The sequence below is a fragment of the Vigna umbellata genome, chromosome 5 (genome assembly GCF_029865625.1).
Source record: "Vigna umbellata cultivar VRB3 chromosome 5, Vumbellata_1.0, whole genome shotgun sequence".
Classification (NCBI taxonomy): Eukaryota; Viridiplantae; Streptophyta; class Magnoliopsida; order Fabales; family Fabaceae; genus Vigna; species Vigna umbellata.
This window is the reverse complement of record NC_142169.1, coordinates 61,226,567-61,286,659: the sequence shown is the minus strand read 5'-3', so window position 1 is coordinate 61,286,659 and position 60,093 is coordinate 61,226,567. Positions and strand designations below refer to the sequence as shown.

The 60,093-nt window shown below is 32.8% G+C and overlaps 9 protein-coding genes, 1 non-coding gene and 1 pseudogene across 12 annotated transcripts; 5 read left to right on the top strand and 6 right to left on the bottom strand.

The window, feature by feature from the left end:
• The first annotated feature begins 6,969 nt into the window (after window positions 1-6,969).
• Window positions 6,970-11,188, top strand: LOC124837737 (BTB/POZ domain-containing protein POB1-like). Its single transcript, XM_047313200.2, has 6 exons — window positions 6,970-7,309; window positions 7,995-8,117; window positions 9,373-9,494; window positions 9,566-9,629; window positions 9,811-10,090; window positions 10,210-11,188. The coding sequence occupies exons 1-6, from the start codon at window positions 7,045-7,047 to the stop codon at window positions 11,018-11,020; spliced, it is 1,665 nt and encodes a 554-aa protein (XP_047169156.1). The 5' UTR covers window positions 6,970-7,044; the 3' UTR covers window positions 11,021-11,188.
• A 2,990-nt stretch (window positions 11,189-14,178) lies between these two features.
• On the top strand, window positions 14,179-14,945 carry LOC124837815 (eukaryotic translation initiation factor 1A). The gene has a single exon (XM_047313279.2). The coding sequence runs from the start codon at window positions 14,321-14,323 to the stop codon at window positions 14,756-14,758; it is 438 nt and encodes a 145-aa protein (XP_047169235.1). The 5' UTR covers window positions 14,179-14,320; the 3' UTR covers window positions 14,759-14,945.
• A 1,794-nt stretch (window positions 14,946-16,739) lies between these two features.
• LOC124837806 (uncharacterized) lies at window positions 16,740-20,526 on the bottom strand. The gene is made up of 3 exons (XM_047313269.2): window positions 19,928-20,526; window positions 19,118-19,243; window positions 16,740-18,670 (listed from the first exon to the last, which is right to left on the bottom strand). Exons 1-3 carry the CDS (start codon window positions 20,258-20,260, stop codon window positions 17,135-17,137), a joined length of 1,995 nt encoding a protein of 664 aa, XP_047169225.1. The 5' UTR covers window positions 20,261-20,526; the 3' UTR covers window positions 16,740-17,134.
• A 2,716-nt stretch (window positions 20,527-23,242) lies between these two features.
• On the bottom strand, window positions 23,243-25,827 carry LOC124837826 (Actin-like ATPase superfamily protein). The gene is made up of 5 exons (XM_047313289.2): window positions 25,693-25,827; window positions 24,959-25,518; window positions 24,393-24,548; window positions 23,943-24,306; window positions 23,243-23,534 (listed from the first exon to the last, which is right to left on the bottom strand). Exons 2-4 carry the CDS (start codon window positions 25,511-25,513, stop codon window positions 23,959-23,961), a joined length of 1,059 nt encoding a protein of 352 aa, XP_047169245.1. The 5' UTR covers window positions 25,514-25,518; window positions 25,693-25,827; the 3' UTR covers window positions 23,243-23,534; window positions 23,943-23,958.
• Window positions 25,828-30,272: 4,445 nt separating this feature from the next.
• On the bottom strand, window positions 30,273-33,706 carry LOC124837847 (F-box/kelch-repeat protein At3g61590-like). 3 transcript variants are annotated; one of them, XM_088114807.1, is made up of 3 exons: window positions 33,573-33,668; window positions 33,125-33,193; window positions 30,273-31,724 (listed from the first exon to the last, which is right to left on the bottom strand). In XM_088114807.1, exons 2-3 carry the CDS (start codon window positions 33,142-33,144, stop codon window positions 30,491-30,493), a joined length of 1,254 nt encoding a protein of 417 aa, XP_087970933.1. In that variant the 5' UTR covers window positions 33,145-33,193; window positions 33,573-33,668; the 3' UTR covers window positions 30,273-30,490. The 3 variants fall into 3 exon arrangements, with proteins under 3 accessions (XP_087970933.1, XP_047169270.1, XP_047169262.1); XM_047313314.2 differs by lacking the exon at window positions 33,125-33,193 and having other exon boundaries at window positions 33,573-33,706; XM_047313306.2 differs by lacking the exon at window positions 33,573-33,668 and having other exon boundaries at window positions 33,125-33,547.
• Window positions 33,707-43,126: 9,420 nt separating this feature from the next.
• Window positions 43,127-45,386, bottom strand: LOC124837746 (Calcium-dependent lipid-binding (CaLB domain) family protein). The gene has a single exon (XM_047313211.2). The coding sequence runs from the start codon at window positions 45,022-45,024 to the stop codon at window positions 44,251-44,253; it is 774 nt and encodes a 257-aa protein (XP_047169167.1). The 5' UTR covers window positions 45,025-45,386; the 3' UTR covers window positions 43,127-44,250.
• A 3,628-nt stretch (window positions 45,387-49,014) lies between these two features.
• LOC124837757 (basic endochitinase-like) lies at window positions 49,015-49,950 on the top strand. Its single transcript, XM_047313220.2, has one exon. It carries the CDS (start codon window positions 49,015-49,017, stop codon window positions 49,915-49,917), a length of 903 nt encoding a protein of 300 aa, XP_047169176.1. The 3' UTR covers window positions 49,918-49,950.
• A 358-nt stretch (window positions 49,951-50,308) lies between these two features.
• On the top strand, window positions 50,309-50,380 carry TRNAG-UCC (transfer RNA glycine (anticodon UCC)). Its single transcript has one exon. It is a non-coding gene; the product is annotated as a tRNA-Gly (tRNA).
• An 80-nt stretch (window positions 50,381-50,460) lies between these two features.
• Window positions 50,461-54,248, bottom strand: LOC124837864 (protein ABIL1-like). The gene is made up of 9 exons (XM_047313327.2): window positions 53,938-54,248; window positions 53,664-53,746; window positions 52,893-53,043; window positions 52,714-52,813; window positions 52,522-52,614; window positions 52,328-52,415; window positions 52,155-52,207; window positions 51,929-52,035; window positions 50,461-50,826 (listed from the first exon to the last, which is right to left on the bottom strand). The coding sequence occupies exons 1-9, from the start codon at window positions 54,007-54,009 to the stop codon at window positions 50,668-50,670; spliced, it is 906 nt and encodes a 301-aa protein (XP_047169283.1). The 5' UTR covers window positions 54,010-54,248; the 3' UTR covers window positions 50,461-50,667.
• A 378-nt stretch (window positions 54,249-54,626) lies between these two features.
• LOC124837765 (uncharacterized) lies at window positions 54,627-56,053 on the top strand. The gene is made up of 2 exons (XM_088091428.1): window positions 54,627-55,171; window positions 55,433-56,053. The coding sequence occupies exons 1-2, from the start codon at window positions 54,834-54,836 to the stop codon at window positions 55,833-55,835; spliced, it is 741 nt and encodes a 246-aa protein (XP_087947554.1). The 5' UTR covers window positions 54,627-54,833; the 3' UTR covers window positions 55,836-56,053.
• Window positions 56,054-56,223: 170 nt separating this feature from the next.
• LOC124837872 (subtilisin-like protease SBT3 pseudogene) lies at window positions 56,224-59,598 on the bottom strand (annotated as a pseudogene).
• Window positions 59,599-60,093: the final 495 nt, after the last annotated feature.

The following is a 60,093-nucleotide window of genomic DNA, read 5'->3' as shown; positions in this document are numbered from 1 at the left end:
AGGAAATTTTCTTGTTTATATTTTAATTTAAATTTAAAAAATGTGGAAAGATAAGTGGGGTTTGCGAGGCAGTGTGTGGGACAATATGAACAGAGTTTGCGTAGCCAGCTGAGAACCACCTAGGTTTTGGTTTTTCTAGATAACTCTTTTAAGTCACCCACGCGTCACTTTCATCGACATATTACCATGTGCTCTCCAATTTTTTTACCCTTGCACAGGAACCTTTCCACCTGATTCATAAACACAAAGAAAATAGAATTAACTTTATTAAAAAGTGAAAAGTAATATTCAATATACCTAGTTGATAATTTATAAACTGATTATTGATTTATAGTTAATATAAAGGTCAAATATATTTTAATCTCAAGTCCATTTGACATCTTTAGATTAATTACATACAAGGTATTGTTAGTTTTAGGATAAAATTTTGTCAATGTTTTATTTTTAAAAGATATTTAAGAGTGGAAGGAAAATTAAATATTTAAAGTGGGATAAATTTTGACTTTTAAGTCATATGATATTATTGGATATTGTGGAAACAAAAACTTTTATGTTTAAGGAGAATAATTGATTATACGTAGATGACTTAAAATATAAATGTTCAATTATCAATTTTATGGTAGATATTAATATTCTAATTTCAAGTTTGATGTGTGACATGGTTAGAGTCAATCAATGTATATTTAAAGTATATTATACAAAATAAAGACTGATGTGAAGTGATCACAGACAGTAGACTACAGAGAGACGACCGGCCATCTGGACAAAGGTGCCGATCGACAGTGTAGGGGCATTGAAAGGCATAATGGGTAATTAATGAGTAATTACCGTATCATGAATGTTTGGCAGGATATATTATTTGTGATACACAAGACATACGATGTTAAGGTAATTAACGGGTTATATTACATTAATGACATTCAATGGGCTGGACAATTGCAAAACCTATAAATGCAAGGTAAATGATCATGTAAGAAGATCTGATTCCAACAAACTACATTGAGACTCTTAGGACACATATCTGACTTAAGCGTCGTCAGAGTGTTTTCTGCAGGTCCACCCCCACTGGGTGATAGAGATTTGCCAACCGGAGGAGAGCATGGTTGCAAGGAGCGAAGTGTGGTGAGTTCGTAGTAGAGAAGGAGGAAAGTCTCAGGAGGAGTGTTAGAAGTGTTGACCTCGGACCCAGTTCGACAGAAACATAAAGTATTATCCATTTTGGAGTATGAAATTTTGTCACAATTTTGTTTTTAAAATACGTCTTAAACAATGAAAATAAGATAACATATTTAAACTATCTCAAACTTCTAATTCTAAACATTGAAGTATTAGATGTGATGATAACAAAACCTAATAACATAATATATTATCTTCATATTGTTGATAGTGGGAATCCTCAAACCCAAGTAACCCAAATGGTTAAAATGAGTAACACATTCGTAACATGTTTTGATGGTAGTTGAATGATTTTCTTGGCTTGATTAATAACTGTGAAACCATGTTAAAATGTACCGTGTTATCAAAATTTGTGTTAAATGTATGATCATATAAATTGAGTATTAAAATAATTAAAAGATAATGTTTGCTCTCTATTTTAATTATTAAGCAACTTATCTAATTGATTGTCTAATGTACACTTAGCTTCCTATTTTTAATTGATTAAGGAAATAACCTAATTGATTAAAATTAATCCTGGTGTGTTTTTGCTTATGCTTAATTCCTTTTGCCAATATTAAAAACATTATAAAAGCATTTAATTGTGAAACAAAAACACTCTTTGAGAGGTCTTGGATTTGAGAGACAAAACATCAATTGAGAAAATTCAAAGTTGTAATCCTTTAAGAGTGAGAGGAAAAGATTTAGGAAGGGTCTGAATTATGATTTATTTGTAACATCATCAATAGAGGTGTATCAGACTTTATTTGTCTATAATTGTGAATTCTAGTTACCTTTGTTGTGTAGGCAGGATAATGTGTAACCTTAATGTGTTCTTGGTTCTTAGTGTGAGTGTGTAACATCACCTTAGAAGTTTGTTCTTATTTTAGTTAGAGATTTAGAATATCTTATATCTTTATAATCTAGATATTTTTAGTGAATTTCCTTCAAAACTCAGGTGGTTAAAATAAAATTAAATTTTTTTGTATAAGCTCTTAAAATGTTGAACCAACATAAATATTTGTTTTTGTTTCTTCTTAATAATATGTTAAATCAGGTTGAAAAATTCATGAAAAATAATTTAATATACCAACTTTTTTTAAAAAAAGGATAAAAATAGTTTTGAACCAATTCACCATTTTGGTTGAGATACGTTATTGTTACAATTTTAACTGATATACATAAATGAGTTCTCTAATTATAAAATAATACAATCCATCAAATTTGGTTCCTTTTTAGAACATTTATTATCATATAAAAGACTAAAAACAATATTACGAAAAGCTATATAATAATTTGCAGGTAACAAAACGAGTTACTTGAACTTTAACTAAATGTTATACTTATCTTTATCTATGTATTGGCTTGAACTTAGTTTAATACTTATTATTATTGTTTCATTATTTCCTCCATTTGATCTGTACGATATTCTTGCGTCAAACATATTAACACATGATTTAATGAAAAATAAAAGTTATTTTGTGAGTTTCAATTACAATCCAAAGACGTCGTTTTAATTGTTAAACTTTGAGTGATTTTTTTTTTCAAATAGTTGTGTTCAAGATCAAATAAAAAAGAAAGAGCGGGTGTGTTTCAAAAATAAGGTATATTTTTAACCTTTATATTTTTATCTAGATAGAATAATTTTAGTTTTTAAGTTATAGTTATTAACTAATTCGAAAAAAAAATTACAAATTATTTATCCTTTAAATTTACATTACTATTGTCTTTGTGTTAGATATTCATTAACCATCCTGAATTTAAAATAGGAGGGGTGGATTGATTGTCTTAGCCTTTTGGGCCATATTTTAAAATAAGCCCAGATTGATAAAGGGTGTGACATATATTCAATACAAGAAACTTTAGCCTAGAAAATTACTAAATACACTGCTATTTTGCTAACTATAACTCTCTTCTAAGATTAGGTTATTTCTGACAAAAACACTCCTCATTAGTTAGAATGCTTTTTATCTTTTTTGTATTATAATTAATTAAATTAATATAAGTTTTAATTTATGACTTAATTAATTCATTTAATTATTTTAAAGTTAATATGTACTGAATTCTTTATATGATTAAAAAAAGTGTAGTTTATTGCTCAAATATATTACAAATTAAAATATTATAATTTTTTAAAAATATATTTAAAATAATAAAAGTTTTAAAAAGACCAATGCTATATGTAACACCTGGTTTTTGAGGTGTAATGGGTATTTTTTTTTTTAAAACTCTTTTGTAACATTTATTTAAGATAATCAACCTTGTTCAATTAAAATGCGAAAACCGTAATACCAAGTCTAAAATATTTTACATAAAAATACCAAGTCTAAATCTTTTAAATAATATAAATAATATAAATAATCAATGATAAAAAAATCCCAACTCGATGTAGTCTTATTTATAAATTAAAATATTATAATTTTTAAAAAATATATTTAAAATATTAAAAGTTTTAAAAAGACTAATACTATACAAAGTCACCTGTTCCGCATCAATAATTAATGCAAAACATGTTTCTGATGAATATATTTAACCGGAAAATGTTTCATGTCAGTTTGCTACATTCATTTTGTAAATAATACAGTTTAAGAGATATTTTTCTTTTATGAAAAAAAAAAGAAAAAGAATGAAAATGAAAGTAATTTCTTTTCAAGTTTTAAAATCAACCCACCTAAAATTAAAAAAAAAAAAATATATATATATATATATATATATATATATATATATATATATATATATATATATAAACGGGTATATATATACATTTCTTTTAGACTAAAAGAAACTAGTTTTATTTTTTCCTTTAATTTTATTCTAAGAAGATTTTATAAAAAAAATCAAACGTATCCTTACGTTTTAATACCACAAGATAATAAAAAACACTTCCTTAAAGACAATGAAGTGAGATATAAACAACGGTAAACTGTAACATTATTTATAGTAGTATAAAATTACTAAAATAAAAGCTACATAAATAATAATTTATAAAAGAAACTTGAGATTTTTTATAGAAGAAATATCTACACTTCAAGAATTTCAGAAGCTCCGCTTCTCCCTCATTCCTATGCTAAAATAACTAGAGATATGTTTTTTCTAAGCTCACACAATTAAGGTGATCATCCCAAAAGAGAAATAGGTACAAAGATACACAATACAAAAAGTAAGGATAAGCTAGAATACAAACAATTAACGATATATATATAAACATTTAAACATTATACACATGATACACATATCACACCGACCAACTAAATAATTTATGCATGACCATACTTTGACTAGACTGTCAATATTTAAAGTGAATGTCGAGCTATGGCGGGTTGTTCACTTATGGCGGCCTCTACTGCTTTGCAAAACCATTGCCAATGAATTTCACCCTACCACCCACACAAGGTTAGTTTGCTACCGCTTCGAGGCCTTTAGGAAGCACTTAAACTAAGACCTCCTACTATTCTCACTACATGAGTCAATCTTCTCTACTTGAGAATGAAATATCATTAGAGTGTTTGGATAATCCCCAATACTAAACTCCCTGCATTCATTCTAAAGATACTTGAAACCACACCGAATGAGTCCCTCTATGGAACCCATTTTACTAATCGTGAAACCATTTGAATTCATATGAAACCATATACATATAACATTTCACTTTTACATTACATACACACATATATAACATTGATTATATTTCAAATGACCATAAACAACCCAACAAGTCGTCACAAATTACGTGAAACCATTCCATATACATTAATACACAAGAACAATCTAAGAAGAACAACTAAACAACACAAAACCCCTTTAAATTCATACTCAGGCAAGGAAAACAACTTTGAAACCCCCACCAACAACTCCAAAAGAGTCCAAAAACCCCAAAACAACCTAAAGAACATCTAAAACTAATACCCAAAACCTCAAATTTGGTATTTCCAAAACATGAAAAAGAAACCAAAAGTGGTGCGGTAGCGCTCAGCGCCCAGAAGTTACCCCTTAGTGCCAAAGCCACTAGAATGGTGGCGCTCAGCCCAGAAAGCTAGCGCTCAGCACTGGTGCTCAACCCAGAAAATTGCCCCTCAATGCCATATTAGTTCACAACACACTGTTTTCATGGACTTTGATGCACTCGAGACTTGTTCTAATGATCAAATAGATTCCTTACACACTAGAATTGATGTAAAAACATATTTAGAACTAAAAGGAAGTGCCCATTTGATTATTAGACCCAAAATTAGGTGCATTAAGTCCATTTGACAGCTCCAAAAGTACCTAAAGTAAAAACAACACTTTCTAATCCCTATATTAGTTTACCAACTGCATAACCAAGTCTAATTATACTTATTAGTACCCTCTAACATTTCAAATTACTCACATATCTGCTGTTACAAAATATCAACATGCAAAACCTCTAAATTAGCCAAAAACACCTAACAACTCATTCCAAAAGAACAATTGTCAAACAAAGTCCTCATTTCCTAACTCAAATTCTCACTAGTCAAAGCCTCATTTCTACACTAAAATAACCTCCAAATTCAACAATCATCCCCTTCCTTATTTCATAGTAGATTTCTTTCAAATTAACAATGCTTACAAGTCTAAAATGATCTCAAAACAACACTCAATTATTTCATCAGTCCAACACTCATTTATAAAATTCACCCATTAAAACCTCTATTTTTGACCTTAAAAACCTAAACAAAAGGACTCTTCTATAAACCAATCACCTTGCATTTATTTCCGAGCATTAGAATAATTTCATTACACATAATCAATACAATTTCACTCATCATAAACATACAATTCCAACATGTCAACAAAACATGACAAAATCCTCAATTTCATAAAATCCTCAAATAACCAAACATATACATTTCTAAAAGTTTAACTACAATACATAGAGATACAAATTCTTTTAACATAATCACAAACTAAAACAAAGGTTCTAGCTTCCCTTACCTTAAAAAACTTTCACCGCTCTAGAAACCTTCAACCGTTGCTTCCACCGTAAGGAACTTCTAGAATGACCTACAAATCACCAATTGGTGTTTGAAGACAACCCTTAGAACCTCAATTGAACCAAGAATCAAGGAACATAAGTTCTTGACACATGCAAAACAGATTTTGCTTTGCATGATCATGAACCGAAGATACCAAGGAAAGAGGATAAAAACTTACCTGACATCGTGATCGTTTAGGCACCTCCTAATTGTCAAAGAGATGACTTAGAAAGAAAAACACTTAGAGAGAAAGTAAAAAACTCTAGAAAAATGATTTTTAAAAAAATGATACGTTTTAAAATAATGAAACTTGTTTATAACAAAATTATTTATAAATAACTCATTTAATATTAAAATAACCTAGTCTTACTATTTTTAAATTACCATCATCGCTAAAGTAACATTTTCTTAAATTTTACATAAATAATCATATTAAAAATGTTTATAACTCACATCCACACTTTTTCTTTTCATAAAAGTCAACCACATAAAAAATACATAATATTTTAGTTACAAAATATTCTATAATAATATATAAAAAAATATATAATTTCAGTTAAAAATTGTGAAGAAATGTACCAAATTAACAAATACTGTACTAAAAAAAAAAACTAAAATGCGAAATCAAACCGAATGAATCATTCATGCCAAGCTGCTTCACAAGGTGGATTTATGTTGTTGTAACAAAAGTTGATTAAATAAAAATAAATAGAAATGTATTATGCTTCGTTTTTTTGTTTTATTTCACCACCATACATTATACATAGGGCTTGCATTGCATTGAGTTGCATGTAATTTTTCTCATCATTTCCTTCTGCCTTCCTTCTTCCTCCTTTCTCTGCGTGCTTGCCAGTTGCAGAGGTAGGAGGGTTGGTCGTGTTGTGTGGCTTAGAGGATGAAGGATTTCAATTTGGATTTATTTGATCCAGCAGAAACGGTGATGGAGTCCTCCTCCTCTTCCGATTACTCTCGCAGTGCTCCCTCTTCCGATGCCGATTTTGGATTTGCGTTCAACGATAGTAATTTTTCCGACAGGATCCTTCACATTGAAATCATGGCTGACCTCGATGAGGCCTCACCTAATTTTGAGGGTTGCACCACAATTCTCGACTGGGTTCGCCATCGCAAAAGGAGACGCGAAGATGTCCAGAAGGATAATGGTATGTTCCCTATTTTTCCCATTTCCTCTGTTCCATTTCTTCATAAATCAATTGGGAGAAAACACATCATCAAGAGATAAAAAAAAATTGTTTGGCGTTGATTGCGTGATCCTATTTGATTTGGAAATTTTCATCTTCTAAAGTTTGAACTTTTTTACGTTATGACATATCATTTCATTTAAGAAAAATAAGTGCATTTTAACATCATTTTGTTTCACATTATGTTATAGGTAATTGTAAACTTGTATCTTTAGTGCAATATCAAGTTTTTAAAGAATCAATGCATTATTTATTCCAACTGAAAAACAAAATATTGCAATGAAATGCTGGATAGAATGAATAAAATGTAAAGATAAATTAGTTTGATTATTTTTGTAATTAAGTTGTTTTTTAATCGTTGTGAAAAAATAATTAAACTTCACTTTTTTGGAATTGAACGAGTAAAAGTATCGTGATTCCTGTATAACTTGAAGCCTTTTTTCATTCTATATTTGGTTACAAGTTTTTTTTTTTATAATTTGCATAAGCCTCGTGAATAAGCTTTGCATGTTGTAATAAAAGACAAATATATAAATATTTTGATTATGCACATGTACTTTTTCCTAAAAAATGCCTCATTATGCATGTATATATATGTTGATATTTTTTCTTGTCATACATTACACATGTTCTTTTTTGTTTGTAGTTGTTGATCTTACTTTATCCGACGAACAAATTTTGAACGAGAATCAACCTGATATGGAAGACTTTATATCCCTCGAAAATCAAGAAGAAGAGTCAATTGTTATGGGTGAAGAGTCCTCTTCAGGTATTTGAACATTAAAAACAAATTCTAAAATCTAACTTTATAATCATATTTATTAAATATATTGTACCATGGTTATCAAATTATTCTGGATATTAATTGTACTTAATGAATGGTTTTGTCTAAGTCAAAAGGTGAATAATACCTATTAAATTATCGATTGGCTATAATTATGTTATATTTTTGCAAACCATGTTATGTATGCTGGTTTTATTGTTGCTCTAAGCATTTAGATCATAAAACAAAGTTGTGAGAGACCAAACACAACCTAAGTTGAAATTTATGTATTTCCAATTTTAAGTAAAGAGAAAAAAGTATCATGGTATTCTATGGAATTTTAGTATTTTTAAATTGCAAGTGATGTCGCAATTTCTGATACCATGAACAATAAAAACTGATTTATTTTAGTGTTGAAACTAGATTCAAAGAAAAAAAAAACTTGTTTTATCCTTTTTTCTCTCCTTAGAAATGAAGTTTCACTTACCCTAATGATTCTTAATACTTCATCCATTGTTGACATTGTAGTTTAAAGTTGTGTAGTTCTTCAACAAACAACTACAAATCTCTCTTATCATTATCATCATACTTCCTTGGTCGCTTAATGGTTTAATTTTTTTAAGTCAGATTACATTTGTATGAATAATAATGTTCAAATATGATTGTACGACGTGAATTTACTTATTTTTTTATCCATTAGGTAGAGTGCATAATCTATAAATGTGATTTGATTCACGTTAATTTTCAAAAAAAATATAAGTTTCGATACAATTCATGATTTAAAATTTATATTATTTTAAAAATGGAATGAATCTGTATAATCATAGTTATTAAAATATATTGTACCATGATTACAAAATTATTCACGATATCAATTGTACTTATTGCATGGTTTTGTCTAAACACATTATTACCAAATTATTCTCTATATCAATTGTACTTATTGTATGGTTTTGTCTAAGTTAAAAAGGTGAATGATACATATTAAATTATCGATTGACTATAATTATTTTATATTTTTGCAAACCATGGTATATATGGTGGTTTTCCTGTTGCTCTAAGCATTTAGATCAGAGGACAAAGTTGTGAGAGAACAAACACAGCCTAAATTGAAATTTATGTATTTCCAATTTTAAGTAAAGAGAAAAGTATGATAGTATTCTATGGAATTTTTGAATTTTTAAATTGCAAGTGATATCACAATTTTTGATAGCATGAAAAATAAGGACTGATTTATTTTAGTGTTGAAACTACCATATAGGTGATGAACCCACAAATATCAATGATTCAAATTGGAATATGAATTGCTCTACAGTTGCGAGAGTTAGAACACTACACATCAGTTCTCCTATCTTGGCAGCTAAAAGTCCTTTCTTCTACAAGGTAAAAGCATTTTTTATAAATTAATTTTAAAAACTATGCTAAAAATATATTGAATTATGTTTATTCTGCAGCTTTTCTCAAACGGAATGAAGGAGTCAGAACAGAGACATGTCACTCTGAGAATTAATGCTTCTGGTATTAATATTAATATGCATATGCATATACACAAACACACATTACTTTATTTATATATATATATATATATATATATATATATATATATATATATATATATATATATATATATATAAATATATATTATATTTTTTTTCCAATTATCACCTTATAAATTTCGAGTTTCATTTGCACATTGCAGAGGAAGCCGCTCTTATGGAACTTCTAAATTTTATGTATAGTAATACCTTGAACGTTTCTTCAGCACTTGAAATATTAGATGTGTTGATGGCCGCTGACAAATTCGAAGTTGCTTCTTGCATGAAGTTTTGTAGTCGACTATTGCGAATTATACCCATGACACCTGAGTCTGCATTGCTTTACCTTGAGCTTCCATCTAGTGTCTTAATGGCTGATGCAGTTCAACCACTGACCGATGCAGCAAAGCAGTATCTTGTCGATCGATACAAAGATATAACGAAGTAAGTATTTTTCACAGTTTGTAAAACTTAATTGCACGATATACGTTTCATGCATTATAAACTATATCTCAAATGTAGATTTTTCCTCTTGATTGCTGATAAGTTTGATGTACGAGCAGGTATCAGGAAGAGGTTTTGAGCTTGCCTTTGGCAGGAATAGATGCAATATTATCTAGTGATGAACTCCAGGTTGCATCAGAGGATGTTGTGTATGACTTTGTGTTGAAGTGGGTTCGAACACAATACCCAAAAGTAGAAGAAAGGAGAGAAGTTTTGGGTACACAACTTGCTCGATTAATTCGTTTCCCATATATGACCTGCAGAAAGCTTAAGAAAGTGTTAACGTGTAATGACTTTGACCAAAATGTTGCATCCAAGCTTGTTCTTGAAGCTCTTTTTTTCAAGGCTGAGGCTCCACATCGTCAGCGGATACTAGCTGCCGAGTCTGCTTCCTACAGTCGACTTTTTGTGGAACGGGCATACAAGTATCGTCCTGTTAAGGTGGTGGAATTCGAACTTCCAAGACAACAATGTGTGGTTTACTTGGATCTGAAGCGGGAAGAGTGTGCGAATTTGTTCCCATCTGGGCGAGTTTATTCGCAGGCATTCCATTTGGGTGGACAAGGGTTCTTCTTATCAGCACATTGCAACATGGACCAACAAAGCTCTTTCCATTGCTTTGGTTTGTTTCTAGGAATGCAAGAAAAAGGGTCAACTAGCTTTGCGATTGACTATGAGTTTGCTGCCAGGTCAAGGCCAACAGAGGAATTTGTTAGCAAGTACAAAGGAAATTATGTATTCACAGGGGGGAAGGCTGTTGGATATAGAAACTTGTTTGCTATTCCATGGACAACATTCATGGCTGAAGATAGTTTATACTTTATCAATGGTATACTCCACCTTAGAGCTGAACTTACCATCAGGCATTGACATGGATTCATATTTGTAAATTTTTTTGTTTTAGCTCTTAGCTTTAATCTCTTTTTTTTTCATGTTTCTCATCTTTATGTTAATTTGTTGTAATATTGACTAATATATGATGTGTACTAGGTGATTAGTGCTACATGAGATCAAATGGAGATTTGTTTTTTTCTTTCACCTATGTGTTTTATTAGTTTATAAAACATTGCTTTTGGGTGGTTTCATTTTAACAAAAAAGAAAGTGAATTATGTACTTTAAAATAATTTAATAAAGGAAACAAAGGAAGAGGGAATAAAGGGTGATAACATTATTATTTTTTTAAATATATTTTAGGGTTAAATATGTTTTTGGTCCCTTAACTTTAAGTGAAAATTGGAATTAGTCCCTCTTCAAAACTTTGGCCTAATTTAGTCCCCAAACTTTAAAAATGTGTGAATTTAGTCATTTTAACTAAATTTTGTTAGGTTTATTAGATGTTTCAAGTGCGTTTCATGATAGTATTTGAGTTGTTTATACTGTTTGACACATTTTTGCTTCAATGTTAACTAAGAAATGCGTTCAAAACATCAAATAAAGTTAACAAAATTTGGTTAAAAGGACTAAATTTACACATTTCTAAAGTTTCGGGACTAAATTAGTCCAAAGTTTTGAAGAGGGACTAATTCCAATTTTCACTGAAAGTTAAGGGATCAAAAACATATTTAACCCTATATTTTATGATATAAATTAGTTCTCTTGAATAAAGTAAAAACTATCTATGAGATTAATCTCTCTTTGTTAAATATACCAGTGTTAAATATATCCATAGGATCCTTTGTTTATAATGCAAGAAATATGGACTAAGCCAAAAATACAAATAAAAAATAATAACAAACTAACTAAAAATAAAAGATAAATATAAAATATAGATAATATATCTAATATTAGTGCATACAAATCCTATGTACCAAAACTGTTAAGGAGAAAAAACATATATGGACAGTTTAAAGACAATGATGACAAAAGGGAGGTCAAAAGAGACAGTGATAAAAGAAGCTATTGATGAACGAGAGAGAGAAACTTTAAAAATCCAAGATTCTCTAATGAAGGCAATCAAGGCATGAAAAAAAGAAGCAACATCAATGCTCTAAATAACTTATTGAGAGGTGCCACCATGCATGACAAGCTGAAAGAGGAAAAAGAGTGATATCGACGCTTTGAATAGCTTCAAGACGTGCCACTATGTATGATAAAAAAAAGGAAGCAAATCCACAACTTCAAAAAACGCGCGTAAAAGTTTTGATGAAAGTGTTGTTGATGACACGGTGATCACCTTATCTAGACGATCAAAATCGTGTGATCGTCAGTCAAAACTAGAACTTTGGTAGTAATAACGGTAGACGACGATGATATCGACAATGGTAGACGATGCTGCCATCGATTGTAGTGACAAAAAACATCTGATATTTTTTCCACAAAAGAACCTTATACTTTGATACCATATTAAATATAGTGAAAACTATATATGAGATTACTCTCTTGTATATAAAACTCTTTATTTAAAATAAAAAATATGAACTAAACCATATAAATAAAAAATAATAATAAATTAACTAAAAATAAAAGATAAAAATAAAATAAAAATAATATATTTAACAAATTCAAAGCCATATAATTAAATAAAAACGTATATCTATATACATGATAAAGCAGGTCTATCACCGATTATATAAGAAAAGTACTTTTGATGCAGTTCACCAAGTATCCATGGCCATAAAATCCTATTCTATCTCTTGCTAGAAACGGAAGGAATGAATTGTAAATTTGGTATTTTGGTAGGATATGGAATTGGAATCCAGTTCTCAATCAACCATTTCAGATAATCAAATAATGAATAAGTTCCATGTATCACCTTTTAACCTTCCTCGGAATAATCACTTTTTCAAATGCCAAAGACCTTGCATTGCTTTCTTTTTCGAATTTTATTAATTTTATCACTTGTTATTTGCATTTTATTCATAACAGAAGCAATAGCTAAAGGGAAAAAAAAGTATTTTATTTTATTCATTACATGTAAAATGTTTGTATACTGTTATTCAATTACTTCTGATGAGTTTTTTTTAACTTATTAAATTATTTTGTATGAATTCTAACTATTTGTCTCTATAACTTTTTTTAACACTAGACATAGGATGATAATCACTCGGGTGGGATAACAACCTTGACTCAACAAAAAAATCCATATGTTACCTCATCTCCTATCCATATAGATATCCATTTAAAAAATACCTGTGAATATTTTAAAACTCCCAGATATCTAGGATATCTGTAGATATTTCACATATATCCATAAATATTTTTAAAAAAATTATTTTTATAATAATAAAATTTAAATAAAATTAAAAAAAATATAAAATATAATATAAATTAAATTAAATATAAATTAAAATTTTATTTTAATTAAATTTAATCTTATAAAATATAAATTAATGTTAATTTTAATTAAATTAAATTTAATAAAATATAAATTAATGTTAATTTTAATTAAATTTAACTTAATAAAATATAATTTTATTTTTATTTTTTGTGGGTAGAATATTCACTTTTATATAAGATTTTTTTTGTCATCCCTAATTATAAACATACGAAAAATGACAAAACATTTTCACACGAAATAAATCATAAAGGAATTGTGTGTTGCAATAAAATACGAAAATTACGGTTATTCGTTTTCGTGGTTGGAAATATTTAATGTTTGACAACTTAATAGAATGTTTGAGATCGCTTATGAATTGGGCTGGACCGTGGATTTGATTTGTCAGGCCTTGTATGCTACGTGTATATAAAGTGTAAAGTATCTATTTTTTTACTAATTAAAATTAATTAATATTTTTGCTAAATCTTGATATAATAATATAAGTTAAATAATAGAAAATGCAATGTAATCAATTAAATATTTTAGAAGACATCATTAAACAGAGTAAAAATACTTAAAATTTACTATGTTTAATTAAAATTGGCAATTCTAATATAGAGTGAGAAAACGTAGAGAATAATGGAATAATAATTAAAGAAAAAATTAGGGCGGTACACGTTTGAGTTGGAAGCGTAGATGGAGAAAGAGGAAATGAAGCAGGAAAGCGAGGTTTGGGGAATATATAAAAGGGAAAGAATAGGGTGAGATTAAAATCAGAACACAACACAATACCACACGGCACTCACTTTATTATCTGTGGTGTGTTGGGAGGAGAAGGGAGAAAAAAGAAGGAACGAAATCGATAGAGAGATAAGAGAGGGGTTAGGGTTAGGGTTAGGGTTGGGTTTTTAGGATGCCGAAGAACAAGGGAAAGGGAGGTAAGAACAGGAAGAGGGGAAAGAACGAAGCGGACGACGAGAAGAGGGAGTTAGTGTTCAAGGAGGACGGCCAGGAGTACGCTCAGGTCCTCCGCATGCTCGGCAACGGTCGCTGTGAGGCCATGTGCATCGACGGCACCAAACGCCTCTGCCACATCCGAGGCAAGATGCACAAGAAGGTCTGGATCGCCGCTGGGGACATCATCCTCGTCGGCCTCCGGGACTACCAGGACGACAAGGCTGACGTCATCCTCAAGTACATGCCCGACGAAGCCAGGCTCCTCAAGGCCTACGGCGAGCTCCCCGACACCACGCGCCTCAACGAGGGCATTGGCGCAGGCTTGGACGAGGAGGACGATGCCACCGCCAACGACTACATCGAGTTCGAAGACGAGGATATCGATAAAATCTAATCTCCACCACCATCGCCATTATTATCTATATAATAATATATCTCTAGAATTTGTACTTGTGTTTCTATTTGCTTCCTTGCATCTCTCGTCACTTTACATCTCGGTGTTGGATTTTATTTTATGATGCGCTGTTGTTTAATAACTCAGATATTTTCGACTGTCATGTCATCCCATTTTTGTTTCGTTATTATTGTGCTACTGCTGCCGCTGCTATGTATTTTATTTCCATGCTGTTTAATTAGAGCTTCGTGGATTGGATTGTTAGTACAAAGTATAACTGGAAAAAAGTTGAAGGGTTTCGTCTGTGTTTTCCTTGACCTGCTAAAGGTTTTACTTGCCTTTGCTGTTGGGATCTTTGATATTCTGTTTAATTGCGCGGACAAAGCATAGTATTCGCGGCCGTAACTATGGTTGCAGAGCCGCTCAATTCACGGTGGTGGATTTTTTTTAAAACCCTGTTCCTGATGATTGCTTTTCCTTGTGTTTTTTGTCTAATGCTCTCTGTGGTTACGGTTTTACGTTGGGGTGTGGAGCTTAATGGGATTGTGTGATTGTTCTGTTTCAGTCACTTGCTTAGGTGTTTGGATGTCTGATAAAGAAGACAATTGAAGGGTAGAAGGGATGAAAATGGAATAAATTGTGTTCCAATCCATACTTCTCAAGATTGAAGATTCTTAACTAGTTTATCCCTTTGTGTCTGCCCAATTAGAGCCTTGGGCTCTGTTTTCATAGACTTCCTTTTGTATATGGTTTACAGATCCATTAAAGTAGAGCATATATTATAAGTTAGATTGTGGATAGTCAGTCATGTGACTGCATATCTGTCTGTTAGATTTTCTATCTTTTGGCTTCACCTTTCTTTCATCATGTGGGTTTAATGCCATATGCTTATATTTTCGTTTTATAGGTTATGTAAATACATTTTTATGTGAGAATTAAAAAATTCTTCATTTAGAGGGGCTCTGGCTGAGGGAGAAGAGGAAAAAGTTGTGTAGTTTTCACGATTTGATAGTTTAAGAAGGGGAATGAGGGGACATGACATGTATCTTGGCTATGTGATGATCTGAACATATCAAAACTATCCTTAGGACAGTGCTTCTTCTACCTGCGTTTGTGTTTACTCCCTTGTCTTATTTTCTCCCCCATCATAGGTCTGTGCAGTACACAAAAGTATAGTTAAGCATATACTTTTGTGTCAAGACTCCTGTAATAGGTTGATCATTTTCTTATCAAAATAAATAATTTCTCTGACATTATTTTTCTAAAGGTTTAGTGGTGACCTTGTGATGGGTTTTCACGAGTGGGTGATTCGAAAAGCGAGAAGACGGACATTCCGTTTTTCATCTTGAACTATTTTGGTTTTCCATTTATTTTATTATACATATTATTTATCTTGTGCCTAACCATTATTCTGATTTATTTCATATTGATTAGTGGTCGACACAAAATACAGATAACTGAGTTTCACCAACACGCTGCCAAAGAAGTGAATAACTACTTTAAAATATTCTTTCCTCCGAAATTGTACGTTTCACTTTAATTTGCGCACTTTTTAGTATTACAACAATTAATAGCAAAAATGGATTTTAATTTTCAAATTGCGGGTGTACACACACCCACACAATTTTGTTATACATTCTATAGTCGTTGGACTTAAAGTGTATTACTATTGAATTCAATTGTGTTGTTTTTTATTCTAGATTAAGTTATTGGTTTATGTTTGTCTGTGCTAAAATGTCCTAACATTGAAATTATTATCCCTTCAAATGAATGAGGAAAATGTTTTCAATAATAAGGGATTGAAATGGTACATGTAGTCATAAACAACTAAAAATTGGCAGAAAAATAGTAACTGCTTTTTGGAAAAAGATAAAAAAAGTAATGTCAAAATGAATGCAGGCAGCATTCTGTCTTTCTGTACATCGCGACAACCTCCTGGTACGAACTCACTGTATTTTATACAGTCGTTTGATAAATAAATCAAACTTTAATGTTCTTTAACTAAGTGTCAATATATTATTATAGCTTTAAGATTTGAGTAGGAACAAATCGTATGTCTGGACACGTTAATACCCCGTAAAAATCATGTTAATTTTGTCAAAAGACGCAGGCATAAGCTACAGCTTTTGCTTCATTATGGACGTACGTATAATCTAAGAAACGTGGAATAACATGTAACTAGATGTAAACTAGGGTTATTATGCTTCAGTGTAAATCTACGAAACGTGGAACTGAGAGGAATCTAATAAAGGTCAAACTACGGTAACTAGCACCGATGAAGAGATGGTAATGGACTCAACAATGATCTTCATCCATTTAACTATATAAAATTCCTACGATTCGATAGCTGCTTTCAAAAATAGGTTAATTGTGTCATCAGAGTGCGATACCATGGCAACTACTCACACTCCTATGTTTCTCATTACAAACTTGTCTGGCAGAAGGAAATGAGCTTTTACTAATGCTAGCTCTAAAGCGGGATTTCTGCCTCTCCATTCTTGCTTCAAGCAGTTTTTCCATCAACGTGTCATTTTCTTTTATAAGCAATTTGGAACAAGACTCAGACTTGTCAAAATCTGGGACAATCAATGTAGATTTCCATTGTTTTACAGGACTAAGTGCGGTGCGGAGAGGTAAATCTTCCCTGAAAATACTCTCTGGATAAACCTTATCATTGCCTTCAGAAGACAAGGAACTGTTTCTAACTGCATGACTTGAATTCATTCTCTTTGTCCACAATAATGCATTACTTTCTGGTGGACCTTGTGTTGCCTCACAAACAGTAGATGTCCCAGGGGTATTAAATAGAGCTGTGCTGTCCCCTCCAATTTCACTTGATTTCCTCTCAACAAACCAACTCTCATTTTCATCACATGACAGGTTCTTCATCATACCTGCTTGCAACTCACGACAGTCTTCAATGATTTCCTTGGACTCAACATGATTCCTCATAGAATGGTGCCTTCCTTTCTTTTCTCTATCAACCTCTGCAGTATTGTTGTTCATTTTGGAGCCATGTTTGTCGAGTCCTTTGTCTGAAGTCTTTTTCTGCTCTAAAATGTAGTTACCAACGGAGTCTTCTTCAGCCACATTACGAGGTGCCCTTGAATGCAGGCAAGGGTAAATTTCCTTTGCCTCCTTTGTGGAGGAGTTACTGTATCTTCTCAAGTTAACAGACCTTTTTGCATGCAGAAATGTTTCAATATCAACACCTAACTTGTCAACAATTGATGAATCTAACTCTGGGAGATCACGGCCAGCTTGAACTAACTTCATTTGCTTGCGCTCATCAAGCCAAGCATCTGACAGATTCAGTATTAGCCTATCAAGGCTACTCCCTTTAACCTGTGCTTGACCCTGCTCAGAATTATCATGCACAAGAGAACGTACCTCATATTCATAATCTCTTATTCCTTTGGCAAAATCATCACACAAATTCTCTAAAAGGATCCGTGTTTTTCTCTCTTTTTCAAGATCTTTCATAGAACCACTGAATGAAGACTTCACTTCAGAAAGCTCCCTAGCCAACCTCCGATGCAAGCTTTCTGAATGCTTTCTTAATCTCCTTTCATCTTCTATCTCTTTCATCACAGATTGAATTGCAGCTTTAATTTTATCATTCTCTTTGCTCTTCTTAACAATCTTCTCCTCAGTTCTTTGCTTTATTAAGTTCTCCATTTCATGCTTATTCAATTGTTTTTCTTGTTGTAACTCTTTAACCTGTGCCCGAGAAAGATCTAGTTCCATCTTCAGGGCCTTCACTACTGATAGGTTTGATGCATGCTGTTCTTCAAGACACCAGATATGGTTGAGTACCTTAAGTAACTCTCTGGATGCTTTGGGGTTGCGATTTGACTCTGTAATCCAACTCCTGAAGTCTACGGATCTCATAGGGTTATTATATGGTGCAACCTGTTTTTACCAAATTGCATATTCATCTTATTATACAAGATCCAAAGAAAAAATAGGCAAAGTTTTTAAAATGATCTGGTCAACAGAACGTTTTTTAAGATATGCATTAAAAAGGACATAGAAGGATCATTGAAATAAATAAATAACATTATCTGTCTAGCGATTTTAAGATATTCATTAAAAATGTCATAGAGGTTCTATGTCTAGCCTCAATATATTATAGAGGTTCTTTAACTGCAAGAAGAACGTGTTTCCTTCTGGTGCATTTGGTGGTTATAAGAACAAAGGTAACAACAATGGTAATTGTTAAAAGGAAAATCAAAGAAAAGGTAAAACTATTAACATCGCATCATCGTTCAACATTCATATTTACATAGTGCTGCTAATTAATGTCTTAGAACTAATAGAACTGCTCACTATTTGAAGGGAATACACGCACACACTTACTTGCATTGAGCTACAGTGACAAGGAGGAGATACAGGCTGTTTAGTGCGACCATTCCTTTTAGCTGATCTATGGTGCTGAACAAGTGATGTTCCAACATGTTCTGTCAAGCGCGTAGCGGATGCTGGCTGCAATAAGGAACAAAGCAAAAGTCAGCAATCTGAACATATAGAATGCCATGAAAGGTCTACTAGACACAGCACGAGTACTTCTCCATTAAACAATAGTATTCAAAATGCTTCAGCAAAATTGGTATGAGCAGTTGATATGTGCATAAATAAGAAAAATGGATTGGAACAGAAGCATTTCAGCAGAAACTAAAATGGAGCCGATAGAACAAACCAACAAATTGGAAAATCACATTTTGGGGAATGAAGAAAAAGTCTAAACAAAAATTTTTCTATCCAACAAAAAAACTAAGACATGTATAATAAACAAAGGCTAGTCACTGACTTTTAAAGCCAAAGCTAAAAGTTTTCCCATTTTAGGTGAAACATAAAATAGGAAGAAGTTTACCAAAGCAATATTTTGCAAAAATGTTAAAGGTAACATGACAGATGGGACAGTCTACAGTCTACCTTCCCATTAGAACATTTCTGGAACTAAAAACAGGAGACAGCAAGAGGTGATGAAAGAAAACTCAATAACAACAGAAGAAAAAAAGCAGAGACAGTAGTATAGAAGGAAATCATATATGAAAAACAAAACTGAAAACTTGTTTGAAGTAAGAAAAAGCCATTACAGCTCAGTGATGCAGAAACAAGGAAAGTGCAAGTAGATGCAAGAGATGGCAAATGTTTAAGATTTGGAACCTTGAGAAGTGTGTCCCTACGGTGAGGGCGGATGAGTGGAGGCCTGTTCATTTTGGGAAGTGGGGCCTGTTTGTGGGGCTGAATTTGCCAGAGTTTGGCGCAGAGTTTTCTGGCAGAGAGTGTTGTTGGGGTGGGAAAGTTGAGGAATTCTTCAACCTGGTTTTTGTTTTTGCTTCTGTTGTTACCATTATTGTCATTCCGCTGAGAGGGAAACTCAAGTCTCCATGTGGGTGGGGGAGTTGAAGGCCCTCCTCTTTTCCCCACAAAAACCCCACCTTTCAACTTTTCCGCCATTAACACTTCCCTTTTCTCACCTTTTTCTCTTCTTTCCATCTTTCTATTCCTTCCTTCTTCCCACAATTCGCAGCTCTCCAATTCAAATTGCAAACTTTATTATCATTCCTTTTTAACAGTGAGACTGCAATGTTTTCTTCTCGTTTTTTCTTTGAAACCTGACAGTGCTGTGTCACCCTCAAAATCACCAAGCAAACTCCAACAAGAAGTAAACTCTGAGTGTAAGTTACGAAGTCTGTTTTCTCTTCTCTCCCAGACATTCATCCACGTCAACACATGATTCAGACATGGCTCCACTTTCATTGGGCCCTTATCCCAACACCTTAATTTTGTCGTCCTTCTGTCTTGTCTCCTCCATAAATTATTGTCATTTTTTTTTTCTTCCCTTTTATTCACATTTCAGTCTCCATCGAAATTCCTTAATCTTTATCACTTAAATCTAGATTAAAAAGATTATGTATCAGACTTATAATTTTGTCAAGTTATGCTATTGTCTAACATTTTTTATTTATCGTGAAATGCCATGTCAAATTATGTCAACCTTATTTTTCTCTAAAAATGTTGTCATGGCATGTATAAAAGAATCACAGCCTCCTTATGAAAGTGTTAGGGCATCATCATCATCATCATAATAGCTTTTGAAAGACAAACAAAACAAGCCATGAGACCAGCAAAGGGCGGAAAGAAAAAAAACAGGGCAAAAAGCCTAAATTTAAGAGGTTGAAAAAACTTGGACCTTTAAAGAAAGGTGAAAAATTTGAAATTGTGATTTTGCTTTCTTTCATGACAACCTAACCTAAGCTAAGCCTACAAAAATGTACTATCTGTAAGACCATAAGGGCCATGAATCTGTTGAAGAGTATATATAATGCATATAATTATGACTAAATATGTGATGAAATGTATTAAAGCCTTTAAGCATGCGGTTTATGGGATGTCGCAAATTGCAGTGTGCAGTGACGATGAATCTTTGAACGCATGTTGTCCTAATCAATCCATCGATTTTGGGCTCCATCAACAGTACAAACAAAGGGTCCACAGATGAGTGTGGAACTTATTGTCCATTATGAACATCAAGTAAGCTTGTGGTCCATCTTTCATCCCATCTCACGCCATGTCTTGGAGTTTATTCCCGCACTATTATTTTTCAGTTATTTGTACCTATTCCATATTACAACTTCATTTAAAAGCAAAAAAGCAAGTTCAACACAGTTGAATACTTTTTGGGAAAATGGAACTGTGACTTCCTTTCCCATACTTCAATATTAGGGGTTAACCATGCATCATTAAAGGGCGTTATGACAGGTTTCATTACAATTTTAACCCATGCACAACTGTGCCATTGCCCTTGGGGCAAGACTTTCTCTTTGCTTTTTTGCTCTTTCAATCAATAAAACTGACAAATATATGATCACCTATTGGTTTATTGTACTGCAAACAGGTGCTAAATGCATTTAATTGAATTTGGTACATGACTCCTATGTATCTTTTCTAATACTAGATATATGTAAAAGATAATAAAGATTAAATTTTAAGTTTAACTTAATCTTCCAAAATTAAGGAGCTTATCAGGACTAAGTTGCATGGTGAATGCTCTTTTATGCTTGGGAATCAAATAACAGTTGACTTAAAACACCTTTAGATTATGTGGGGTTGTGCTTGTTTTCCAAATCCTTCGACAGTGATTATTCCCACTTTAAATCACAAAATTACTTTATTTAAATCAACAGGAAAATTACATTTATTCAGATCAGCCAAGCCTTTAAGTTTGAATGGGCCAAATATCCTCTTCGAATGCTACTTTGGAAATAACTATTACTTCGGACTAGTACTTTCTTAATAACGAGACTTTAAAATTCTCAAAGACGGGGCTTACAATAAAAAAATTGTGGAAAATTCATCCTAATTTTTGCATCGATCATGCCAAGGTAACTCGAGGTAATACAAGAAGTTTTCCAAAGATCAATCTCATTACATGACATGCTGAAAATTCTACCGAGAATCAGGTCGTGTTTCATAATTTTAAAGTGCATGTCACCAATAAAGTATGTAGAGACAATCTTGACCTGCAGGCAATACATGACAAAGACTGAAGATTGGCTACCTTAGGCTGTGTTCTTTTAGATGAATTTGAGGGAGATGATTTGGGGGAGATGATTTGAATGGATTTGAGTGAATTTGAGGGTAATTTTTTTGTTGTTTTTTTGAGTGGATTTGTGGGTAATTGAGAGTGAATTTGAGGGTAAAGTTTGTGAGAATTAGTGTAGGATTTGATTGATGTGACAGATAAAACAAAATTATTTAATTGATAAAAATTTAAGATTACCAAAATATCCCTAATTATTAAAGTGATATAAAATGATAATTTTTAATGTTATATTTAATTGTAAAAATGTTTATAAGAAAAAAAAATAAAATTAATTATTAAAATGTAAAAAAATATTAATTTAGTAAATTGAAATAATAATAATAATTATTATTATTAATTATTATTATTATTATCATTATTATTATTATTATTATTATTATTATTAACTATGTATAATATAAAAATTAAACAATTGTGATGTTAAAAAAAATTATATAAAATATTTTGTGATGAGAGACAAAACAACGTTCCCTTCACATCATATAAAATCCTATGTTTGTTATAAAGTTGGGCAGGAGAAGTAACTGTGCTTCATGTGGTCTGTGCTTGTTCACAGGGGTAGAAAAGATTTTTCAGCATAATCACCTCCAAATCTCGTTGCATCCCTGTGGATAGAAAAAAGCACCTCATCCCGCAAATCAGCGAGAATCAATCGTTGCAAATCCCTTAATGTGAACACAATTATTTTCTAAATTCATCTTCTCAAATTCCTCTTAACAGCGTTTTCTCTTCAAACGAACACACGCTTAATGTGAACACAATTATTTTCTAAATTCATCTTCTCAAATTCCTCTTAACAGTGTTTTCTCTTCAAACGAACACACGCTTAGTGAAAAATAGACATATTACACGGACAAGTTTTAGAGAAAGTCTGTGAGAAAAGAGCTACTGTTAAGTCACTTGAACAAGGACACTGTAAAAGATTTACACTGACTTTGGAACAAAAGCCAGTGTCATTGCTAGACCCTGGTACATCCTGGTGTGGATGCCACTGTTGCAGCACCACTGAATAATACAACAAAATATCAAACACGTTGACGTGTTTTTTCATACATAAATTCACTGTGCGAATAACTATTGAGCTTGAAGGAGGTTAATTTGTGAATACCAAGCAGTCTCATGTTCTTTTTGTACTAAGTTACCAATGAGCACTCAGAATCAGACCTGTGGGATCAGAAGAAAAAGAAATTCCTCAAACAATGAAACACGCAATATTCAATTATATTGCTATCTTTTGACAGATTTAGTAGAAAAGAAATAGTAACAAAATAGGTATTCTATTAAAAAAATACTTTGAAAAGGATTAAATAGTGTCACAATTTTACCCTAAAAAACTTTGAAAAGTTTATATATTTAGTCTCGACGATAATTAATTGATTCTGTATTGAAACAATTTTAGCTAACTTTAGTGTTGAAACAAAAATTTATAGTCAACTTTACAACATAATCTAGCAAAATCAGTTGCAACATTACAATCAATTTTACAAAAACTGAAATACTCACTCAAATACATGCTAAATATTCTACGCTAAAGGTCTGATTAAGTGCACAACAGTACAAGAATGACTGCACCTCAAAGATTGAGAAATCAAATGTTCTTCTCTGCAAGACCATTCAATTTTTCCAAAGTTGCTTCTCTCCATATTGCTTTCACTTCATCTGTCCGAAACCGCTGGGTGAATGTTGAATCCTCTAGTGAAGTTGATGCACCATGAGCAAATTCAAGGAGACCAGTATAAGCTATCATTGCTCCATTGTCAACGCAATACCGATCATCAGTAGCAAACAATCTTCCACCACGTTCAGAGCACATGATTCTCATCATCTCTTGCAACCGCTCATTGCAACCCACACCACCAACTATAAGAACATCTTTTGTGTCACAATGAGCCATAGCTCGCTCAGTGATCTCCACAAGCATAGCAAACAGTGTCTCCTGCAACATACTATAAAACATCAACTTACAAATTCATCATTCATTTATTTATATAACAGAAAGGGGTCGGCACACATTAAATGCACCTGCAAAGAGTAGCACAAATCTCCAGGCGTGCACTCATTATTCTTTAGCTTTTCAACAGCAGTTGCTTCAATATAGCTCAAGATTCCACTAAAAGATACATCCATCCCTTTGACAACATAAGGCAGGTCTATAAACTTTTCTCCTTTTTTTGCAACCTAAAGGGTAACAAAACTACATAAGCCAACTAGTGATACATTCCTAAAGTGAAGGTAAGACAATTCCAATAAAAAAAAAATAACAAAAATAGTCCATGTATCATATCCTTCACATGCACAAACTAATTATAAACACATTCAACCTAGATTGGATAAATTTCTCCATGTGTACTTAATAAAAAAATATAATAAATACGATGACATAATAAGGTAAAATTAACTTATATAATCTTAAAAATTCTCTCATTTAACTTTCGCAAAAGATCTAGCTGAATAAATTGACTTTAAATTGTAAGAAAAACTCAATTCATTCTCATCTTTTTTTCCCCATAAAAGCACTTACATTCATCTTCTCCCCTTTAAGCATCTAGGGATAAATTTATTCAAACAAGGATTTAGTAAAGTAGAACCTGCTCAATGTTATATCCGGGGCTTGGATCATTGGAAAGATTCAAGACCCGTGCAAAGCGATCCAAGCAATTTCCCACAGCAATATCAATGGTCTCTCCGAAGATTCTATAACGCCCCTCACTGTAAGCAATGACTTGAGTGTTGCCACCACTGACATACAAGACAACAGGGTCATCAGCACCGGTTACAATCCTTCCCATCTCAACGTGTGCCACACAGTGATTAACACCAACAATTGGCTTCTTCCAAAGCTGTGAGAGCACACGAACAACAATAGCAGAGACTTGCAGAGGAGCTCCCATGCCAGGACCCTTTGTGTAGCAGAGACAGTCAATGTCCTGAGGAGTGACCTTTGCAATTTCTAAAGCGGATTTGACAAGGGGAAGAACATGCTGGAGATGGTGTTGTGCTGTCTCTCTTGGGAGAAAGCCTTGACCAGGAGGAGTGATGTATGTGTGGCGTGGGTTTGACAGAATTGTGCCATCTAAGGTAACCACACCAACACCAATCTTATTTGCTGAACCCTCAAACCCCAAAGCTATCATTCTCTTCATCTTCACTATGAGATGGAAATTAAAAAAGAAAAAAAAAAATCAATTACCAGCAATTGATTGTGACTAGGTTTGCGAGACTACAGATTCCAATTGAAAAAAAGAGGGAAAATTTAAGATTTTTTTAGTGTAAAGTGTAGAAAAAAGATGAGGATGAGATGGTAGGGGAAGAAACTCATTACCTGAAGCAGTCGGCAATTTAGGAAACTGCTCCTTAAACTTCGGAATTGAATGAGAGGGTTTATGCTTGTGTTTGTGTTTCCTTATACGTGTTTTTTTTTTTACTCCTTGGAGCTAATTAGATTCTACATGGGCTTCATTAGGCCCGACAAATTTTGGCTCTTCATCAAGCTTTGTCCAATTTTTTTACGTACAATTGGACTGAAGGGGTTCCTTCCTGCACCCCCAACTTTTGTTGCAGTTCCTATTTTATCCCTAAAAAATATATATTAAATAAATAAATTATTATTATATGTGTGATATAGGATGTATCAAATCTAGGACACTGAATTCTGAATCTGGTTCAGAACTTCATCAGATTAAATCCGATTAATAAATACACAAACATCTCATTCTCTGAACCTTTAACATTTTCTTATTAATTATATAACACTCCGTTTCAACTTTCAAGCAAACAATCACAAGATTTTTATTAGCCATGACACTACACAGTGGAGGAAATCTGAAGCTTCAATGGAGAAAATAGTGAAGGAAAGTGAAATGAGAAGAAAGGATTGAAGATGAGAGGAAAAAGGGAGGTCCAGCTCTAAAGGGAGAGAGAAAGGTAAAAAAATAGGGTTTTTACCCTAGTCAAAGTCAAAGGTTAATTTAGTTATTTTGAAAGTTTTGGGGTTGGAGGAAGAAAACAATGGAGTTATGAAGAAATCGTTTTTTTTGGGCTAAATAGGGCCTATACAGAAATCATTATTTTTTTTTCATTTTTTTTGTTAAATGTATTTTTTTATTTAAAATTACATGTTTATTAAATTACAGTAACTTCCACTTCCTAGAGTGAAAGTTGTTTTAGTTAATTGAGGAGAACAAAATTATTTTAATTGAATCTTAAGAAGCATCATGCAAGATAGGAAAGTGAAAATAGAAAGAGACTTGTAGCATGAATGTGAGTGAAAAGGATATATCAGTGTTTGAAAAACGAAAAAAATAATAATCATGTCATTAGAAAGAAAAAGGATTGCATAGTATACAGCGAAAAGGAAGTGTAAATGGTAATTTTGGATTTAGGTTAAACCACATAGCGTATAACTTCAAAAACCAACTATACCATAAATAAGATAAATATAATTACTGGGGAAAATTGATTTTGTTTTGTATTTTACTACGAAATTAATATTTACTAATTTTTTTACTTAGAATTATATTTTATGTTTTATTTGCATTTTGACTTAAAACTTAATCTACACTTGAATATGTAATAATTATATTTTAATTAAGATTTTTGTGTGTGTGTGATTTTCGTGTCTACTGATTTATGAATTTTACGAAAGGGTTGCAATTTATAAAAGACAGGATGTATTTAAGATTTTCAAACATTATTTTCGGAGCCTCCGGGTGTGAACTCCAATATTGAATGAACAAAAATATAAATAATATCCATCTAGTAAATTAAATTATTTCAATTTTTATTATAAACACTTTAATAAGAAAAAAACTATAAAAAAATCTTCTATAACAAATGAATTTAATATATTTTATGCAAACGTTTAAAAATATTTATTTGAAATAATTGTACTTATATATAATAAGTTATAAATGATTTTTATATAAAAGTGACACAATAAACTCAATGAGCTAATCTAGCAAATGACTCTCATCTAATGATGAGAAAACTTATACAATCTCGAATAGCTTTTAAACATGTTTAAAATAGTTTTACAAAATATTTGAAGAACATTATAAAATATTATGTCATGTAATAATTGATTATCATTAAAAATAAGTTATTTACGGATAAAATAGCACACTTTATTTCAAAACTATAATTTCGTAAGAAAAAATTATTGTTTTTCTAAATACAGGTGTTGGTTTGTCCCTGTTTTTTAAGAATTTATAAGTATAAGTACTTGTTTATTTATTTATTTTTTTCGGAAAAAAAAGTTATTAATTGTGCATTTAATTAATTATTTTTTTCAAAATTATTCTTTCATGTATGTAAAGTAATATAATTTTTTTTAATCAGCAATATAATAATTTAAGATGAGACAATATGAATATAACATGTCAAAAGTGACTTATTAGAATAATGATGAAATAGTACGAAAATTATAATTGTTATGTAATTATATATAACATATGAGAATAATAGAATTTTTTCCAAGATAAGGATAACATGTGGAATAGTAGACCCAACAAACATTAGACTTTGTTAGGATAGGCTCAAACACGTGATTTTAAAACCATGTTAAGAAGTAAACTTTAAACTTAACTCAACTTCACAAAAATGTCTTGTAAGGTGAGATTTGCATCCATTTATATGCTAAACATGACATGCATTAAAGTCTATCTTAGCAAACTTTGATGTTTGTTGGGTCTATTGTTCCACCTGTATGTTATTGAATCGCTATCGGATCATCCATTAATGTTTAGCCCACACATGAGATGATATACCTCAACATGAGAGATGTGTGTTGGAAGTCCCACATCAATTATAGATGACCAATTTAGAATACATAAGTGTGTGCAAATCTCATCTTAGCAGTTGATTTTATGGAGTTGAGTTAAACTTAAAGTTCATTTCTTAATATGGTATTAGAGTCATTGCTAGAGTCTATCCTAATGAGATGTGTTGTTTGTTGGGTATATTGTTTCACCTACTATTGGATCAACCATTAACGTCAAGTCTCACGCTAGATATCTATATACATCGATGTGAAGGGTGTGTGTTGAAAGTTCAACATTGACTAGAGATAAGAGCAATTCATACTATATAAGTGAATGCAGACCTTACCTTACAAATTAGTTTTGTGGGGTTAAGTTAGGCTTAAAGTCTACTTTTTAGCATGATATCAAACGCTCAAGATATATATACATCCGCATTTCCAAAATTGCTTTATACATAATAAATAGTGTTGAAAATTAAGTAGAAAAAACCCATAAATTCATTGTTTTTAAGGTTTTAGGGTTAAAGGTAATATTAATCCCTTACATAATTGAATTTATGTTTCATTGTTGTTATATTTTCTCAAATTTTTTTTGGAAAAAACTCAATGATATTAAAGTCAATGGTTTGCCTTGATAACTAGATTGAAAATCTTTCTAAGAGAAAATCAAATAAGTATATCCTAAATGATGATACATGTGAAGGGACTTACACTTGATGGAAAAAATTGTTAAAAAAAATTCACACTTATAAATGAGCCTAAGTTCCATATTAAATAAAAAAATCCATAAACATATTGCTTTAAAATTTTTAAATTAAAAGTGATATTAATTCTTTATGGAAGAGCCTAATAAATTTCTCTTGAAAAACCTCACAAATAGATAGATAAGTATAAGTTATAAATATTTTGTTTTATTACTTCTTTTACTTTCTAAATTATTTTTCTTCTCTCAAACTTTTTTGTTCTTTCTTTTCTTTATTTATTCTTAAACAAATGCAATATTTTATATACTATAAATTGGTAAGTAGAAAGTATTCAGCAATAATTTAATACGCACATTATATATATACTCTAAGATGAGTCATCTTAGTGTATATGTGTCGTACTCACTATTCCTATCTGTTTATCATAGATATTTTTTTAACGAGTTTTTTATGGTCATAGAAACTCTAGTGTGTCTTAAAGAGATACCATCTTTATTTATCATAAAAATAAAATACTTGAATCTAAAGTGGTGTCAATCAAACCAATTTCTCAATTGAGAATATACATAACATGGATCGTGCATAAAGGGCAAAAATAAGAGAGAATCACATAGTATAGAGTTATTAAAAAACTAAAAGTAATATATATATATATATAATATTTATAAATCAAGGGTCGAAGAAAATTTCTTAAAAAGATTAACGGGTCGATGTTATTCTTAAATTCAAAGTGGGCAACAGAAAATGATATTGAAAAAGTAGTAAAATAGAATAAGTGATGTTTATGATAAATTGGAATAGGACGTGACGCATTCGTTGTGCTGCTACTAACATGTACCGTTGAGTGTGTGCATCCATGACACTCAATTCATGTACATTATTATAACCTACTTTGATGCTCCGTCGGCAATGCATTTTGAATATTCTTCCCATGCCTTGTTGGCTAGTGAATGAATGCAAGTCATATCTAAAAAAGCATGTTTCTTCATTCGTTTATTTAGCCTTTATATGTCACATCTTCACCAGAGAAAACCCAACTTTCCCAAAACACTCGTGGAACTCACTTATCAGCCACAACCCTAAAAAACACTTTTATTTTCCCAACCTTTTTAATCTCCCAAAAATATAAATATTCATGTACGGACGACACACTCAATAGAATGAAATCTTAGCCTAGCATGTCCATTGGCTCTCCAATAAGTCAAAACTTAGTTATGGATAGCTATAAAAGCTTTCCAGAAATGTCTATTCGAAATCATTAATCACCCAACTCTTCCTTTTCTTCAGGGTCTACACCACAATAAGACAAACGGACTGAATAAAGTCATTTTATGTAAATAATTAAACAGCATGTCTTGAAAATTTTGTAGATTCATCATTACATTTCAATAAAGAATTGGAGAAGGTTGCAATTGTTATTAGAGCAGGTGCACCAATAGAGAATAGAAAAAGGTAAAATATATATGGGTGTGGTATTTTCAAATGCTATTAATAATATTCCCGTATCCATGAATAAGCAGTTTTATCAGGAAGAACATTTTGTATGAACTGTGAAAAACACTGAAATCATTAGAAATTTGTACTTGAACAATGGAAGAAAATGAGCAGAAACCTTGGACAGGATTCTCAGTAGGAGCTGCTGCTGATAGTAAGGAGAACTAGGGAGCTATTTCAAGTCTGGGCTCAAAGCAAAAGCCAGTAAAAAGCTGCAGCGGGAATCGTTTTGTCACAGGGCACTTCTGAGACCATTTCCATTGTTTATGGTTGGTGTCAAATATGAGAAGCGCCGGAGCTCCATAACTCTGAATGTATATCAGATCATCTGCACCACTGCTGGCAAAAACATCATCAAACTCTCCAAAGCCTTGGAAGAATTTGTGGGGCATTCGAGCAATTTCTTCCCACGTCTTATCATTCAGAAGCCAAATACCAATTCCTTTTATTATGTCAGGTCGATCGGGTTTGCCAATTCCTCCCACCATCACAAGTTTCTCCTTCAGATTCATCAGACGGCCACAAGTTAGTGAACAGGGTACTGGAATAAAGCTCCTTGTCAAGCTACCTTGAGAAGAACGGTTAGACATGTTATATGCAATCAGGGCATGACGATTTTCCGGTTGGCCACCCCCAGTTGAATAAACTAGAAAGTATAGCATCCCATTGCATATAACACTCTCATCACCACCTCTCCACCCCATCAAAACTTCAGTTAAAGTGGTCACCCAGGTTCTGTTTACTGAATTGTATACGTGAATCGAGATATCCCACTGGAAAAAGTTCTCGGGAACTTGTTTAGATTTTACAATTGCCACAGAATAAATGTGAGATTCCCTGTTCACTGAGATTGCTAATGCACTGTAATCAGAAAATTTCAAACCAGGAGGCTCCTCGAGCTTCTTGTAGGTCTTGGTGATTGGGTTGCAGATGCATAATTCACTTCTGCTGTCATTGTCCATGAAGCAGACCATGCCAATTGATGAAGCAATGAACCAATTTGATGTTCCAATGCATGGAAGCTCAATGTTATACCATTTACGAAAAACGGGATCAAAAGCATAACCAATTGGTTCATCAGAGCTTGTAAACATAAAGTACCATGGTTTCTGCGGTAGAACGTGTGAAAGGTTCCATAAAAACCTCTCTGAATTAACAATTTCATACCATCTCTTAGACACACAACCAGCTCTAAAAATGCTTGCAACAGGTAGATAGGCTAGGATTCGTTCCAACAAGTCATCAGGCAAAATGACATCCAAAGAAACAGCACTTGCATCTTTCTCACCTTCTTCACCAACTTCTAAAAATGAATCAAACACTCCATTCTCCCTCTGTCTGTCATCATAGTGACTTATCCAAGATGTTTCTCCCGCCATAGGAGTTGTGAGGAAACACCTAGTGAGTTTAATAAAGCACAAAAGGAAAAAGAGATGATTATTAAAGCTTCCTAACATCAACTAAAAAAGAGCGCGTGGATTTTTTCATCTAAGGATATACTAGATCATGGAAACATGCATCCTACTTAAAAATTGGACAAGGTGAAACACTTATGGCTTATGGACAAAGTCAATGCCTTTTAGATCATCCAACCAACAATACCACAGTAAGAAAACATACAAAAGCAAGGTAGTTAAAATCAGGAATTTAATCTAAATTGAGAAGGCAGATAAAATTCCCAAATAAACCTGTAGGATTTTACAAAAATTCATAATGCATATCACATAAATGTCAGGCATCATATTCATTAGTCATAACCCATAATATAGTACAAAAAACTCAACAATTCCAAAACACAAGTAAACAACGCATCACATGGCATAAACTTAAACACCAAAACCAATTCTCTAATTCTAGAATCTAGATGTCTTTTCTAAGTTGTCACATTGTAAGCATGAGGATCCACCATTTTTTATCCTCGTCTTCAACACCCCAAATTGTGAACAAGGTAACAGAATGAAAGGTTAGCACTTTTGGGATTGAAATTTAGGTTTTAAAAGGAATTTAATTAAGATTGAATTGCTGACAGGGATGAAAATCATGACGCGGTGGAATTCTACAGTACGAATCTGGATTTAAAATACGATGTATAGAAGATCAAATGCAAAATAGAAAATCAATAAAATTTTGCCTTCCCAAACAAGTAATCAAAGGATCCAGGAAACACAAGAAGAAGGGCAGAAGATGATGGCAGCAAGAGGATTCATTTCCTTTTAATAAATCAAGTACTGCCAAAGGGAGGAGCAGTTGAAGGGACAGATGGCCATCAACTATCCTCCTTTTCTGTAATTTAGAAATTCACATGGTAAAGATGTACATCAGTTACTACAGTAGAAAAATCTGGTATGTTTTTACATGCTACGACGCAAGAACTTACAACAGAAAATTATGACTAAATACAAATCATGATATCAAATCCCAAACTAGGAAAACTACTTCAAATTATTTCATCTTTGAAAAAAATATTGTGAATAAATTGAATAAAAATAGTTGTTAGCTGCAATCTACATAAGCAAACATAGCAGGGTAAAGCAAAGCAAAATACTGGATGAAATGGGAGAAATTAAGAACATATAACAAGATTCAAAAAACCTAACTTCATATATGCTACTATGTTCAGCTCCCAGAAATAATAAATTACACTCTGTAAGCACACTCAAAATCCCCATGCTTCCAGATTATCTCAGAGATTACTATGGACTCATATGAACAACATGCGTGATACAAAGGAGAAATTCTATCAAACACAAAAATACCAAAATTTCAACCAATGCAATGAAACCTCAAAATCGAAATACCTCAGAAGCTGAACAAGCATTTGTCAGAAAGAGAAAACCATGGAAAAGCCAACATTTTTAACAGCAACTCTGCCAAAGACAGCCCGTTGATCGAAAATCAAAATATTTTCTCCACAAAAACAACATTGAATACAAAACAACTCTCCATAACCGTCAAGCCCTAAGAAGGGGTTGTTGGCAAGAACAAAACTAATAAAGAACAAGGGTTGGGATGGGAATCAAATGGCGAAAATACCCATAAAAGATAACCCGAGACCCTCCTCGATCCCGACAAAACTGACAATAAAAGATAACCCGAGTTGATATCAAATTATTGAAACACAGACAGATCAACAAAGACAGAGATGCATCAAGAAAAGATAAAAAAAAAATCAGTTTTTTTTTCATTTTTTTTAAATAAGAGCAAAAAAAGAGAACATTTTGAGAATTAGTAGCCGAAACCCATTACCTCGTTTGAAATAGTCGAACAGTGTGAGAGGTTGAATGAGGCACAACACACCACACTACAGCACCGGGTCTGTGAGGAAGAGAAAAAAATGGAGAAAAAGAAAGAAAAAATGGTGGCGCAATTGAAGGGATTGAGTAAGAGATGATGGTGAGTTTTCCTTCAAATGGGAGAACAGAGAAATGGGTTGCTCTAGATTTAGTTGATAAACAAGGCCAAGCAACAGCCAACACATTGAACCCAAGACACACAACACAACACTCGAGAGAGAAAGAGAAAGAGAAGTGTTTTATTTATTTATATTTTATGTTTGCGTTCTTTTTCGTTTCTTTTTTGATACGACAAAAACGACAGGCAGGTAATGAAGTGAGCAAGAGGTTTCTCTATATACTCTATGCACTATAGGAATAGGAATGCTGCTTGCTTTTCTTTTCTGTCAGAGAGAGAGAGAGAGAGAGAGGCGCGTGATGGCGCGTCCCTCTTCTTTTAATTCTTCCATTACACAATGGTTGAAGGGTTGAGTTTAGCGGTTTTGTAATTAATATCCCATTACTATTATTTATTTAAATTTAGTCAATTAAATTCATAAAGTACTGCTTGGGTTACTCTTACATACCACATAAATATAATTAACAATTTAAACTTAATTTTGAAATATTTTTTACTTTAATTACAAATCTGTTGTATATTTTTAGCGTAATACAAAATTTTTAGTATTAAAGTCTTTTTTGTTTTAATGTTAATATTTTAGACGTAACGATGAACTCGCGTAACTGTTCCGATATTACCATCTACTATTTAGGTTTCTAGTTTTTGACATTAATATCTCTTTCTCTCTTTACATTTTTAACTTTATCATCCATTCTGGTAAGAATATATTAAAAATATCTGAATTTCCGTAATTGAACCATTGCAAAAACTCACTCCAGTTTGGACTTTTTTTCCCCTTTAAGATAAGGATGAAAAAAATTTCAAATATATTTCATGATGGACTCAGAACCACGATTATTCTTCGTCCAACCAATAATAAAAATAACATACACATATACACTATATATATAATAGTTTCGTATATATAAAATAAGTTGACCAAGGAAATATATTTAAAATGTAGAAAAATAAAAAGATGAGAGTCATAAAGTTAATGAAACAAAACTAATAAATAGATTTAATTTAGTATATAACAGTTTCGTTGATATATTTGGAACTAAAATCAGTTGACCAAGGAAATATATTTAGAATGCAGAAACTAAAAAGAAGAGAGTCATAAAGTTAATGAAACAAAAATAATAGGGTTAAATATGTTTTTAGTCTCTAAATTATTGGTCGTTTCTGGTTTTGGTCCTTGTTTCAAAATAAGGTACAATTTGGTCCTCATTCTTTTCGAAACGTTTGTTTTAGTCCTCGGAATTTTGGTTTTAGTCCTCATTTGTTGCTAAATGAGGACCAAATTTTTAAACAGTGTTTAGTTTTGGAGGACTAAAACGAACGTTTCGAAAAGAATGAGACCAAATTGTACCTGAAGAAGGGATGAAAACCAACTGCCAATAGTTTAGGGACTAAAAACATATTTAACCCAAAATAATACATAGATTTAATTTATTATATATATATATATATATATATATATATATATATATATATATATATGTGTGTGTGTGTGTGTGAAATTTAAAAAAGTTAAGGTTACTTTTATAGATAAATGTTAATTTTCTAAATAAATTAACGGTTTTTGTAATTAAATTGTTTATTATTTATTTTTTTCTCTTACCTATAAATACAGCATATTCAAAATAAGAAAACAAATCATAATTACAATACTTTGTAGTCTTATGTAATGTATTATTTTTTAGAAATATTTATTTATGTGATTCAGAAAAAAAAAATGGGATAAAGGTAAAAAAATGAAAGGTTTGAAGAATAGTTTTGTTTGTTTGTTTGAATTTTGTTGGAAGCATGAAGTCATATTCAAGTTGCCATATGTAGTGACATTGGCATAGGTTGGTCCATAGTACACTCTTCACTCTTTTCTCTCAGTCTGAGAGATATGCTTTGCCAACTTCCACACATTTCCTAAAATTCCACTACCATCTGCTATTGCCACTTCTCAAACCTTTTTCATTTTTTCTTTATTCCAACTTCATTTTTCTTACCCTTTTTAGTTTTAAAACCTTAAACATGGCTGTGGGCTTCCATTATGGCCTTTTGGGCCTCTTCACCTAAATCATATCTCATCTTTAACTTTTTTTCCAAACCATTTCCTAATTTCTTATATTTTCTCCCTATTTCTCCTATCTTCATATTCACTTCTTCAACTCTCCAAGCTCATCAAATTACCATCTTAAAGAGGAAAACAATATGAATAATATTGAGTGATTGATACGTATTTAAAAAATATCTCTATATATTTTAGAATCTTCAAGTATTTGTAAATTAATTAATATCCACGCAATGAAACTTATCCAGCAACACTCATTCTTTGTTTGAAAATTCTCCCTCCTTCTCTTTATTTTCTACATATGCCAACTCAACTCAACTGAGAAAAAGAAAAGCTTAAACGTAAAATTAACAATTATTATACAAACAAACTGTGTGAACATTGCTAATCTTTCATTACGAAAAATTATATTTTCACACACAATTAAATTTTCACATTATTATCTATTTTTTATTTAAAAAAGTACAAAATTTTATTATTTTATACTTATTTTATTTTTATACGTCAAATGAACGTAACCAAATAAATAAATAAATGTAAAAGTATATCCTGTATGATTATTTTATTTTATCATATTAGGTTAAAGCTCATATTTTAGATATTTTGTTTAAAAAATATATGTAATGATATATAATTAGGGTTTGTAAGGAATGTATATAAAATTTGGAGAAAAAATGGTGAAAGAGAGATGGTAAGTGGCAGCAGCACTATAGCTGAAGGTTCTTCTAAGCGAAGCCACCTTGCACACACTAAATCATGCTTTATTCAAAATCTTTTCTCCAATATCTCATTCATTGATTTGTTATCTTATACATATCTCAACCAAGACCTACCAAATGTAGAGACTATGGCCAAACATGGAAAATGATGTCTCTTGTATTAGGTTAATATCACTGTAACTCATGCACTTCATCATTTTGTTCCTTAACATTTTCAACCCATCACTTATTCCCCCAATTTTATTTTATTTACTTATATCTCTTGCTTTGTCGCTCTCACCCATATTCCTAAGATCTACAACCCATTCACGCACATCTTTATCCACACGATGTGGTACTATATTTCATTTCTGGAAAGTATGACTATAAATAAATTATTAGAAAAACACCATAATTAAACATGATGTTTTACAAATTCTTTCATTAAATAATATAAATTTTAATTTTTTAAGAAACGCTTTTCTTATCTTCCCAAAATATTATGTTAAATAATATGTAATAAAACTAATCCTTTAAATCAAGTTGTAAGAAAAAGACATAATTGACCTTGCGGATATTTTAAAAAATATTACTTAAATCTAGAAATGACGATGGACAAGGGACGTGGTTCACTAAAAGAATATAAAATGACTTAAGTATTTTAGTTCGTTAATATGTTTATATTCGTTTCACATAACGAGTCAATAACAAAAGGAGATCACTTGATTCTCATAATGTAAAATTTACTATATTTTAAGTCACATAAAATTCTTTTATTTTATTTTATTATTTATTATTCACTTTATACTTGAATTTCTAAGTCATCTTTTTTGTTTACGTTTAATATTGATTAATTATTATAGTTTTTTTAACTTAAACAATATTTTTTTTTATTTTTTCCTTTTCTTAAAAAACTTAACTTTTAAATATTTATTTAATGCAAATGTTAATTTTATATTTACTTAATTTACTTTAATTTCATTATAAATAGTAGATTTAAACATAATAAAAACGTTTATACACACCTTTTCATGGAATTTTTATGTCAAGCATGTAATGCTTTCAAAATAGGTTAGAATATGAGAGTTAATTTGAATTATTAGGGTTTGTACTGGTTAGATTGAAAAAGAATTTGATATGGACCAATTTTGAATTTGATTTACTCGGATTGAATTTGTGGTGAATCGGATTGACTCACCAACCTACTTAATTTTACTTTTTGTGCTTACTTTTAAATTATATTACGAGTTTAAGATGATTTTGGATTGTATTATATATATATATATATATATATATATATATATATATATATATATATATATTCAATTAATCCTTTTGGATTGAAAATTATTTAGATTTGAATTAGAAAAAAATTATTATTTTTTAAAAATTAAAAATAAACTTATAATTAAGTAAGTTGGGTTGAGTTAACTCACTAAATAACCAACTTGTAATGGATCGTACCGAATTGGACCGGATGATCCATTTTAACAATACTATAGAGAGGTCAATTCACTCTAATTTTTACTTGTTAAATTTGAAACAAAATAAAATAATCAACTTACATGGTCATTCCTACTTAAGTTATAACAAAAAAAAGCATAATAAAAAAAGTTAAAAAATCAAACAATTTATGATATGTGAATGTATTATTATCTAGATTATGATATTGTGTTTTTGTGTATTTAGAATATTATAGGTTATTACAATGAGACATCTTAATTATTTCTTACCAACTTTTTATTTTTCCTATTAACATGAGATGTTAGATTTTATTTGGATTGAATATCTTAAAATATATATTCCTTTTATAAAGTTAATGAATTTTAGTTTTCATTTTTACAATTTTTTTGAGATTAGATAAAATTTACACTGAAATTGTGTTTGAGAGATTAAATCGAATTATCCATGCTGGTTATGGTTTTTCTTTTTAAAAATGGAATAAAATATCTTTTTGTAATTAAAGAGGCAGAGTTACGTAGGCCAATGTTAATATAAACGGACGGCAAGAAAAAGACAACAATTTTATTTTAAAAAATGTTTCTCTCTATTATGTAACTGCAACTAAAATTATTAAAAAGATATTCATAAAAAAAAAATACAAAACTATTAAAGGAAAAAAGTAGTACTTAGTTAGACCTTGTTTCTAGTTTTTCTCTCTTATTACTTATGTAAGTTGATGTGTTGAGATCAGCCAAAACGTTAAGATTTTAATTTGGTGGTTGCATTTACTTTGTCGCACAGTAAAGACAAAAAGCTGTGTAATTTAGGTCAAGAATATGAAAAAAATTTGCATCTGTTAGGTTGGTTTTAACAAACATAAAATTTTAGGGTAATTAAAAATAATATTTTTAACACGGTTTTAAAAAATAAACTTTCCACATTAAGAATATTTAGGATCATTTAACTTTAAAAGTACCATTTTTTAGATGATGAACACAAAATTCTTCTTGTAACTACGGTAGGAACAATCTGAATATGATACTCAAAATAATTAAGAATAATAAATACCACATTTTTTTATGTTAGACCTAATTTCAATTAGATGTTTAGATCCATTTCTGATTATTATAAGAGAGCATTTTTATTCACTGACTACAAAAGTAGTCCTTTTAGTCACATTAAGAAACGGTTCAAGTCATACCAACCAATTTTGGGTTATTAAGAACCACATTTCCTTTTACTAATAAATACACAACTCATGCTTTAAAAGCATCAAGGTACAATTTTAAACATGACATATAATTTAAGTTGAAAAATACAAAATTCATCTTAGTTACTAAAAAATATCAAACAAACAAATTGATTTAGGCTTATGATATCTGTTCAAATTAATAAAAATCATATAATTTTTTTTAATTAATATTGTTTCTAAATGATTGAGTATTAACAATTTAAAGATAATTTATTTTTTTTTCTTTCTTTTTTATAATTTGTTTGTAATCATTTTTAGTTCGTTCAGTAATATAAGTATCTCGTTTGTCTAGAATCGTTCGGATGACACTTAGAAAAGGTACTCCAATGTTTAAGTTAAAAATAGTTTAAACGCTCAGGTATTAAATTCGATAATTTGCTGGTTACAAGACACGATGAGGTATTTAGATATATCCATTTTTTGAAATGTTTTCCAATAAGAGATTTTGATCGAACTGCCTTGGTCAACATACACTTTCCTGATACCGTAGTTATCAATCTTGACCGTTATCACCATATGATTCTCCTGATCGGGATTATGAGCTTTGAAGTCTTTGTTTGTAAGGTTCATCGAGGGCATGGCCCTTTTCTCAATCAAATGTATTGTTTTGAGCGACTATGTGCCTCTTCCAAGCAGTTGTTAACGATCCTCCTATAGCAAATCCTTCAGATATTGTATTGATCACACCTCTCTATTGATCACGCCTCTCTATTGATCACAACTCTCATTTGGGTGATCTTTACTTTGGCTTCTACCCTGACTCTGATGTTGAGATTTCTCTTTCCACTAATCGGGTCTGGGAGCTACCCTTCGAGGACTATGGGGTGGGTTGCGTCTACGAGGCGAACCTCTCTCTCAGACCGCTCGATCTTGACAAAAGTTTTCAAATGTCTTACCTAGATCAATTCTTTAATTTTATCCCTTAGGGTGGCACATTCCTCAGCGGTGTGTCTGAGGTTACGATAGTATTGATAATGTCGGTTACCATCCGTGTCTGGAAGAGTTGACTTTTTCATTAGTACGAGCATAAGATCTACGCTAAGAGCATCTTTCAAAATCTTTGTGTGTAGTGCGTTCAACTGAGTATATTGATGAAAGTGTGGACCCTTACCCTGCTCCTTGGATATCAAATCTTGGTTCTTCTAAACGATTTCTTGTTTGTTCCTTTCTTGTCACTAGTGTAGATTTCGCTCGCATATGCTTTCTAGAGTCCCTAATTTGTTCAACTTGCATGAACTTAGCCGATTGCGATATAAGTTCATCCAAACTCTCCATTGGTTGCATGCATAAACTATCCACGAACGACCTAAGCGGTAAAGTAGTAGTGATCATGTGATGCATGACCACTTTAGGGCTAAGGTTCCTTATCTACGATGCAACCTTTCCAAAGTGATCCATGAAGGCTCGAAGGGACTCGTTAATTGAATTCATTGCAGCAATGAGAACCAAACTAGGATTTTTCCCTTTAGTGAGGTAGGAAAAATTCGACACTAGATGACATCGCTCATTGTGTACAACGCCATCAGTGTTATGAACATTCTCACATGTTCATCCTGATGGTAGACCTATCATACTTTTCAAACACGGGCACCCTCCAGTTGTCCAACAAAGGAGTGTCCATGACTCCTAGAGTGAACGGGTGTTCCCCGATCATGTCTACTATGCGTGCTGAAGGGTTGTGGTCTTTGGTCGCCTTGACAGGTTTCTCTTGAACCGTATGGTATGATTCATTATGTGGTTGTTTAGTTAGACCCAGTTGGGTTGAGGTAGAAGGGACATGGTTCTTCGTGCCCTATTCCTATCGAATAATTGCATTTTCAACATGCAATGCCCTTAACTCCTCCTCGTACCTCTTTATCTGGTCCATTTGCCATTCGTCTAAATCCTCCTCTAAAATAACATTGTTTCTCATGTTCTTTATGGTCACCATGTGCGTTTTAAAAAGTATTTGTTTGGCCACAATAGGTGCTAAAATGTTTTTATGGGACCGATCGAGTACCAACAATTCCAAGATAATTTAGTCCTTTGTTCCCTTCTCTGCAGTTTGCTTGTGGTTATTTTAATTTGTTTGATAATATAAATCTCTCGTTTGTCTAGATTCGCTCGGATAACATGTGCAAAAAATACTTTAACGCTTAAGTAAAAAAGTATGTTCAAGTATTAAATGCAACAACTAATAATCACCAGCTACCTTACTTAGACCCCTATTTTAGAAATTATAATGAAATTTTACTTACCACAAACCTAATTATAACTCAATCATATATTAATCATAACTATGAGACTGATTTGCTAATTTAGACCAATTGTCAACTGTACTCTTGATCAATAATTTTATTGATGGATTAACTTTCAAATGGACTTATTATCTAGATGCAATGAACTTTTTTAAATTGACATTAGTAAGTGTTCTATCAAATTAAGTTCACTTAAATTAATTCTTATTCTTCAATCGAACTCACCCAATACAAATACATGATTTATAGTTATATTGAAAGTATGAAATACATTTGTATCAATTAATAAGTGCAAATGGAAAATTGTTAAAAAATAAGAAAAAAAAGTGAAAAAAAAAAGAAAGAAAACCATGTAGGAACCTAGATTTCAGGAATGTAGATTACACAAATACTGAAAAAAATGTTAAACTACTATAGCACTTATAATCAGTATTCGTAATTAATTATAGAGGGTCATAATACTTAGGGATGTTTTCTTTTTCTTATTTTTCTACTACAACAATACTAAATAATTAACAAATAATATAAAAAATAGTATGACTAGCAAATAAAATTATTTAATTTTAAACTTATTTTCAAAGTTTTACTTTATTTAAACAACTTCACTTATACTTTTTTTTTTCTCACTTTCTTTTTTCTTTCTCATTTTTTCATTTTTCATACGCTAATTCAAACAAAAGTATAAGAGTCGATTTCTAGTGTGTGAATAAATAAATATAAGAAACCGAAGCACGCGTTAAAAACTTGTTTTTTTTACTAGATATGGAAACTATGGTTTGTGGTCTAAGAATATTATTTCTTAAAACACAAAGCAAATATGAAAAGAAATAACATTTCCGACGATCCACGACAAAGTAAAATTATTCTTTATACGAATGCCGTGAGAAGGTAAGTTAGACGTAATATTCGATTGTGTAATGTTCTCGAAAATAAAATATCTACGTATACAAATATAAACGATTATTCAAACTTAAACACGAAATATATGATATGCATAAATATAAATATTTGAATAGAAAACAAATGAATACATAATATAACTTAAATATATATGAACATTACAATATATACACACACCAATAACATTTTAAAATATTGTTATTTGACATACAGCATCATATTATTTTCTATAAATAAATGACTATTTACACCGACATATGCGTACTCGTTAACACATACTTACCATTATTATAATATATGCAAAAACATAGTAAGATAGTATTTTAAATTTAATATAAAAATCAAAGTTATCATATTACATTTTCCATAACACAATTATATTACGCAAGATATTGATTATAAAAATTCACATATTGATACAATTTTAAGTCACTGGTGACTTTCGAATTATTAAAAATTAACATTCAATTTAAGATTTAAAATTAATAGATTATCCATTTTCATTAAGATAAATAATTAAGATAATTCTTTGATATACTCAGTATAGGAATCTCCATCAATTTTTCAACTAAAATAAATTATAATATCGGTGATTCAAAAGTTAAAAACTTATATGTCCTATAATTAATGACTTCATTAATCATACTCATTTATCTCACAAATGTAAATATAAATACAATGCAAAATACTTCGTCTCTTGACATTCCAAATTGTGAAATAATCACTATAAACTATAACGAACAATTAAAAGATTCTATTTATTATAAAATTTACTTAAATTTCAAACCAATCCTATCATATACCAAGGGTTTTAAATCACCCACAAAAAAGTTAATTATCCACAAAATTACATTTTTACATACAGGTAGAGATAGATATTCAATCTACCAATCCATATAAATTTAAAATTTAAAGAAAAATTAAAATAAAAAACAACTTAAGTTGCTGGAAATTTATTGAAGACTAAAAAGAGATTAAATTCTTGAAAAAGAAACAATGAAACAAAAATACCCAGTAATCACTCTCAAAATATCAAAATCGAACCATGAAAAAACATCATACAATCAATTTAAAACTAAAACACCATCTAAACTCATATCACCACATGCGTATGGATTCTAGAAGAAGGATAAGAGAGAGAAAAGTTACTCAAGATATTCCCAAGTTATGCTAAAAAAACTCTGAAAACAGGAAAGAAAATTCGATGTTGACGATGAGAAAATGGAGAAGGAAGTAAGGTAATAAAACGTTAACATATTATGCAGAACATAGTCGTTATAAAACGTTAACAATCATTTAATTATAAAACAGAAGTTATAACAATTTTTTGAATTTAACAACAACAATTTTAAAACTCATCAAACATTTCAAAATCATACTCATTAGTATATGTAAGTTACCAAAAATTTTCATGAGTTGAATACTTTACCTTTCTTTTCGGTTAAAAAAAATAAATTTACGTCGTCATGAGCTTAATTGGAATATTCAAATTTAAAAGAGCCATGACAGGTTTATTTTTTTGTAATTTATGCTACTTTTATGGATATTATTATTTTATTTCAAATTTTTATATTATTATTATTTAAAATAGGAAACTGGTTAAGACGTTGGTTGGCCTTTAATTTGTACTTGTTCAGACACTGGTTAGCTTGTGCAAGGCCCAATCGGGACTCGTTTCTTGGTTACGAAAATATAAACAAACCAATGTTGTGCTTAACAGGTAGGATAGGAAAATTGATTTAAAACTTTTTACATAAAAAAATTTGAAATTAACAAAGGAATAAAGGGTATCCTTTTTCCGTGGAAATTTTACGTAATTTTGAAATTTGGAATTGACAAAGAAGTATAGGATCCTAGCTACAAGGGAATTGGAGAGGAAAAATGACAGGGGAAGGAAGAAAGAAAAGAAAGCAGAGTAGAGCTCTTGGTTGGATTACCTTTCTAGAGTGGTATTGGTTGGACTGAATTGTTCGTCAACACTCCCTTGACTAACCAAACAGCACAAGAATCCCGAAGCCGACATTGTCAACCCTTTATTTCCCGTCAATTCCCTCACTCCGTTCCAATCCCTCAACGTCACCGTTCTCGGCGACGAAGAAGACGACGCCGTCGACGACTCCCCTTCCCCCTCCTCCGTGCAAGAATTCTCGCAAGATTCGCTCGAAAACATTTCCTCTTCCTTCGATTTATCTTCCGCCGTCTTTCTCGGCCGCTGCTGTATGTTCTCTCCCATCAGGTCTCGGTACCCTATCGCCCAAATCTTCTCCAACGCGGGGAAGCCTGACCCGTCCATCACCATGGCCCCAATGTTCATCACGCCATGGAACCTCCCCGACGGCCGCCGGAGCTGGAAGGCGCTGAAGCACGGCGTCGACATGTCGACGTCGCGGGGGAGAATGTTGCTGATGAGGAACCGCAGGGTGCCGACGAGGTGGTCGCGGAAGGTGCCGACGGCGTAGATGGCAATGCAGATACCGGAGGTGTCGCCGGCGAGAAACTCCGGTGACACGCGGAAGAGGAACTTGTCGTTCCAGGTAGGGTTGTGGCCACCGAGCTTGTCAACGCGAGTTCTGAGCTTCGTTTCGGGGTGGATCCACGTGACGGCGTAGGTTTGGAGCTTTCGCCGAGGAGACGAAGGCAGCTTCAAGCCCTGCGCGGAGATCAAGTTGATCTCCAATACTTGATGCGTGTTCGCCGGCGTCGGCATTCCTCTCTCTTTCTTTCTGGAACCTTCCTTACCACAACATCTCTATTCTTTCTTGGGACTTCGGAACGGTGGTGATGAGCCAAGAAAGAACAAACGGTTGCGATTCCGGCGGAAAGAGACGCCTTATGGGTTTTTGTGAGAGAGAAAGGTAAAATCCGTTGGTTATAAATTGGGCGTCTTTTTTTGTAGTTGCTATTGGTTAGGGTAAAAAACGTAAATATTGGCTGTGATCAACTGAAGTGGTGTTAGGGTGAGGTTGGAAGTGAAAGCCGCGTAGTTGCGTACCAGTTAATAACTAAGCTGTAACTATAAGAACAGAACCCTACACATAATGGAATTTTTTATTTTTCTGTTTTAAAAGTAAATTTAATAAAATATGAACAACATAAAATATTATTATTTTCCCTTTTGCGCTTGAGCTACTTTTTCTTCTTATAAAAAATAAAATAAACAAATAAATTTAGTTGTAAGTTAAAAATCATTTTTAAGGAATTCATTTACACTGTATGACTTTTATCCATTACTGCATTGTTCAATCTTTTTTGTCCTGTTTGTTCAAAAATCATAATTAAAAGTTTTAATATAATGGTCGCTTGGTCACTCAGTCTGGTGGTCGATCAGGCCGAGTGGTTGACCACCCATCAGACCGACTGACCACCACACTTTTACTGTCACGTCAATTAAAAGTAGTTAGAAAAGGTGGCATAACACGTGGTTCCCCGTTTGCCACATCAAAGAAAATTTAACGCCATTCAATTTTAAGGACTAAAAATAAGAGTTTCAAAACTAAAAGGACTAAAATGAGCAAAACTTTCGAATAGAGACTAAATTCAAAATTGCGTGATAGTTTAAGGACTAAAAACATATTTAATCCTATATCTTAACAGCTAAGTGTTTAAATTGGTTTGATCACGTTCCATTACAATCGTTTTTCATTTTAATTTCATCTTATTTCTTTTAATAAATCCAAAATAGTTAAAATGATTTATAAATGTAGACAATAAGAGTGGAGAGGTTCACCATGTTTTTGATCGATGATGATAATGCATTAGCATTCTTTTTATTTTTTTCAAAGTAAATAATCTTTTGCTAAAAGTATTAAGTCTTACCATATTTAATCAAAATTCACATTGGTTTGACACTCCTTCCAACTATTGTAAGCCCTATTTCTAGGAAGATTTTTGGGTCTCTTTTTCTAAGTCACTTTAATATTTATTTCCAACTCACATTAATATATATATATATATATATATATATATATATATATATATATATATATATATATATATATATATATATAAATGACTTTTAAATTGTTCTTTTATATATAAAAAAAAAATCACACTCTTCTCTCAAAGTTCTCAAAGAAAATAATTTATAAGTGTGAAACAAACATATCCATCTTATTCTCATCATTCTTTTAAAAGATAGCAAGAGTAAATAGATTATAGTAAAAAAAATTCTACTTATATCTTTTAAACTCATTCTTACAGAGAACGAAGTAGTGACGAAAATAGTTAAACCCGTTGTTTCATTTGTCTTACTGAATAGCATGACATGCTACAATTTTTAAAACATGTAACTTGAAGACAGACTTAATAATATAAAACATATCAATTCAATTACATAAATAATACAATTTTAAAATTTAAAATATACATAAAATCAACATCACCTGTATAACAGAGCGGAAAACTGTAATAGTCAAATAAAATTAAATCATATCAAAACCTGTTAGAGACAATAACTGGTTATTTTCTCCCAAGCTAAGCTAACGCATATTTTGGGTACAAAGATATATAGAGTGGACAAGAATTATACTTTTATTTTCCTTTTTTTATGTGACATTATACATTTGTTTTCGAATCTTGTAAGTTATTCTTCTTTCTACGTTCTTGTCTTCTAAACCAACGAACCTACTTAAATATAATTATTACAATGTGCAAGTCACGGATTACATCTCTTTTTATCGTAATGCACGTTGTGGTTATATAAAGATGAATGATGATAAGAATTTGGATAAAATATTTAAAGTTTGAGTTTTTGTTTTTTCTATTTTTTTTTATCAATTTGAGTGTGTATAGTTTTCATGCACAATTAAATATATATATATATATATATATATATATATATATATATATATATATATATATAAATGAATTACAATAGATAATAATAACATGATATTGTTGTGGTGTTCTTTTGGAAGAAGTGTTGATTTAGAGACTTTTCACATTTTTTTAGAGATAAGAAAAAAATATTAGAAAGTGGTTTTTAAGTCTACCTTAACCCCACAAAACTGGTTTGTATGGTGAGATTTGCACCCGACTTATATATTATAATTTGACCTTATCTCTAGTTGACGTGAGACTTCCAACAAACAATGAAATAAGATGATTTGTGAGATAGATGTGAATTTGACATCCCACTACCATGAAGAGATTTGAGAGTGAATATAATGTTTTTACATAAATATCCTTATTACTTTATTTTCACATGTCCACCAACACTGTTATTTTTCACATGCACCACTTTTATTTTTGACATGCACATGTGAGATTCCTAAAAAAATATAAGAGAGATGCATAGAAGTTTGACACCATACCAACCCTGTGAAATAGAAGCTCAACAAGAAGAAAAACAGCACAACAAACAACATAGTAGTTTGATACTTCAAAACATACATATCCATTTATCATAACAGTCTAATTGGATTCACATCATAGTTCATGGACAGAGGTCGAATGACATGCATACACATGCTTGTAACTAGATCTGTGAAGACTTGGAACTAGATTTGTGAAAACTTGGAACCGCTTCCAACAAGAATAGAGTATGTTCTCTTTTGTTTGGAATCGATTCCAGGGTCTTGGAATCTGTTCTATTTTGTTTGGATCCGATTTCAGGGTGTTGGAATTTGTTCTCTCATGCTTGGAATCAATTCTAAAGTTTTCATTTGTGTGTTGTGTCACATGAAGCGTTGAATAGGTTATACGAGATGATTCTAAAAAAGCTTTCAATGAATTCATTTAATTTCATCTTGTATGATGTCTTAACAATTTTTATTTTGATTTTGTCTTATATGTCTTCAACTTAAATGAATTTGACAATAAGGGACTTACATGAGGAAACAAATGATCTTGATAGATGAATTTTTGTCATTGTTAATCGTCAAATTACAGTTATTGAACGTTGGACCACAATCCTTAATGAGAAATACAATATAATTCTTGGGACCCCTTTATCTCAATATATTATAATGCAAATTTCTAAATTGTTAACAAGTATGAACATTTTAGATGACAACTTATTCAGAAAGTGCTACGACTCTCTCTGTTCACTATTCCATACAAGACGTATTATGGAAACGTGGACACAATATCGTTAGAATAGATTACAAATTTATATGAATAAAAGGACTTCATTTTGATTAATCATAAATCATGTTGTATCTTCCAACAAGTTAATCTTATTAATTATCTCCTATTAAAAACATAAACTTCTTCAAATTCATCCAAATCTATCATCACCATTTTTCTCATATCTTTCCTTACAAAAGAATAAAACAATCCCCTGCCTGTAACCTTTGATATAAAACTAAGAATTGTTGATATACGAAGAAATGCTATTAAAATGTAAAGATTCGATGTAAAACGAGATTTAGACAAATGAACATTACTTTAACTTGTTTTGCCCTTAATCTTTGTCTTCCGTCACGTCGTGGCACTTGCCGACGCATTGTTTGAGACAACGACGCTAACCCAGCACACTGGTAATTTGTTTTTATATACCGTTAAAACAACAATTAATTTGAAAAAAAAGTGCATATATACAATAAAAGAAATAAATTAGGTCCAAGACGTTAAATAGATTATGGATTTGTATGCAATGATAGCGTAACTGCATGGTACGTGATGTGTAATAAAACATTTAAGGAGGCTCTATAAATTGGTTCCTAACTGGGTCGGAGTACATCAAGCTAAGACTGCAATGGGCAATAAAACACCAAAAGTTTCAATTTTCTTTCTCTTGAATTTTCTTGCATTGGTTTTTAGAACCAATGCAGGAGGAGACACAGTGATTTACTGGGGCCAGGACGAGAGAGAGGGCTCATTAACCGAAACATGCAAATCTGGACTGTACAAAATTGTGAACATAGCGTTTCTTGCAAGATTTGGCAGTGGGCGGGAACCCCAAATCAACCTTGCAGGTCACTGCGAACCTGCATCAAACGGTTGCAAAATTTTGAGCACAGAGATAAAGAATTGCCAGAAGAGAGGCATCAAGGTGATCCTCTCAATCGGAGGTGGTGAACCAGGGTACTCCTTGTCATCCGCCGGAGATGCTACAAACGTGGCAGATTTCATATGGAACAACTTCTTGGGAGGGAAATCTAGGACAAGACCATTAGGTGATGCAGTATTGGATGGTGTAGATTTCGACATTGAAGTTGGTGGTGGTGAAGCCTTCTACGCTGTGCTTGCAAGGAGACTCTCTCGGCACAGCAGAGGGGGCAGAAAAGTGTACTTAACAGCAGCACCGCAGTGTCCTTTCCCTGATGAACACCAGAATGGAGCACTGTCAACTGGGCTATTTGACTTTGTTTGGGTTCAGTTTTACAACAACGAACAGTGTCAGTTTGACTCTGGTGACCCCAGCAAGTTTCAGAATTCATGGAAGCAGTGGGTCTCGTCCATTAAGGCTAGGAAAATTTATTTGGGTCTTCCTGCATCTCCATCGGCAGCTGGTAGCGGTTTTGTACCAGCACAAACTGTGATAAGGGAAGTGTTGCCTTTTATCAAAAGATCGCGCAAGTATGGTGGGGTAATGCTTTGGGATAGGTCTGCTGATAAGCAAACCGGATTTTCCAGAACCATCAAGGGCAGTGTTTGAGGTTTGAACAAAACCAACTTTCAACTTTAGGTCCTTCACTTGTGTTGAATTCTGTTTCCTTGTAAAAGTAATGAAAAGATATCCAAATAAAAGAGGTAGAAGGTGTTGATCATGCTTGAAAAAGCTCATTCAGTTTGAAACCATGCACGTAATGTTGCTAGTCTGTAAAATTGTGTTGATTCAATTTCATTGTAGAAAAGTTCCATTTGCCAGATCTATTTTGCTCAAGTTGAACCGAATAAAATTTAGTTATGCATAAAAAATTAATTACTTAGTTAGGATGCATGAATCTGTGATTAACATTAAACAATATAATAATACATTATATCATATGTACGCAATTTTAATTATATCTATATAATAATTTTCTAGATAGCTTTAACAACAGCAAGCGTTTGTAGTCCAACGGTTAGGATAATTGCCTTCCAAGCAATAGACCCGGGTTCGACTCCCGGCAAACGCAAATATTTTTAATTTTGGGGGTCGTCTAATATTTTTTTTGTGGTGGCTCTTTCGCTAATGATTAATAACAAATTGCAGACATGAAAGAAAAACGGCTACTGCATATATTGTCATTATTCAGAGATTATTCACAGACTATAACTGGAAAACATGGACTAAGGTAATTCTTTTTATTAGTAGACGCAGGGTGAAAGAAGAGAATTAAGCATTTGGGTATGTCAAAGTTGTTTTCTTAATTCTCTTTTATCTAAAAAAGAAAGAAACTGACATAGTTTGTCATGAGAGGTATCATAACACAGAACCGGCCTTCAACTTAGGCGCCTTTTGCTTGATAAAGAGAGTAGATAGCACACTTTTACTGCGGCTGTGAACTTGGGCAGCCTCACGTCCATTTCGATTGTCAAATGATCCAAATTTTGTCAATGGTTTGGAACCCTTCAATACATCCTGCATACACAGAATCATCAGAAACTTTGCCGAAGTTATGACAGAAAAGCACTAAGAAAAAAATCATCTTTCAACTAGCTAGCTAGCTGGGATATATTCTCCACAATTTCAGGTACTGATACATTGGTTGATGGAATGTCTATTGCTTTGTGGAAGTCAAATAAAAACAAACATTTTTCCCCGGTGGCTGTGAAAACAACCCCACAAAATTGAAAGAGAAGGGAAAAAGCCTAATTCAATCAAGTGGTGTGGATCTCTACAGTAGAAGTTTCCGTTTTCCATTGGAATAAATTATGCATGCTATATTGAAACCAGTTTAATATTTGAATGAATCAATCAAAGACTAATTTTGGCTTGCATCCATTCTCACTTTAAATATATTATATTGTACAAGGACCACATATTCATCAGAAGTAACTAATTAAGATCAAATAGATAAGGAAAATATAGGATCAAATGCCCAATGGACAGATGAAAAGTATTTGATTTTTAAATCAAAAGCATCTCAATATGTTTGATCACTGTTAATACTAGCCTCGCTGGGAATTTGTAATATCAACAGATTTACTGGATCAACATTCTGCTGAAATTTTTAAATTCAATGGACTGTTGAGGATGAACTTCTGTAATGAATCTCAGCATGATGAACAAAATGGAACATGAACATCACTCATCTGTAAACAGTATTATTCTGTAAAAAAGTATTGAGTGAGTAAGTTACTGATGCAACGAACTCCAAAATGAAGCTGCTAGCAAAATTATCAATGACCCTTCCCCTTAGTACATTAGTTTTTTATGTATCAAAATTATCAATGAGAACAGTCAAATACCCTCACATATCATCAATTAGAAGCATTATCCTGTTCTAGAAAAGGAACTTCTATCTGAATCTTTATTCAAGTGCAAAATCCAAACTACGCTCCCCTGACAGATTATGTCAAAGATATTGCCTTGAAGTGTTAAACAAAGATAAACAGATTTCCAAACACATGAGATCAAATAACAACAGATAGGTCAATTATAATCAATCACATTTGACTAATCTGTCAAATTTGGCACCCCACTACCATGCATTTGAACTTCCTGATGAAAGCAAAGTTACCTCGTCTGTGACACCAAAAGTTTGGGTGGCAGCTCTAGAAGTAAGAGTTCCATTTGATAAGTGGAGTTGTGCTGCTGAGGGTTTCATCCATCTACGCTCTTCACTATCTACAGGCACGGAACTAGGAACTGTGAGGAGCTAATGTATTTAAACATGGAAAACATAACCATTGCTTGCTCACTGTAACTGAATTATGTGCTCCAAATGATACAGCTATTCAGCATACCTAGAAGGTGGAAAACTCCAGAGGTCTTGGCAGAAAATTTGGAGTCCTTGGGGCTGCAAAAATGGATGTGTTAAAATAGTGAAAAAGCAGTGTCTTGTGCCACTGTAATGCCATTAATGGAGTGAATAGCAAATAAAGCAACGAGCCTACACAGCCCAAAATTGGAAGCTTACTTTTTGGAAGTGCGGGAAGTCGTTTTTTTTAAGGTAGACTTAGTTTCTGATGCTAAATGCCATGAAAGAGTTTTTGAAATAGGGGTACCTAGGTACAATCATAATACATATTCAGTTGAAGGAGAAAAGGAGAAAGGCGGAGAACATACATCAAAACAGAAAGCTCCAGAAGGGACATTTTCCCAATAACAGACCTGATGAAGGAAGACGAGTTCTGGTTCGAGATAGATTTTGTCTTGAATTAATCTGTCTGTGTGAGCTGAAATGTACCTTTTTATTCACAGAATCTAGCTTGTGTTGTTAAGCGCAAAACAAGAATCATAAGTAAAAGAAAATCTGTAGAGTGAATAGTTAATTCTGGAAGAAAAACAAACAGTTAGGCCTACTTGGCAAAATGTAGTGCTTATGATGTCTCGGAACGAAAGCTAACAACTGCTGTTGCCGAAGGCCCTCTCTATCAGTGTAAACATGACATGTAAGAAGTTTCTGCATTTTTGCAAATATGTCACTTCAAATCGAATTGGAATTTATTTATTTCGAAATTGTAAAAAATATTTGTAATTACCTGATTCAACGTAGAGACCTTCAAGTCCATGGTGGATACGTCAAAGGTTTGCTGCTCAAGAAGGTCGGTTAACTTGTAAGCAACAGTTCCCAGATGATCGACAGCATTAATAAGAGCTCTTACTGCATAATCTTTCAGGTTGTCAAGTACCCTGTTGCAGAAATAAAATAAAATGGAGTTTGTCTGGGTTAATCCACGCAGTTCGAATATAGAAGAATAATCAGCTAGCAGACACAAATTTAACTAGCGACAAAAATTCTCGGTTACATTACAAGTAGTCCTATGCCATGGTATCCATTCTCTTCAATTTCACTATCCAGACACAACCATACATTTTAAGAATCATTACAAGTTCTTCTGCGTATATACAATCACGCAAATACTACAGTCAGATCAGAGATCAATAGAAATTACTTATAAGCAGTAACAAGTCTTAGCCAATGTTTATTAGGCGTCCACTTTAAACCATTTAAAATTTGTTATCAGAATTAATCGAATTAATTTTCTAAGTAGTCTCAATTTAAAGATTGTTTTCTTGTTTACAGCATTTTGTTATATCCATTATCCATCCACAATTCCCACATAAAGCAAAACACACATCTGGCATTTGTTGAAAACTTTAATGCACAAATATAAGTAGAAAATTTCAGCTATAACACTGACAGGCATGCAAGTAATTAGGACTCAGCGAAATCACTAATTGTAAAAATAAGGTATGTATGCATTCCAGAGCAACAAACTAAAATAGCCCTTAACAAAAAGTATCCTTACACTTGTTTTTTATCACTATGGAGATATGATTTCTCGCAGTACTCGGCAGCAGAATAGAGTTGAGGCCTCAGATTCTTAAGTTCCTGAAATGATAGTATCAGGAGGATCAGCACCCAGAAATTAGAATAGGGATTAATTCTTTGTGGAGAGATTAGAGGTTCCAAATGTAATATGATAATGAGGTTTGTGGTTATGAATATGAACGCAAGAGAAAGAATTGAAACATGGACGGTAATGTAGTTTAGTAAGTGAGAATAGTGATAGATCTGATGACCTGCAAGGCGAAGATGAAGCTCTTGCTGTGCTCCATGGAAACCACGTCCATTGTCATGGCGCAACGTTCCATCAAAAAGCTACAACACTAATGGTAGTTAAGTATTTGTTTGGTTCGGTGAGAAAAAAACAACAAAGGTGGATCAAATTCAAGAACTGAAGAGAGAGTGAGTGAGAAGGAAGAAGACAAGACAGTCAAATTCCAAAGACAACATGTCACTCATTTCATTGCATCTGAAAATCACCCAACACAAATAATTAATTAAGAATTATTGTGTTCTTTGTTGTAAGGGAAACGACAATTTTCCAAAGACATTCATGCCCTTGGCTCTGTTATTCCATTTTTAAATCTACACTCCTCCTGAGTTATAAACACCCTTTTATCTGACCTTATAAGTTACTATAAAAGACATTATTTTAGTAAAAAAAGATTATCTCAAATTTAATTTTTTATAAACCATTATAATTTCTTTATTCTCTAAGATCAAATTCAACTCTCTTTTAAACTAGTACACAAATACATAAAATGAAAAGAAGAATAAGAAAAAGAAGGATGGAATATGCTCTGAACTAAAGCCACGGCACCCAACCCAAAGATTCCAATCTTTCCTAAAGGATTATTCTGTCGTCCGAGTCTTTATCTCCACCCTCTCTTTCTTGGGTTATTTCTCTGTAACCCACGCCACAAGGTGACATTTTTGGATCTTTTTATTTGAGGAAAATAGCCGAAGGCAAAGTAGAAAGAAAATCCAAATCCAACCAATCACACTCTTTTCCCACTTAATAACTCCATACATCTAATCTTGGTTTTTTTCTTTCCATTCCCTTTTTCTTTTCTTCTCATGCAGAACCACATTTTATTCTTTCACTTTCATCGCAAAAATCCCACCCATCACCATGTCTCTTCTCATCCATTGCTCGGAACCGTTCTTGGTCCGGAAAATAGTGCACTACCTTAACCCTAGACCCAGTAAGCTCTACAACTTCAAACCGCTCACAAAGGGCAAGACAATTGGGTTAAAAGTGAGTTGCAAAGTTAACGATTATGGGTGTTTGGGTTTGGATCAGAATTTTAGTTCGTACAGCTATTTTTCGGCTCCAGTGAAGAGAGGAAGCAAAGAGGAAGAAGAAAAAGAAAAGCAAGAATATTACGTGAATTTGGGGCATGCTCTTCGGGCTCTCAGGGAGGACTTCCCTGCCCTCTTCCACAGAGAACTATCCTTCGACATCTATAGGTTCCAGTTTCCCTTTCTTTTCTTTTCTCAATTTTATTTTATTTCAGACATAGTTGTACTTGTGATTTTTCATTGTCTTACGTACAATTATAATACTCGAGGACCAAAAATGTAACCAAACATTTATTTTGCATGGTGTTTATTTTGTGTAGTAGTTGTTGTTTTAGCTGCTTTCCTTGTTTATTGGAATTTGGAAGTTTTCTGACCATATGCAAATTCAATTTTGCTGTGTCTACTTACATATCTGCTTCTTTCATTCAGGGATGATATTGTACTCAAAGATCCTTTGAACACGTTCGTTGGCATCGAGAGTTACAAATCAATCTTCTGGGCTCTACGATTTCATGGCAGGATGTTTTTCAAGGCTTTGTGGATTGACTTATCCAGCGTGTGGCAGCCTGCTGAGAATGTCATTATGGTTCGGTGGACTGTTCATGGAATCTCACGAGGTCCATGGGAGAATCGTGGGAGGTTCGATGGAACCTCGGAGTATAAACTTGACAAGAATGGCAAGATTTTCCAACACCGTGTTGACAATGTTGCTCCCAATACACGTCCTAAATTTAAAGTGCTGCGTGTGGAAGACTTGCTTCAGTCTATATGCTGCCCCTCTACTCCAAGACCAACTTATTTTGAAACATCGTCGTCTACAAAGAGAACTTGATGTCTTGTTGCTCAAGTTCTCTTCAAAAAGTTTTGCAGTAAATAATGAATGGCAGGGTAAACTTTGAATTTCTCCCAATTGGCCATGCGGTGCTGAAATCTACTGGTATGGACCAACAGGGCTTTAATTGGGTGTTGTAATTGGTTGAGTTTGAAACTCGAGTATTCTGTATATAAGTTGTATATACAATAATAATAATACGATTGCAGGTTCATATACATCATATGTCTTTATTCAGATTTCTTACATAAACTAAGAATCTACTTATAAGGAATGAATTGAGTATAATTTGATGTATAGAGATTAGTTGGAAAACACTTAAGTGTAAGAATAAAAAAAAAGGTTTGATTAAAGCATTGCAGAGTAGGATAATAAGCAGCTAAAAAAGATAACCAATGATACGTTGATATTATATTATTAGAACGTAAAGATTCAAGAGAAGAGTAGATTAAGATAAGTAGGAAAAAAAGGATATTGATAAGTGAAATAGAAGGTGAGGTTAAATCCCAGTTTAGGGGTTAAAGACAAAGTTGGTGGGTACAATCACAAGAGGACTCCGAACAACGTGCCTTCCTGTTTCTTCGACCCATTCCAATGAACCAAAAGCCATTGCATTTTCCTTCTTCATTTCAGAGTTCAACGTCAAACTGAATTTCCTTTTCTCATATTTTGCCTTGAAGACCAACCTATTGGGAGAAACTGAGATTTGCGTGCCATTAGACGAGCTCACACGTGCCGTGTAAGTAGCCGGACCATCTCCAACGTACGTCACAATTCTCCGGAATTTTCTCTTCACTGTCACACTCAGGTCAACAGAAAATGCCACGAAAGAGGGATAATTGACGTCGTAAGATGGGCTGGAGCAATTGTAGGCCTTTGATCTGGTAATGGTCAAGATTTGAGCCTGAGTGAAATTCATGGCACAGAGGAGGTTAACATAGTCTTGAGGGGTGGCGTCATAAACCAAACCTGGGTCAAGGGCACGGTTGGGGTCAATCAGGCCAGCGCCCATTGCGAGAGGAGAAGCCCGTGGAGAGAGCTCTCCATTTTCTTCGATGGGCTTTCCAGAGTTATCCAGTGGGCTGGCCGTAGTTATCAACGCGGACCTAACAGCCGAAGCACTCCACTCGGGGTGTGCATTCCGCAACAGAGCCACCACCCCGGAAGCATGAGGACAAGCCATCGACGTCCCAGACATCAAATTGTATTCATTATTTAACACCACGTTTGGGCCAATTTGGGCCGCAGGCAAATCCGGAACCCAAGCCGCCAAAATCGACGACCCCGGAGCCATAACGTCAGGCTTCAATACCCACGGACACTCCCAAGACGGGCCTCTAGAACTGTAACTGGCCACCGTGGGAGCCCGTTTGGTTCCGACGAACGTTTCTTGAAACTTTATGGTGGCGGAAGCCGATCGAGTGGCGCGTGCGTATTCGATCACATTTTTACCATGGTGAGGGCTAATAACAAGGCCCGGAAACGTCATTTTTCCCGTTTCAAAGAGAGTGGAATCACTGGATATAAACACAGCTCCATACACTGAAGAGAGTGACACTTGCTGAATCTGCTGGTTAACATCCATAACAGAATCGCATATGACGACGCTGCCACGCGCCACTTGTGACAACAGTGTAGAAGAGTCACATGCGGAAGCGTTTTTATGGTAAACCAGAGGAAGGTTATTGACCGTGGCACTTGCTGGGAACAGAGTCCACCCGGAATATCTCTTCCCGTTTCCCAGAATTAACGTGCCGCCAAAAGAGCGCTCTGTGTTGCTCGCTCCAACCGTTAAAACCCACGGAATCCCGTTATGTATGGACCCCAGTGACGGACCTGCGTTTCCTGCAGAAGCTGAAACCACCACGCCTTTCTCCAAAGCAGAGAAAGCGGCGATTGCGACGGGATCCTCGTACAAGGGCACCATGTCCAAACCCATTGAAATGGAAATAACGTCCACTCCGTCAGCGATTGCCTGGTCCAAACCGGCGAGCATGTCCGAGGCAAACGCGCCTTGGGCCCACGCAACCTTGTATATCGCAATTTTAGAACGTGGCGCAATTCCTCTTGCGGTGCCCTTGGCGTAACCGAAATACGACGCGCCCCTCACGTAGTTTCCCGCCACCGTGGACGCGGTGTGGGTCCCGTGTCCAACGCTATCTCTAACGGAGTTGGAGCCAATTTTAGTGTCGTCATCACCGTCCTGCGCTGCGAGAAGGCCTTTGTTGAAGTACCTTGCGCCTACGAGTTTGGAATTACAGAGGGAGGGGTCAAAGCGTTGACCACCCTCGCACTTTCCCTTCCATTTTGGAGGAGTTTGAGTTACCATGCCATCGTCTTTGAAGCTGTCGCTCTCGGGCCAGATTCCGGAATCGACGACGCCAACGACGACGTTTTGGCCGTAGTTGGAAGCTGGCCAGAGGCCGTGAGAGACGTTGAGAGAGAGGAAGGCGTAGGAAGCGGTGGTGTCAAGAATGGCTGCTCTGTCTCTGTATGCTGAGATGAAACCTGGTGTTTCTTTGAGACTCTCTAACTGCTTTGGTGATAAGGCAACACTGAAACCGTGAAGTGCGTTTTCATAAGAGTACAAAATGCTACGGTTAACGTTTTGAGTGGCGGAATCCAGAGAAGTAACGGTGGATGAATACCAATGGCGTTGGGAGGTGAAAACTTTGGGCATGTAAGACTTGTCCATGTGAACTATATACGTAACTGCCTTTGAATTACATTCGCATAGCAAACACAGCATTGAGAGATGGACAACAACGTGTGATAAACAAAATGCATTCACCTTCTTCATTGTCTTGAACATGCACCAGAATGAGGTCAGCCAAACATGTTATCACTCTCTGTTGATGCATGAAACAATTCTATCCATTTCAAGTACTGCCTTTTTATTTTATCAATGCCAGGAATTGTTCGTGAAATAAAAAATAAAAATATTACTAGAATTTGATTTGTAGTTCTTTGATGAGTACTAGGAAGTTGTGAAAGAGTTTGGGGAAGAAAAGGATGCATTAATCATAACCAAAGGCCAAATAAATCAGAAGCTCAATGAATGAAAAAGTCATGCACTGCTTTCATGTCTCTTAAAGGTCAGAAGATTAATTATTAACTAGCATTAGTGATTAGGAATAAGGCTCTTTACTTAAATTTGAAATAAAGTGTCTTGTCTGGCCTTAATTAGTTTCCTAGTTTTGCACAAACCTTGCCATAGAGTACATTAATTATATTATATAGTCCCTTAACTCAATAATCCTTTACTTCCTAGTTTCACTTGTAGAGGATGGTTTTTTATTTGAAAATTAGCAATGATGAGATTAGCTTTTGGTATGATCCTTGGGTTCTTAATGTAGAAATAATGATATTTGAAGAGTTGGTAAGAGACATTTGGATAGTCTGATTGGTAACTTAACTTCTCTCGCTCTGGATGTATGCCTTAAAATTTAAGGCAAGAGACCTTGAAATGGTTTTTTGTTAGGTGTCTTCACAGTTTTGATGGAGGGATACTAATTAAGGTCCGTTCTGTAAAAAATTTGCGGACAGAACCAAATTATTTTTAACTTGGCACTTTTTGTTTCTTTATTATGTCATGCATTGTGGTATTTTTTGGTGGCTCCTAAATTTTTAGAAATAGATCTTTGCAGAAAAGAAAAACACGAAAAAATATAATATCATTAAGTGAAAACATCTTTTAACTCAAACTGTAGATACCTAAGAATAACTAAAGTATACTGATTGAATTTAAATACTTTATTATTAAAATACAAAGCTCACAAATAAATAAATAAAATCATTTAGTTGAATTCTATTTTATAAAGATTACTATGCCTCCAAAACTATCTTCTTCTTTTTTATTAAATTCTCTCTAAGTTTCTGCTATAATTAATTTTTGAATAAGAGATTATTACAGGGATCCTAACATAAAATAGAAAGAATTCAGTCGATCAAAATCTTCTTTGAGTAAGTTCATTTTTATATCTTTTCTTTAAGTCAATTTTTAAAAGGTTTTCATGTATATATCTTGCATTCAAAATAAATATCTATTTTTCTAGAATTGTTAGGAAACATGTGTAGATAGTTGATATGATTAATTTTTCTTGGGTGAGTGAAGACTATTAGCACTCTAATGGGATTAAGATATTCAATCCTGATAATGGAAGCTAGTTTTAAATTTTTATAGTTTTAAGTGCTAGTTGAATCTAGTTGTAGAAATGTTGCATCGCTACACTTGATTTAAGCTACTTCATAACTGTTG

Coding starts and splice junctions, on each gene's coding strand:
- LOC124837826 (XM_047313289.2), bottom strand. CDS start 25,513: ATGAAGAGAATGATAGCTTTGGGGTTTGAGGGTTCAGCAAATAAGATT. Junction 24,549..24,958: donor CCGGATATAACATTGAGCAG/GTTCTACTTTAC, acceptor GTTACCCTTTAG/GTTGCAAAAAAAGGAGAAAA. Junction 24,307..24,392: donor ATTTGTGCTACTCTTTGCAG/GTGCATTTAATG, acceptor AGTATGTTGCAG/GAGACACTGTTTGCTATGCT.
- LOC124837757 (XM_047313220.2), top strand. CDS start 49,015: ATGGGCAATAAAACACCAAAAGTTTCAATTTTCTTTCTCTTGAATTTT.
- LOC124837765 (XM_088091428.1), top strand. CDS start 54,834: ATGTCTCTTCTCATCCATTGCTCGGAACCGTTCTTGGTCCGGAAAATA. Junction 55,172..55,432: donor CTATCCTTCGACATCTATAG/GTTCCAGTTTCC, acceptor TCTTTCATTCAG/GGATGATATTGTACTCAAAG.
- LOC124837806 (XM_047313269.2), bottom strand. CDS start 20,260: ATGGAAAGAAGAGAAAAAGGTGAGAAAAGGGAAGTGTTAATGGCGGAA. Junction 19,244..19,927: donor GTAGGGACACACTTCTCAAG/GTTCCAAATCTT, acceptor TCCTTATTGCAG/CCAGCATCCGCTACGCGCTT. Junction 18,671..19,117: donor GTCACTGTAGCTCAATGCAA/GTAAGTGTGTGC, acceptor TGGTAAAAACAG/GTTGCACCATATAATAACCC.
- LOC124837815 (XM_047313279.2), top strand. CDS start 14,321: ATGCCGAAGAACAAGGGAAAGGGAGGTAAGAACAGGAAGAGGGGAAAG.
- LOC124837864 (XM_047313327.2), bottom strand. CDS start 54,009: ATGGAACGTTGCGCCATGACAATGGACGTGGTTTCCATGGAGCACAGC. Junction 52,814..52,892: donor AGGTCTCTACGTTGAATCAG/GTAATTACAAAT, acceptor GCAAAAATGCAG/AAACTTCTTACATGTCATGT. Junction 52,036..52,154: donor TGGAGTTTTCCACCTTCTAG/GTATGCTGAATA, acceptor CCGTGCCTGTAG/ATAGTGAAGAGCGTAGATGG.
- LOC124837746 (XM_047313211.2), bottom strand. CDS start 45,024: ATGCCGACGCCGGCGAACACGCATCAAGTATTGGAGATCAACTTGATC.
- LOC124837737 (XM_047313200.2), top strand. CDS start 7,045: ATGAAGGATTTCAATTTGGATTTATTTGATCCAGCAGAAACGGTGATG. Junction 8,118..9,372: donor GGGTGAAGAGTCCTCTTCAG/GTATTTGAACAT, acceptor ACTACCATATAG/GTGATGAACCCACAAATATC. Junction 9,630..9,810: donor TCTGAGAATTAATGCTTCTG/GTATTAATATTA, acceptor TGCACATTGCAG/AGGAAGCCGCTCTTATGGAA.
- LOC124837847 (XM_088114807.1), bottom strand. CDS start 33,144: ATGCTTGTTCAGCTTCTGAG. Junction 31,725..33,124: donor ATGCTTGTTCAGCTTCTGAG/GTATTTCGATTT, acceptor TAAACTCACTAG/GTGTTTCCTCACAACTCCTA.